Source organism: Centropristis striata, chromosome 20, assembly GCF_030273125.1.
Source record: "Centropristis striata isolate RG_2023a ecotype Rhode Island chromosome 20, C.striata_1.0, whole genome shotgun sequence".
NCBI classification, from domain to species: Eukaryota; Metazoa; Chordata; class Actinopteri; order Perciformes; family Serranidae; genus Centropristis; species Centropristis striata.
Genome location: NC_081536.1, coordinates 32,790,245 through 32,862,333, shown reverse-complemented (window position 1 = coordinate 32,862,333; position 72,089 = coordinate 32,790,245). Strand labels below are relative to the sequence as shown.

Below are 72,089 nucleotides of genomic sequence, written 5' to 3'. Positions count from 1 at the left end.
GTACAGTGTGTATGTGCTAATAGGCTAACAGTTCGCTCTGTAGCAGTTCAGTGTGTATGTGCTAATAGGCTAACAGTTCGCTCTGTATCAGTACAGTGTGTATGTGCTAATAGGCTAACAGTTAGCTCTGTAGCAGTACAGTGTGTATGTGCTAATAGGCTAAGAGTTAGCTCTCTAGCAGTACAGTGTGTATGTGCTGCTGCTGCGGGAGATGTTCACTTAGCTTAACTTCTTATCTTTCGAACCGTATAATGTTTTAACCGTGTACGTTAGCCTCGAGTTTACCAGAGTTGGCTAAAGGACGCTAACGCCGGTGAATTAGCCGCCTAGCGCTAACTGTATCCCAAATCAGACACTTGGATCTCCTCGCTGTAAAAATACAGTATCTTCACAATGAAATACAGTACAATAATAACACAGATGTACTTTTAAGATCGTCGCCTGACGGTCTTAATGCTTTCTCTCATCTTTTGTATTGTAATTAAACATGTACATAAATTAAATTTCACATGTAGATTGTTAAATATGTATAAATCAATTCTACCTACACTAGTGGTGGCGATCTTATTCAAAATGACGTGAAAACACCAGAAAGTGCGACATTACAGATGTGTCCGATTACTCTCTAGTAGGGCTGGGCGATATATATCGATATAAAAGATATATCGATATATTTTTAAATGTGATATGGAATTAGACCACATCTCATATATCGATATAGTGTCAATTTTTTCCTCTATCTTTACATATAAATGCTGCCCTTACTAGGGATTGTAATATTTAGTTATTTTGTAATGTTCGTTATTCTTTACTCATATAAATATGTTTATTTCAGAAAAAGATTGGCCTATTTTATTTCATAAGCTATTTTTATTTAAGTTTTTATTTTTATTTAAATGTGCACTACTCCTGTTATACAGTATTTATGTTCACTTAAATAAACAGTTTCAATAAAACTACTTGTGACATGTTATATTTGACTTTGACTGAACATTTGGTCTCACTTTGTGATAAAAATATTAGGATATATATTGTATATCGATATTCAGCCTAAATGTATCGGAATATTTATACTTTTGGTCCATATCGCCTTTTGTGTTTTGTGAAAAGCAAAAAAAATATTCAGTAGAATAAAATATGTAATAAGATTTGTAGGGGAAAAAGCAAAATATACATTAAAACCCCCAAAAAAAATCTATATATATATATATTTTTTTTTTAAAAGGCAGCAAAAACTGAATATAGAGTGAAACAGAAAAATATGTAATAAAAAAAGCAAAATAGAAAATATATTGAAATGCAGCAAAAATATACATTGAAATATAAAATGTATCATAAAAATGTAGGAAAATCTTATTTGAATGGTGTTCAATTTAGGATACAGTTACATTAAAACATCAATGCTAATGATGAAATGCTGATTTAAAAGTGCTGATGTTAAAATGCCAACTTTAAAAGTTTAAGTTAAACTTTTACCATTAAAAAAGGTTCCTGGTTAAAGAAAATCTCACTTAAAATGTTTAGAAATCCTGTTTTTTAAAAAAAAAAAAAAAAAAAAAAAAAAAAGCTTTTTTCTATTAATTTTCAGGTTTTTTTTCTTCCAAACAGTAAACAGGAGGAAACACCTGCAGGTTCATCAGGAAAGTTTTTTTCTCTCTTCTGGATGTGAAATAATTGGAGTTTTAAGTTTCTGTTGCTGTTTCTATCACAGCTCAGAGTTGCTTAGCAACAAATAAACAAAGTGGATTGTTGAGCAGCGACAGAAACATAAACAAACTTCTGTTCACCTCACTTTTACACATTTATTTTAACTTTAAAAGATGTTTAAATAATATTATTCTTATTGTTAGGAGTCGTTTTTATTACAAGGTGCACTTTATAAAGAACATTTTTATTCATAAATATACAAAAATACAAATGTCCAGAGGTGGAAGAAGTAATTATTAACTACTACTACTTACTAATAAGAAGTACTTCAATAAAAGTACTAATACACACTGTGAAATTACTCCACTACTGTAAAAGTCCTGCATTCAAAATCTACTGAAGTAAAAGTACAAAAGTATCAGCATCAAAATGTACTTAAAGTATCAAAAGTAAAAGTACTCGTTATGCAGAATGAACCCACTCAGATTGTTTTATATATTCTAATATATTATTGGATTATTATTATTATTATTATATATTATTTTCTCAAAGTAGGGCTCAATTAAACTACTTTACATACTGTTCTGAGGTTTTTAATTAAAGAATGTCTATTCACTTTTAATTGATTGTGTTTTTTATTATAACTATATTAAAGATTAAATATAATTAAAAATGAAATATATTTAAAGACTTAATAAAATAAGAATTTAAAAATAATGACTATAAACAGAATAATTTTATTTAGTTTTCTGTCCATCAACTAATTAATAATAATACTAATTATTACAAAATCAGATTTAATAAAACATTATTAAAGCTGCCAGATTAATGCAGAAACAAAGATTTGTAGATTTATTTATTTTTACATATTTTGATCTTTTTTTCCCTGCATTTAATTTTTCCCGCATATAAATTAAATATATTTTTCTATTTTACGGTATATTATTTTGCTTTTTCCTACATTTTTATGACACATTTTATATTCTAGTGTATATTTTTGCTGCATTTCAATACATTTTTCTATTGTAAATATATTTTGCTTTATACTGCATTTTCATTACATATTTTTCTGTTTCACTCTATATTTAGTTTTTGCTGCATTTTTAAAAAGATTTTTCAAAATATTTTGTTTTACTGTACATTTTGCTTTTTCCCCACAAATTCTACTGAATAATTTTTTGCTTCCCACAAAATATTATATATTTTCCCATTTTTTAAGAATTTCTTTTGGTTTTATTGTGTATTTTGCTTTCCCCCCACATTTTATTATGTATATTTGTATGTATATATATATATATATAATTTTATTTTTCAGTATTTATATATATATATATATATATATATATATATAAATATATATATATTTACCCTTTTTTTCTGAATTTTTTAAATATCATTTCACTCTCACTGATTCAGTCCTGCTGATGTTAAATCTCTGCCTGTAAAGTAAGTAAAGCTGTCAGATAAATGTAGTGGAGTAGAAGTATAAAGTTACATAAAATGGAAATACTCCAGTAAAGTACAAGTACCCCCAAATTCTACCTAAGTACAGTATTTGAGTAAATGTACTTAGTTGCATTCAAATGTCTCTTGTAAACTTGTGAAGAGTTATTAAAGGGCGAATATTTCTGTTTCCGGTACATACTTTAATATTTCATCACCTGGGAGTGACGGCTGGAATAACCGGGTCTGAATAAATACAGAGTGACGTCACAGAGTGACTCACCTGTCACACACACACCTGCTGAGATTTCTCACATTCCTGTCCACTGTCTGTCAAACGTTACGTGTTTCCCTCAGTCTGAGAAAAAGACTTTCACCAAACCTCGTTCACACATTAATAGTTTTACGCTCTCCACCTTACCTGTGGAATACGCATGCGTCAAACACAAAAAGTTTATTTATTTTCTGAATAAGTAAAATAAGCCCATCCGTTCGGCATAAACAATATTTTTTTTAAAAAGACATGTTATCCCCCCAAACCCAGAAGACCTTTAGATCCACCGCCTGCTGATCCACCGCACAGCAGCACAGCAGCGTTTCCAGTATCGAGCCAACCGGTTGAGGTGAATGTTTGTTAATGGGTGCAGTTCTGTGAAGAGGGTGTGTGCCGAAACATCACCCCGAAACCTCCGTCATGCATATTTTAAACAGTGCGTACCTTTAACAATAGTACGGTTATTTTAGAAAACCCTGTGGAGTCTCCAAAAGACTTGTTGCCTCCATCCAGACTAGAAAACAAAGCAGCGTGGAGCCCTACTGTACATTTACCTCTAAAGTTCTGGCTGTAAACTCCATGAGGCCAGTTTCAGTTTGATGATGATATACCAAGTAAAACTGGAGACAAGCTCAAATAGATTTAGTATCAAATGATAGAACTGGATGGAACCCTCTTATATGGTAGATTTGACTCCTTTGGTCACATTTGCAACGTTTAACATTCTTTATTGAGCATGATAGTGTTTTGAAAGTTAAAAAAAAGATTCAAAATCACATTTTATGTTGGACTAAAGGACTAAAAAAGACACAAAATGACAAAAAAAAAGACACAAAAAGTTAAAAGACACAAAATTACCAAAAAGACACAAAAAGACAAAAAAAGACACAAAATGGAAAGACACAAATGACCAAAAAAAAAATAAAATACAGAAGACACAAAATTACTAAAAAAGACACAAAAAGATAAAAAAAAAAAAAAAAGATAAAAAAAAAGACACAAAATTAAACCCCCACAAAATAAGAGAATGACCACAAAAAAAAAAAAACACACACACAGAAGAAGACACAAAATGACTAAAAAAGACAAAGACAAAATGAAAAGACAAAATGACAACAACAAAAAAAGCACAGAAGACACAAATGACCAATGAAAGACACAACAGGACTTACAAAGACACGAAAAGACATGAAAAGGATTCAGAAATGGACTAAACACTAAAGAGTCCTTTAAGAGTTAAACGGGATTCGGAGCGAAACGTCTCAAGTTGCTGAGAGCGAAATTTATCAGGACGTTTCTTTTCTTGCGGAGTGTTTAAAGCGGTTCAACCCGTCAGTAGCAGCAGCGCAGTGACATTAAATCATAATAATAATACTAATAATAATAATACTAATAATAATACTAATGGTTCTCTCACCAGTTGGCCTGCATCCACCGCATCGCGCCTCGCTGGTCGAAGCGCCGCTCGAAGCTGAACTCCTCCAGCTGCCAGCCCGTCCCGTTCCCCTGCTCCATCTCCTCTTTATATTATTATTATTATTATTATTATTATTATGATGATCACTTTATGTTTAATTAAATCTAATCAGCAGATTCCAGTGTGTCTCCTCGGTGTCCTCCTGCCGTCTGTCCTCTCACCTGTCTCTCCCTGCTAATTAAAGCCTGTCGGCAGGGGGCGGGGCTTCAGGGACACACCTGCTTTTATTATTCAGTGTTTTATTTAAAGGATTTTATTTCACTGTGTTCTTCTACACCAGGGGTCTCTAACTCGCGGCCCGCGGGCCAATTGCGGCCCTCGTGATGATATTTTGTGGCCCCCACCTTGATATGAAAGTTTAATGTGAGTTTTATATGAATGGCACTTTACCATGTTGTGTGTGGAAGGTCCCTTTAATTACTGTTTTTGGTAATTTTGTGTATTTTTTAAATAATTTTGTCCTTTTTTGTAATTCTGTCTTTTTTTTTTGCTAATTTTCTTTTTTTTTTTGTCTTTTTGAAATAATTTTGTGTCTTTTTTTTTGTAATTTTGTGTGTTTTTTGGTCATTTTATTTCTTTTTAAACTAATTTAGTTTTTTCTGTCATCTTTGGTCATTTTGTGTCTTTTTTTAATAATTTTGTGTCTTTTTTAATTCATTTAGTGTTTTTTCAATCATTTTGTGTCTTTTTTTTTTTTTTTTATTGTAATTTTGTGTCTTTTTTCTCCAGGTGCCCCCAGGTAATTTGAGTTTGAGACCCCTTTTCTATAGTCTGTTTATTATTTTTATTATCACTCACTGCTTACTGTCTTTATAGAACAACACATATTTAGATATTTTAGTGTATATTTAGCTCTTTATCTCATATTTCTGCTGTTTTTGTTTTTGTGCCCCCCCCCCATGTATTTTCTCCAGATACTGTCATGTATTTATATTTTTTGTATTTATTTCTTATTTCCCACATTTCTATTATATATTTTTATATTTAACTGTATATTTTGAGATATTTTTCTGTTTCACTGAATACTTTGCATTTTCTATTATCCAGTACATTTTTTTTTGCCTCTTTTGCACATTTTTTATTATGTATTTTTCTATTTCACTGTTTTTTTTTGTGCTTTTTTTGTGTATTTATTTATTAGATCTTGTATTATCACAAGATTCTCTTATTACAAGATTATATATTATATATTCTATTTTGCTTTTTTTATTATATGTATTTCAAATTTTCAGATTTTCAGAATTCTGAATTTTTCTGATTTCTGATTTTTTAATTTTACAATTTACTGAATATTTATTTTTTTGTCTGTTCATTGTTTGTTATATATATATTTTTTTCAGAATTTATTTATTTATTCATTTATTTATTATTGCTGTGAGAGAATAAAGGACGGTTCTGTTTAATCAGAAGAAAAATCTTTCCTTGAGTTTTTCTGTGTTCTGATACTTTATATAATAATATTTATACCTTTGTAGCTCCACATTTCAGTTCGTTAATATTTGCCTTTTCTCTCTTGCTGTCGGGAAGAAAAGGCACGATGTGTTTCAGATAAATTCTCACAGTGATGTCACAGTGATGTCACAGTGATGTCACGGCGTGTTTGTTTAATCCGAGAACAGAAACAAAGTGACAACCACAGAAACATTTTGTTCTCTTTGTCCTTCAGACAAGCTGATAACTGGAGGAGTCACAGCTGCATCAGATATTATTAAATATTATCATATCTTATCAAGTATTAATGTGTAAAAATGTCCATAAAGTTTATTACTAATTAAACACTAAAAGCTGTTAACAGAAGATTAAAAGTACAAACATTTAGTTCAAATTTAAAATATACATATACAAAAAAATATTTAAAGACTAAATTTAATTATTAAAAATACATTAAAAAATAAATATATTTAATACTTAATAAAATAATAAAAAATATGACTATAAACATCAGAATCATTTAGTTTTATGTCTGTCAACTAATTAATTATTATTATTATTATTATTATTATTTATTATTTTGGTTAAATTTGAAACAAAATATCAGATGTCATAAAACATTAAAGCTGTCAAATGCAGAAACACAAAGATTTGTAGATTTATTATTTTTTAATGTGTATATATTTTTTTCCTGCATTTTTAAAATATATTTTTCTATTTTACTGTATATTATTTTTGCTTTTTCCTACATTTTTATGATATATTTTTGTATTTCACTGTATATTTTTGCTGCATTTCAGTATATTTTTCTATTGGAAATATATTTTGCTTTATACTGCATTTTTATTACATATTTTTCTGTTTCACTCTATATTTAGCTTTTGCTGCATTTTTTCCAAGATTCTTGCAAGATTTTTTTGTTTGACTGTATATTTTGTTTTCCCCCCACAAATCATACATTTTATTCTATTCTATTTTACTGATTTTTTTTTTTACTGTTTATTTATTATTATTTATAAGTATATTGAATATTTTTTTTCACAATGTTTTATTATGTATTTTTCCATTTAACGCTATTTTTTTTGCTGCATTTTTTTAAGAATATTTTTTGGTTTTACTGTTTATTTTGCTTTTTCCAACATTATTATTATATAGTTCTGCTTTTCACTCTTTATTTTTTCAGCATTTTAAGTTTATTTTTCTCTTCCACATATATTTGTATTTTTTATTTCACTCTATATTTTTTTCTGATTTTTTAAAATATATTTTTCTGTGACTGAAGAGAAACTGAAGCTGGTTTCACTCTCACTGATTCACTCCTGCTGATTTTTCATTTCACTTTATTTTTTAAAGGCACGAAACTTTAATATTTCACAAGAAAATAAATCAAAGATTGGAGACAAAATTATTGTCTTTAAATATATGTATTTATTCTCCTGATATTCATGTTGTGAGTTATTGTCACAGAGTTTCAGAGTTTTTCTTCCTCTGCTGAGATTTCAGAACCAAAGTGAGTGTCGCTGCCGCCTGCTGGACACAAACTCAAACTGCTCATAAAGTCTGAAAATATTAAATATATTCAAAATTAAACTTTAAGATCTGAACTGAGTTTAACTTTGTGTCAATCTTCAGCCACAAATTCTCATAACTTTGACGCGTCAGTAAGACACTAAAACTGTTTATTTACAGTTATTTTCTATACAAGGAAATAAATGTTTATATATTATATCCCATATATTTAGCTATTTTACTGTATATTTTGCTTCTTCTTTTATTGACTATATGTTTGCTTTTTCAAATATATTTTGATTTCTTCATTTTATTTTTTTGCTAATTTACTACATATATATATATATATTTATATATATATATATATATATATATATAAATATATATATAAAAGAAAAAAACTAATTATATAATGAAATATAAGAATTTTTTACACATTCTTTCCCCCAATTATATTTTCCTTCTTAATCTTAATTCTTTACATTTTTGTGTTTTACTGTATATATTTTTTTTCATTTATGTTTTGTTGTTGACATAAATAAACTCCACCACAATAATAAATATGTTTTCCTTTATTTGAACTCAGTTAACAGTTGAATGATTGAAAAATAAATAAAAAGGCAAATAATAACTCAAAATATATTAAAAATAATACAATAATACTATTATTATTATTATTATTATTATTATTATTATTATTATTACTATTATTATAATAGTAATAATAATAATAATAATAATAATAATAATAATAATAATAATAATAGTAATATAATACATGCCAGGGGTAAAGAAGTGCATTAAAAAAGCAACCATATACTAATAAAAACAGAAAACAATAAACATTTCAACACTGTGGAAAATCAGTGGAATATATCTATATATTTATTTATGTAGATATCTCCCAGTCTGCCCCCCCTCCCCTTTTTTCTTATTCGTGTGCTTTTTTTAGAGGGTTTATAATTTTTATTATGTTTAAATTTTTGTTATCTCTTTTCACTAAAACGAGATCTGCTCTTTTTAAAATTTCTCTGTACTTCTGTGCAATGACAATAAAACTATTCTGATTCTAATTTCTGTGAAATATTACATTGGGAGCACAGAGCTTATTGTTTTTTTTAAATAAACACAGTGACGTTTTTCCTCCAAAAATGTGTATTTATAGATTTATAGAAATAGAACTTTACTAAAATTATAATAAGAATTAGCAGGAAAAAAAATGAAAAATAAAAAAACAAACACATTTTCTCGTAAAAGTTAAAAAAGACAGATTTTTTTTTTTATTCAGAGAACGGCCTATTTTTTACTGTATATTTAGCTTTTATGAATGTGTTTTTCTAGTATATTTTGCTATTTTATACCAATTATATATATATTTATATACATTTTTTACTGTATATTTAGCTTTTTTTTCTCTCATATATATTTTTTCTAGTTACACACATTTTTTGTACACATTTTTCTATTTTATTCTATATTTAACGTTTTTTTTTAAATTTATTTATTTTACAAAAGTTAAAAAAAGACAGATTTTTATTTATTTATTTAAATTTTCGGGTGAGTCGGGTCTGACGTCGCCTTACGTCGCCGTTACGTCACACGAGCGATGCGGAAGTCGGAGTCACCGTGGAGAACGTAAACTAATGTCAGACAGCCGCCAGAAAAACAGAAAGAAAAGAGAAAGAAGAACCGGAGAAGAACCGGAGGAGGCAGCACCGGGCCCGGCGGACGGTCCACCCCCCGGCTGCACTTTGACCGCCACCGGCATGAACCGTATGGAGCCCCCGGGAGTGCGCGGGGCCACGGCCGGGCTGCGGTGCTCTCACACGGGTCTCTAGAAGCTGCGAGCCCCGCTGCAGCTCTCCAGTCCTCCGGACGGTAAGAGCCGGACTGCTTTGAGAAAAACCTCATTTTAAACATTTCGTTGCTGTTCGCTAACTTACACAGCTGCTTTAACAAAAGTGGATATTTTTAATGACTCACTTTTACCGCCTGGTGACATCGGCGTACATTTTAAACCAGCAAACAACTATTTCTTTTATTAAAATCTTTACTTTTACAACCCTCCGTCCGTCTGTTCCTAAGGTCGGTCCACCCTGCTGAGCGGCGGCCAGCAGCGCAGAGAGTTTCTCAGAAAAGTCGAAATTTGAGCGAAATCTGTGTTAGTTGTTAGATAATATACACGCCGAACTGTAAAGTGTCGCCTTATGATTTATAAAAAGCATCATTTTACTTATTAAAGCACGTTTACTGTGGAGAAAAACCAAGAGGAGCGTTAAATTGACACGTTTCTGAAAGAAGACTGTCTCCTGGTCAGCCAGCAAACTAATTATTTTAATAAAATCTTTTTCTTTTACAACCCTTCGTCCCAGGGCCAGATTAACACTCTGCTGTTCCCTGGGCAACAATATTCAGGGGCCCCATCATCACGGCCCCAGAATCACCATAATCTGGCAAAATATAGAATAAATTACAGTAATATACAGTTAATATACTCAAGACATCAATAACTAACTGTCATCAAGTGCATTTTCATGTACAGATGTGCAAACGCTCATAAAACTACAAATGCACCACCATGTCCAAACAAAACAGCATCAGTATAATCTGGCGAAACTGACCCACGACATAGATAATAATAATAATAATAATAATAATAATAATAATACATTTTATTTGAAAGGCGCCTTTTTGGCACTCAAGGACACCGAACAAAATGATAGAAAAAGATCGGGAAGGAGGTTTCCTCAATTTTCACAAAAAAAATAATTAAGCAACCACTTTAAAATCATCCGATGTTTATTTACCAACACCTTCTCAGCAGCACAAATGTATTGAATTGATAGATGCATCACAGAGGAAGACAAGACACAAACAAGAGTCTAGAATCAAGTAGCATTTTGGTATTTATTTTTTGTCCTCTACATTTATTTAATTATTCATTTGTTTGGGTCCTTTTCAGTATTATTGAGATTTTAATGATTGTTTTCATTGCTGCCATATGTTTGTAAAGTTGTGGTTGTTGGATGTTGTTATGTTAACACAAAGACCAATAAATATATGTTTAAAAAAATCTCATTTTAATCAGAAATCACCTCAAAATTAATTTGTGAGCGACGGCTCCGATGGACAGTTGAACATATCAGCGAGAGGTCAGCAGATATTCTGCTCCTGCTCATACTGCCCCGGGCCCTTTAGGGGTCGGGGGCCCCTGGGCAGTTGCCCAGTTGCCCAGTTGCCCAGTTGCCCAGTTGCAGTGGCGGTTCTACACAGGGGCCTCCAGGGGCCACTGCCCCTGTGAAAAAGCTCTTGGCCCCTGCTGTGGCCCCTGTGTCAAATTAATAATAAAATGGTCAATTTATAATAAAGAATGATGGAACAATTCTGACCCATTTTTGGTCAAACAATATCTCATTGTACACAAAGGAAACCTAGAATGTGAACATTGTATAACAGTTTATTGTGCAATAAAAGCTTGCATATATATATAATAAAAGATCATTCTCACTGTTCTGCACTTTCAAAATAAAAAAAAAAGTAATTGTGCACAAAAATGAGTAATGTCATTGTCCTACAAAAATAATTGTTATTGTTGGTAAGTCTCATTGTTTCAATCAATGTATTTGTATCTTCCAAATATACTTAAATGAGATTTTTTAAATAAGATAAAATAAAGGTTTTGAATGCTAAGATATCATCTTTGGCGTTTTTTAATGTGCCCCTCTGATTGAACACTGGCCCCTCCTTGGCCCCCACAGTAAAACTGGTCTAGAACCGCCACTGCCCAGTTGCCCAGTTGCCCAGTTGCCCATATGGTTGATCCGGCCTCGGCTCGTCCGTCTGTTCCTAAGGTCGGTCCACCCTGCTGAGCGGCGGCCAGCAGCGCAGAGAGTTTCTCAAAAAAAGTCGAAATTTGAGCGAAATCTGTGTTAGTTGTTAGATAATATACACGCCGAACTGTAAAGTGTCGCCTTATGATTTATAAAAAGCATCATTTTACTCGTTAAAGCACGTTTACTGTGGAGAAAAACCAAGAGGAGCGTTAAATTAACACGTTGGTGAAAGGAGTTCCGGCGGCGGGAGCAGCGGGAGTCGAGGCTCGTAAAAAGCGGCAGAAACGAGTCTTTTTGTCCAACATCCCGCCTCGCTGCGCGACAGAAAAGTCCGTATGAGTGTGTTTTATGTTTGCATTTTTGTTTTATGGATCAAACTGCAGAGATTATTCATGGAGAAGGTTTAGAAGTGGAGCGAGTCTCCCGTGCATCAGTCTGGATCCGGATCAGGGAGGAGGAAGGTCGAGCTGCCTCCAAATGACGCGACTCCGGTTTAAAGCAGCACGTCGCTGTTTATTACATATAAACTAATTATGAAGGGATAAATAACAATAACTGCCTGTTTATGAGGGAGAGTCTTAAATAAATCACACCTTTCAAAATAAAGAGTAATAAATATATATTTCATGTATTTTCCCAACATATTTCTTGCTGTTTTACTGTAAATTTCGCTCATTCTTGTTTTGTTTTTTTTAAGCATGTTTTGCTATTTCCCATTTTTGTCCCATTTTTATTTCAATATATTATTATCGCATTTTTTTGTATCAATATTTTTGCTATTTTACTTTTTATTTATGTTTTCCAAGCATATTTAAATTTGTATTTCATATCTTTCTATTTTGTTTTGCATTGATTTTTACTGTGTATTTAGATTTTTATGAATTTGTTTTTTTAAATATATTTTGCTATTTCATCCCTATATATATATATATATATATATATATATATATATATATATATATATATATATATATATATATATATATATATATATTACTCTATATATTTATTTTATCCCAATTTATATATATATATATATATATATATATTGTTATTATTATTTTGCTGCATGCAGCAGATGTATGTAGATCTGCGACAAAATATAAAATATGCAGTCAGAAGAGAATAAGATTCAAATCACTTTTACCTACAAATGTAATATTTTACAGTATTATTTTATAGGAAAATAATTCATATTTACATGTTAAATACTTTCCCTACAGTTCATCTTACATGTGCGTCCAGTGTTACCGTTTGTAATTATTTTATCCACAATTATTTAATAATTTACGAGGTTTAATGTATTAAAATAATTTGAATTTAATCACATGTTGTTTTACGTTAAATGTTGATCTTTTCTTCTTCTTCTTCTGTTCCTCTCAGACTTCCTGTCGGCGCCCTGCGAGACTCCGCCCCCCGCTACTGAGGTACACACACACACACACACACACACACACACACACACACACACACACTCAGACTTACATTAATGTTAATATGACACTTTATTTTATTATTTTATTCATCATTAAACATAAATAACATACTTGCTTACAGTTTATTTAGTCTTTCCTTATTGTTTCTATTGAAGAGAAAAATATTAAATGTATTTAATTCAACTTATATAGTTTTTTTTACTGTATATTCTACTTTTTTAATGTATATGTGTTTTATTTTCCTATGTTTTTTTAAGTATATATTTCTTTTTCATCCACTCATATATATATTTATATTTATATATTTTTATATCTTCCTTATTTGTTTTTTTTATTTATTTGTTTTTTGCTACACACAGCGGACCTGCTGGGATAAATAAGCACAAATAGAAAACAAATAATAATTATTATAATAATAATATAAAACAAATAATATATATAGAAATAATATTAATATGAACTAATATTAATATGAAAATTAATAAATATGTGGTGCGTTCAAGTGACAAACTCTGGGTCTGAACAGTGAATGGGGCGACTTTACTGGCTGCAGAAAGAAGCCTGGTTGTATAGAAGTCTATGAGAAAATTATTAATTATCATAATGCGTTTATGGTCTGGTTTAGAGTTCCGTATTTTATCTTATGAAAAAATAAGTTTTTACCAGAGGAACAGAAGCTGGTTTACAATATAATAAACATTAAAGTTCCATCAGAAGGTAGAAAACAACAAACAGGACGATGAAACGGATTCTCGAGACCTGAAGTGAATTTTAAAATCCTGGAACTGGATCCAAAACTGAGCCGGAGACGAACCGACCCCTCGGACACCAGGACGCTCGTCTGTCGGATTTTATTCTTTAATCAACTGAAGAAACAAATGCAGCACGGAACTCATCAAGAGACAAATTCACCTGGAAGATCAAACAGACACCTGAACTCACCACGGACACCTGAACTCACCACGGACACCTGAACTCACCACGGACTCCTGAACTCACCTCGGACTCCTGAACTCACCACGGACACCTGAACTCACCACAGACACTCGACAGTCACACTGTTGTTAGAGACATCTGAACTCACCACGGACACCTGAACTCACCACAGACACTCGACAGTCGCACTGTTGTTAGAGACACCTGAACTCACCACTGACAGTCAACTGTCCCACTGTTACCACAGACACTTGAACTCACCACAGACACTCAACAGTCGCACTGTTGTTAGAGACACCTGAACCCACCACTGACAGTCAACTGTCCCACTGTTACCACAGACACTTGAACTCACCACAGACACTCAACAGTCGCACTGTTGTTAGAGACACCTGAACTCACCACTGACAGTCAACTGTCCCACTGTTACCACAGACACCTGAACTCACCACAGACTCCTGAACTCAAAACAGACACCTGAACTCACTACTAACAGTCAACTGTCCCACTGTTATTACTCACACCTGAACTCACCACAGAAACTCTACTGTCATGTAGTTATGACAGACACCTGAACTAACCACGGACACCTGAATTCACCACAGAAACTCTACTGTCCCACTGTAATTATTCACACCTGAACTCACCACAGCCACTCGACTGTCCCACTGTAATTATACACACCTGAACTCACCACAGACACTCGACTGTCCCACTGTAATTATACACACCTGAACTCACCACAGACACTCGACTGTCCCACTGTAATTATACACACCTGAACTCATCACAGACACTCGACTGTCCCGTTGTAAATACAGACAACTGAACTCACCACAGACACTCGACTGTCCCGTTGTTATTACGGACACCTGAACTCATCACAGACACTCGACTGTCCCGTTGTAAATACAGACAACTGAACTCACCACAGACACTCGACTGTCCCGTTGTTATTACGGACACCTGAACTCATCACAGACACTCGACTGTCCCGTTGTTATTACAGACACCTGAACTCACTACAGACACTCAACTGTCTTGTTGTAAATACAGACACCTGAACTCACCACAGACACTCAACTGTCCCTCTGTTATTACAGACACCTGAAGTCACCACAGACACCTGACTGTCCCGTTGTTATTACAGACACCTGAACTCACCACAGACACCTGACTGTCCCGTTGTTATTACAGACACCTGAACTCACCACAGACACTCGACTGTCCTGCTATAATAACAGACACCTGAACTCACCGGGGGCGGGGGGTGTGCCCCCCCCCCCTTGTTAATCAGCTGACCATCTGTCAGAGCAGAGAAATGTCTGCAGGCAGCGGAGCATCTGATTGGCTGGCAGGCTGCCTGGAAGAAGAGGCGGGGCCGTCAGCTGATTGATGGAGATCTGAGGAGGAGCAGGAGGAGGAGGGGTGAGGAGCAGGAGGAGGAGGGGTGAGGAGCAGGAAGGGGAGGAGTCTGAGGAGACGAGGAGCCGGCTCTGCTGCAGACAACAAGTGTTCAGAGAGAGAGGATAGAACGAGGTTACCCTGCAACAGAGAGAGAGAGAGAGAGGAGACGGAGGTTACCACGGCAACTCAGGGGACGTCGCTGCAGCAGCGGCGGCGAGGAGGACGAGGAGGACGAGGAGGACGAGGAGGACAGGACACACAGGTAAGGTTACAGCTGCTGTGTGTGTATCTGCACGTGTGTCTGCATACGGCTGGGTTCATCTGTGTGTGTGTGTGTGTGTGTGTGTGTGTGTGTGTGTGTGTGTGTGTGTGTGTGTGGACGGAGCAGTGCATGCTGGGAGGAGGAGGAGGAGGAGGAGGAGGAGGGAGGGGGGAATCCTATTAGCAGAGTCCAGGAAAAGTAGGTGCTTATCACACACACACACACACACACACACACACACACACACACACACACACACACACAGTGTCTCTCAGCTGTGTGAATAAAGTTTGTGTGACAGGTGAGTCAGCTGACCTGCAGGTGTGTGTGTGTGTGTGTGTGTGTGTGTGTGTGTGTGTGTGTGTGTGTGTGAGATAAGGTGTTGGTTCATAGTTCAGATCAGATAAAAGACGCCGACGTGTTTCAGAAACTGTTCGATCATCAACGACTCGTTAAAGTCACAATACGAAACTTTTACACATTCAAATCTGAAAAACAACAACTGACGAGCCTCATGTGTCTCCTCGTCTCTAACTCTGTCTCCTAGTCCCTGACTCTGTCTCCTAGTCTCTGTCTCCTCGTCTCTAACTCTGTCTCCTAGTCTCTGTCTCCTCGTCTCTAACTCTGTCTCCTAGTCTCTGTCTCCTCGTCTCTAACTCTGTCTCCTAGTCTCTGTCTCCTCGTCTCTAACTCTGTCTCCTAGTCCCTGACTCTGTCTCCTAGTCTCTGTCTCCTAGTCCCTGCCTCTGTCTCCTAGTCTCTGTCTCCTAGTCTCTGACTCTGTCTCCTAGTCCCTGACTCTGTCTCCTAGTCTCTGTCTCCTCGTCTCTAACTCTGTCTCCTAGTCCGTGACTCTGTCTCCTAGTCTCTGTCTCCTCATCTCTAACTCTGTCTCCTAGTCCCTGTCTCCTAGTCTCTAACTCTGTCTCCTAGTCCCTGCCTCTGTCTCCTAGTCTCTGTCTCCTAGTCCCTGCCTCTGTCTCCTAGTCTCTGTCTCCTAGTCCCTGCCTCTGTCTCCTAGTCTCTGTCTCCTAGTCTCTGACTCTGTCTCCTAGTCTCTGTCTCCTAGTCTCTAACTCTGTCTCCTAGTTCCCGACTCTGTCTCCTAGTCCCCGACTCTGTCCCATAGTCCCTGCCTCTGTCCCCTAGTCTCTGCCTCTGTCCCCTAGTCTCTGACTGTGTCCCCTAGTCCCTGACTGTGTCTCCTAGTCCCTGACTGTGTCTCCTAGTCCCTGACTCTGTCCCCTAGTCCCTGCCTCTGTCCCCTAGTCCCTGCCTTTGTCCCCTAGTCTCTGACTGTGTCCCCTAGTCCCTGACTGTGTCTCCTTGTCCCTAACTCTGTCCCCTAGTCCCTGACTCTGTCCCCTAGTCCCTGACTCTGTCTCCTAGTCCCTGACTCTGTCTCCTAGTCTCTGACTCTGTCTCCTAGTCTCTGACTCTGTCCCCTAGTCCCTGCCTCTGTCCCCTAGTCCCTGACTGTGTCTCCTAGTCTCTGACTGTGTCCCCTAGTATCTGACTGTGTCCCCTAGTCCCTGACTGTGTCTCCTAGTCCCTGACTCTGTCTCCTAGTCCTTGGCTCTGTCCCCTAGTCCCTGACTCTGTCTCCTAGTCCCTGACTCTGTCCCCTAGTCCTTGACTCTGTCTCCTAGTCCCTGACTCTGTCTCCTAGTCCCTGACTCTGTCTCCTAGTCCTTGACTCTGTCTCCTAGTCCTGACTCTGTCTCCTAGTCCCTGACTCTGTCTCCTAGTCCCTGAGTCTGTCTCTTAGCCCCAGACTTTCTCTCCTAGTCCCTGACTCTGTCTCCTAGTTCCTGACTCTGGCTCCTAGTCCCTAACTGTGTCTCCTAGTCTCTAACTCAGTCTCCTAGTCCCTGATTCAGTCCCCTAGTCTCTAACTCTGTCTTCTAGTCCCTGACTAGGTCTCCTAGTCCCTGACTCTGTCTCCTAGTCCCTGAGTTGTCCTGGCTGCGATGGTTCTGTGGTTCTGTGCTCGGTGGGGATCGAACCTGTGATCTGTAGCTTTTGTTCCTGCAGAGTTTCATGAAATCATCGATGAATCATCGTCAGTGATTCACTGACTGTGATGTAACTTTTCTTTATGTAACACCTTTAGAGTCCATGTGACAGACCGAGGGCTTCACTGTCCCACTGTTACTGTCCGACCAGAGGACTTCACACGTTTACACTGGAACAAACGGCAGCTTCAAACGTTAAAAAAAACCATCGTTCTTTACCCGTCAGAAGTTCTTGACCCCAAAACGTTTGTTTTCTTTATAAAATCACCAAAAATCCAGTTCATCATAGATGGAAACTGTAAAAACAGACATTATCATCAGAGTTTGAACTTTCCGACGGCCCTTGAACGGATCATCAGTTATAAAAAGTGACCAAAACTTGTGATAAAATGTTGATATTTGTGTCAGAATCTCTTTATTCTAAGCGTTCTCTCAGGACAGGAGAGGCTGTTTACACAGAGCAGAGAGGAGAGGACAGGAGAGGCTGTTTACACAGAGCAGAGAGGAGAGGACAGGAGAGGCTGGGAACATGACAATACTTCAATATGTGGAGAAATCTGGTTTTACAACATTCAGGAGACTTTTGGGCAACTTGGAAAGTCTTTATGTATAAATTCTGTTTTATTGACATTTAAACATTTTTTTTTTATGATTTCTCTCATTTTAACTATGTTATTCTGCACAAACATTCCACAAGCAACTGAAGATAAACTGAATGTATAAACATTTTAATGAGTGAATAAATTATACGTACAGAGAGAAACTTTTTTTTATTAAAGAGTGAAATCAGTTTTTTTTAACTGCTAACAGCAGCTGTATCTCGCTCGCCAAACACACCAGAGTCCATTGACGAAAATGGTAATTTTGACGGTTTTATTCAAACAAAATGTGTGGTTTTACCCATTTAAGGCGGGAAAGCATTACTGCATTTCTACCAGTAAAACCTGGGGGTGCTGTGCCGTTATTCTACCATTAAAGCTGGGAAGCGGATACGTTGTTTTGTAGTATTTGTAGTTTTTTCCACCTATTTTCGGTCTCTTGGCCAATGAAATGCATCAGAATACATGTGGGAGTGTCGCAATGCATCATGTTGATTTAAAAAAAAAACAACAACTTTATTGAAGGTTTGGACAAAAAAATTCATGAATTTCATTTCTATCTGCTACAGAGGCTGAAAAATCTATTATTTAGTAGGAAGCGTTGATACTTCTGTTGAATTTCCAGAAAAACTTCAGGTTTTAGGGGTTTTTTTTATAATCGCCCAGAGGTTTTTTTACAGGCATTTTAGGCCTAAATAGGTTAATTCATGAGATAATTATGTGAAAAAAAATATATATATATGTTACAGCAGCACACCGTCTCGTTCTGTCTGTATATGAAGGTAAAAAACATCCAATCTGATTTATAAAATTATTTTTTTTACTCTCAGTGAAGAACTTTAAATGTCGGTTCCAACTCTAACATATATTTGAGCTTATCTCCGGTTTTGTTGACGGCAGGAAACATGGTGCTGAAGATTTCAAAGCGTCATGTGATCAGAGACTCCAGGGGGTTAAAATCTTTTTTTTTTTAGCCTGTATAAAGATTGGAGAACAGCCATACTGTGCTCAGTTGTTCTGGTTCTTGGTCGCAGCGTTCTGAAAGCAGTTGAAGCGCTGAGGACAGATGAAGTGAGTAAACGTGACGGAAACCTCAGGAGGCGTGAGCTCCTTCTCTGTCTGTTTGACCTTATTATTATAATTGTTTCTAAAGGGGGGGGCTTCAACTCATGACCTCAGCGTTTCTAAAATCTGTCAGAGATAAGGACTACTTCCTGTGTGTGTGTGTGTGTGTGTGTGTGTGTGTGTGTTCTTGTACTTCCTACATAGTGAGGACCGGGACAAGTTTTTAACCAACAGAGTGAGGACATTTTTGCAAAGTGAGGACATTTTGGCCGGTCCTCACTTCTTTAAAGGCTTTTTTGAGATTTCAGACTTTGTTTTAAGGGTTAACGGTTACATGGTAATGATAATTAACTGAAACTGTATTGTGTGGTTACAAAACTAACTAAAATTTTAGTGAAAATGTCCTTCGTTTTCGTCTTTGTCAACTTTTTTCATACATAATGAAGATGGATCAGACAAAGGAAATAAAGGCAAAATTTACTGTGACCTCTTTTAATCTCCCACCCAACAAATACCCCATTACAAAAAACTACAACTAATAAAAACTAAACTAAAACTAGCAAACTCACTCTAAAAACTCATTAAAACTAACTGAATTTGAAAACAAAAATTCACAACTAAATTAAAACTAAAACTAATGAAAAATCCAAAACTATTATAACCTTGCTATGGAATTCACTGTTCCAATGAGGGCCCTCACAAAGATAGAAGTACAAGAATGTGTGTGTGTGTGTGTGTGTGTGTGTGTGTGTGTGTGTGTGTGTGTGTGTGTGTGTTCATGTGACTTCAGACTCTCCTCATGATCAGACCGCTGACCTCCATCAACAAACTGCACAGAAACTCAGTTTTGTTCCTGATGCACTGAGGCAGGCTGCAGCACATTTACCGTATAATCTAGAATAGAAGAACCATATTTAAACAAAGTGTTTATTGATCACCAGAGGGCTCATTCAGGAGTGTGTGGCTGGATGTTATGAAACTGTTTGTTTGTCAGATAATCAGAGCAACAGAACCACAGATAATATATAAAATCAAGAAGATGAGTTCAGTGAGCTGCCGATCGCTCACCTGAAAACCCTCCAAGCTCCTTTAACTCGTCTTACGTGTCACTTGGCGCCCGCTGGCCCACATGTTCCTGCCTCCATGTTGGAGAACGGCCAAAGGCCTGAATGGACATGTAATTACCTCCTGGTGTGACCTCATCACAGGCCTGAAAGCACCAGAGCAGCAGAATCTTTATTTACAGCATTTACAGATGGGTAGAAAATAAAAGTTACACCCAACTTAAAGTTTGAGATTAGACCATTAGAACCTCTTTAAGGACTCCTAAAACCTCCACAAGGGCCGCTAGAACCTCTTGTAGTTCCTTAGATTATCCTCAGTGTCAACTAAAACGTCTCGAGGGACCTAAAGAACCTCAGAAAGGTCGTCTGGAAAATACTCAATGACCACTAGAACGACTGAGAGGACTCTAAAATGTTCTAAAAATAACTCCTAGATCCTTCTAGGTGACCACTGCAACCCTCAAAAGTTTTTCTAGAACATTCTCAAGAATTCCTATCTTGTCTTCAGTGGCACTCAAACCTCTTCAAGGATCCGTAGAACCTCCTAAAGAACTTATACTTTGGCTTAAATGGCACTAGAACTTCTTAGGATTTCTAGAACATTTTAAAAATAACTCCTACAACCCCTTTAGTGATAAATGACCTCTTAATGGACGCCCAGAACATCCAAAAGAACTCCTACAACCTCTAACAGAACCCATAAAACACCCTCAGTCTCCACTTTATATTATTGATGGATCCATAAAAGCCTTTCATTGACCCCTCGAACATCTTAAAGTACTCCTAAATCTCCTACATGAAAATTAAAAGACTGCTAGAACCTCCTAAAGAACTACTGCTTTGGCTTAAAGAACCTCTTAAAGGATAGAACACATCTAGAACATTTTACATAACTCCTACAACCCCTTTAGTGGAGGGTAACCTCTTAAAGGACCCCAGAACATGCTAAGAAAATTCTGCAATGTTTTTAGTCGCCACCAGAACCTGTTAAATCCTACAAAACCTCTATGACCTCCAAAGTGACCTCTTTAAGGCCCTTAGGGATCCCTTAAATCACTAACAGAATCCATGAAACATCCTCAGTGTCCAATTCAACTTCTTCATGAATCCGTAGAAGGTTTTCATGGACTACTAGAACATCTTAAAGGACTCTTAAATCTCCTACATGAAAACTAAAACCCATTTAAATACTGCTTGAACCTTCCCAGTTGTTATTAAGTATCCTAAAACCTCTTAGAGACATTTAAAGCCTCTGAAAAGACCCCAAGATTGTCCTAAATGTCTATTAGAACTTCCTTAATGACCACTGGAACATCTTAAAGAACTCCTAAATCTCCTATGGGGGAAAATGACCTAATAAAGAACATCCTTAAAAACTCCTACAATGTCTTCAGTGGCAGTAGAACCTCTTAAAGGATCCATAGAACACCCTAAAGAACGTCTACAGCCTCTCTAGTGGAAAATAACCCATTAAAGGACCCCCAAAACATCCTCAAATCAACTCCCACAATGTGTTTTAGGTGCCACTAGAACCTGTTAAATCCTACAAAACCCCCTATAACATCCAAAGTGACTTCCTTAATGACCCCAAGAACCCCTTTGAGGCCCTTAGGGATCCCTAAAACCGCTAACAGAACCCATGAAACATCCTCAGTGTCCACTTAAACTTCTTCATTGACTACTAAAACCCCTTTAAGGACTGGTAGAACCTCCCAGTGGCCTTTAAAAAGTCTTTAAGTGACCACTGAACCCTCTTTAAACACCCCAAGATTGTCTTTAATGTCTGTGAGGTCTTCCTTACTGACCAATGGAACTTCCCTTTCTTTAGTTGCATATTGTACTGTGTGCATGTTGAAACAATCTAATAAACACACTGCTACAGTCATCAAGAACTTCCTGACTGAGCATTTGGTTGAACTGGTTTCCACGGACAGATGATACTCTGACAGTTTGTTAGTGATTGAACTGAAAGCTTCAGAACGAGAGAGAAAGTCATTGCCTAGTCGACCAGATTTCCCTTTGTTTACCTCTCTTTAAAACCACACAGTGTTTGACTTGCTCTGTGCGGTGATGAATAAAACACAAGGTCTTTGGTTTCTGATGTGAACCGGTTCGTCTGAGGACATTGGAGGACTGTCAAAGGTTTATGGCTTGTAGACTGGAAAACCTCCTTCTGTCACACGTTTAGAACACAAGAATGACATTTATTGCTGTCAAATGTTTAAGAGAAAAGTCTATTTGACTCTCAATAACTACTGGTGATATCTGGAACAAGACGGAGTATGTTCATGGCTGATGTGCGGTTTAATTGTTTCAGAGTTGTTAACTTACAACCAGTAACTTATTATCCACAACAGTTTGTTTGTTTTGTCCTGGATCAGAAAACACGACTTTAACCTGTACATGTTTGAATGTGTGAGAAAGAAATGAGAAGACTGATTCTGCTGTTTCATGAATTTCTCGCTAATAAACTGTGTTATTAACATTGTCTCCATCTCTGCTTCCTGTTGCAGGCTGAAGAGAAGATGAGCAGATGGAGGACACACCTGGTGGTCCAGTTCCACCTCTGACCTTCATCAAACTGTTTGGCACTTTGCTGTGCATCAGGGGGCAGAGGGACTGTTAAAGGTCCAAAGAACAAGGAAGATCAGGGCATTTTAAGGTGCCAACATGTCTCAGGCAGGTAAAGTCCTCCACCTGTATGTGGAGGTGAGGTCTGTTGCTGAGGAGGAAGGGAAGGTGCCAGGAATAAGAGAGGATGGGACTGCTCATCTGATGCTCCAGTGCCCAGATGTTCTCCCTCACTCCCAGAGGAGCTCGAGCCCCAACCGCAGTCAGGACTTCTCCCCGGGCTTTCAGCACCACTGTGGGTTTGGGAGCCACAGCTTGCCCCCCCCAAAGTCTTCCTCCAGGCACTCGGTCAGCTTTCAGCTCCAAAACCCTGATGCCACAGGGTCTCCCACCCACTTCCAGCGGCAGGATGTGTTGCATGACAATTTTGGTCAATTACTCCAGGTCCTTGCGCCTGGAACGACCAGTACAGGCCGGCACGGCTCCCCGGGACGCCCCAATACCTCTGACATGGATCCCTGCCGAGGAAGGGTTCTTATCTCGCCATCTTCTACGTCCTCTGGGACACTGAATGTACCCTGCACACCCACCAACAGCCGCATGTCCTACGGGCCCCCAGAGGCGGAGGGAGCCGATGGGAAGACATCTGTAGTGACTTTCGGCTACATAGAAAAAGCCAACGTTCACAGCATGGGGGGTCGCCGTACCTCTGTGTGCCAAAGTGAGTTGGATAATCCTCTTCATAGAATGGAGGGGCAGCTGCTGCCAGGCCACCTCCGGAAGAGGCTGAGTGACCCAATCTGGTACAATGGGCAGCCAGGACAGGGCGACCGGTACCCCGGTCACCCTAACCTGTCCCGGGTCCAGTCCCCACAGGGCTCGCCTTACCTGCAGAGGGCGATCCCAGACGCTGTCGCCAGGGATGCTACCTACAGAGCCTTGGAGGAATTCGGATCCCCAGAACTCAGGCGCAGATTTGCCGGTCACAGCCCAGAGAACGGCAGCCCGACCCTGCCTCGGCACTACCATTACCCTCGCTGCAGGTCCTGGGGGGGGTCACCCGTCCTACCCCGCAGCACCCGCACCCTGCCAGCCAAGGCCCAGCTCCAGGAGCTGGACAGGGGAGTCTGCCGCAGTTCTATGAATGGATTGCCCAGAAGTCCTGCATCTGACCACCTGTGTGCCCACACCGGGTACTCCCCCCACTCAGTTGCTCCAACCTCAGTGCTTCACTCTCATGACCCACCCCAAGGCCTGCAGAGGCCGTGGGGCGGGGACGAGAGCCCCAGGTTGTCCAGTAAATTTCAACCACCATTACCTGCAGGGAGACCCACAGACATCCAGCATGAGATCCCAACCAGCAACCATTCCAGAACTGGCTACCAACACAGTGTTAATAATAACTATAGTACTAATATCGCCAGCGCCAGTCACAATGCTACAGACAGTACACGCTTCAGTTCTAATGATAACTCACCCAGCAGAACTCCCTACAGGTCATCACGCTGCAGCAGCAGAGCCAGTGATGCAGTCAGCCCCACCAGCAGCAGGAGAAGCGTCTCCTCGTCTCCGAACGCTGAGGTGGCTTGCCTGTTGGCTGTGGAGGCTACCAAACTTTCCACCATTTTCGCTGAAAGGCGGAGTCCCTCTCCAACACCTTCTCAAGCGGAGTCCCTAAGATCAGAGAGTCCCAGGATGGGAGGGTCCTTCCTGAGAGAATCGCAGCCTTACGCCACTCTTCATGGGCGGAGCTCCCCTGAGCCTCTGCACACTGACAACCACAGACGGAAAACAGACAAAGCAATACCTCAAACCAGACCAGGACGTGTCTCACCTCTCTTACCCCAGAAAGGCCTCTCTTCACCAGCATCTCCAGCCGCGCCGGCCCGGTTGCAGCGTGCAGCCACCTCTCAGTCACCGGTCTTAGACCCACGGCATCAGCGGGGTTCGTCACCCACTACGGACCTGACCGCCCTGCACCGCTACCAGCCACCACAGTACACTGGAGACCAGAAAGCGCCCGATGCGGAGTGGAAGCAGTTTGAGTGCTTCAAGGACAGCCCGGAACTCTCCAGGAGACTTCTCTCCAGCCAGAACACGGAGTCCTCGCCTGTGAGCTGGACCTCCAGGCACCAGCAGTGGAGGGAGGCCGGACCGGTCCGGGATGGGGACGAACTCTGCGAAGACAACTACGGACAGTCAACCTCTAGAGTTTACACTCCGAGCACACAGAAGAACCACAGAAAGGCCGGAGGAGACGAGGGATCAAAGTACCGGACGCCCGTTATTAATGTGTCCAAGGACGAGAGGGAGGAGGTCCAGGATCACAGTGGGGCTGCAGGGACCTCCTCACAGAGCTCCAGCGGAGTCACAGGCAGCCTCGGAGACTCGCAGCTGGACAGAAACGACAGTCTGTCCCCGGAAACCTCGAGCCAGTCCAGCCACGATACGGCAGATGCCGGCTCAGGGATTCAGGTCGGCGGGGGGGCAGGGGGGTAGTGATGTAGACCAGGTGAATGTTTTGGATCTGTGTGGAGGGCGAGGTTCTCTATCGATGAATCTTTACGTCACGTCATGACTTATTGTCACATTCTTCTCAATAACAATAAATATATAACAACAGTTCCAACTTCTTTCCCAACGTAGACTTACTGTCTTTTCCTCTGCCTCGTCATTGAAACAAACATTAAAGGTACTTGGACATGGTCAGGGTTTTGGACATGGAGTTGTCTCAAACACTTGTCAGCATAGTAGTTGTTGCAGATCTGTAAGTTTACTCTCTGAGCTCCGGAGTCGTAGTTCTGGTCGGTTCTGAACGTAGAATAGGAAGTTCTGCAGGCTGACAGAGTCACAGACTAAAAGTCAAACATCTACCACAAAACACGAAGAGACAACTTCACTTAGCACTGTTGTGTTTCTTGAAAAAATCTAAATATTCTTCAATCAGAACTAATCGGAACCAACCAGAACTTGGTCCCCGGAGCTCAGAGAGTAAATTGACAGCCCTGCCGAAAAGTTTGTCATACAACCTGCATGGAAAAATAATTCTTCAGTGCTTCAGTAAAGGTACTAATAACACACTGTGAAATTACTCCTCTAAAGTAAAAGTCCTGCATTCAAAACTTACTGAAGTAAAAGTACAAAAGTATCTGCATCAAAATGTACTTAAAGTATCAAAAGAAAATGTACTCGTTCTGCAGAATTTTTATATTCTAAATATATTTTTAATTAATTATTATTGATGCACGTTTATGTAAGCAGCGTTTTAATTTTGGAAAGATAGGGCTCATTTTAACTACTTAATATACTTTTATTTGGTTTATTACAAAAAAAGTCTAATCACTTTAAATGTATCATGTTTTCATGTTAAATCTTGAGCTGAAAAGTAACTAAAGCTGTCAGCTAAATTTAGTGGAGTAGAAGTATAAAGTTACATAAAATGGAAATACTCAAGTAAAGTACAAGTACCTTCAAATTGTACTGAAGTAAATGTACCACTGTATACAACTTCATGTTCAAAATCCAGAACGAGTCAGCAATCAGGAACCACGTCTCCCATGAGGCTTTTGGCAGCACTTCTGGGTCTAACGTTAACAGTTTCTCTTCAGCTTCCAGATTGTTTTATTCACCACTACTGATGACTCATTAAGCTATGAAGTCTCCTCTGTTGTTCTTTGAACTAAAGTGAGTGTTTGATGCTCTCTCTGCATCTCTGTCCTGTTGAGCTGTGACACTTTAAAAGTTAAATAACATGAAAGTTTAATTCTAAATACAAGTGAAGCTTCAGGAAGTTTCTGTTTAGTTTGTGACACACAGAACAAACACACAAACACACGTGCACTAACAGCTGTAATTTGTAATAACTGATTATTTCTGTGTGAAGCTGATGCTTTAATTTCTCTCTCTCCTCCTGCAGTCGGACGGCGGTTCGGCGGCGGCTCCGTCTTCGCGATCGCAGAAGATCGCCCGAGCCAAGTGGGAGTTCCTGTTCGGAGGGCCGGCGGAGAGCGGCTGCAGCAAAGGTTCCCTTTGAATCTGCACTCACACGTCTTTCTGTTGGGTTAATAAAGATGATAAAACAAAACTGGAAAGAATAACTCGGAGCAAAGAGAGTAGAAACTAAGCAAAAACAAAGTCCCCTGCAGTGAATCACCCTGCAGGATAAATAAAGTCTCATTTTCAGTGTTACAGCAGCAGAATTATAGTAAACAAGCAATAATTATCAACAGAAATATAAAAGTTTTAACAATTTAAACAAGAAGAAATATGAAAATTAGGAACAATATAGACAGGCTCAACAGATGAAATTGCACCATTACACTGAGAAATATATAAAATAAAATTTCTAAAAATACAATCTATAAAACTGTATAAAGTGTGGCTTGTGTTGGTGTTGAGCCGTCATAGAGCCGTTCTGTCTGTCTGCAGTAAACAAGCAGCTTCGGGAGCTTCTTCTAAACCAATTATCTGCAGATTAACATCAGCTGTTCTCACTACACTACTACCACTGTCCACCTGCTGTTAGCTGCTGCTCCACCCTCTGAACCAACAACACTCTTCATTCTCCTCTCTGCAACATATAAATCTCTATAAATCTATAAGTCCTGCAGCTCTGTGGAATCAGCACTCTCAGAACACCTCAAACATGTCTTTGTGCAGATTAACACAGTTAGAATGACAGAAATCATAACAAAGTTGAACTTCTCTGATAAATAACTTTCTAAAAATGTGAATAAAACAGAATTTACTTATGAACACTTTTCCAAGTGCCCACAAGTGTCCTGGATGTTAATGTAAAATCAGTTTTCTCCACATATTGTACATATTGAAGTATTCTCCTGTCCTTTCCTCTCCGCTCTGTGTAAACAGATTTTCAGTGAATATTTGTCACGTGATCGCAGAAACCAGGAGCAAGAAATTAAATTTAAATATCAGTACTTTAAGACGAATCTAGGACAAATTAAAAAAAACCCAGAATAAACATCTTCTCTGGCTTATTTTACTCTTTTTAAAAAGCAAACAAAAATAAAACCCATAACATTTTCATGAAATTACTTGTTCTAAAAATGTTAAACCTTGTGTTATTATTAAATGAGTAATGTTACTGACCTTTTGTAGAGACTACAGTGTCTACGGCTGATTTTTTTTCTTTTAAATGCCCGTACAAAGATTGTTGTCTAATGATTTCAAAATCATATAAAAGTAATGAAGAATCCGCCGCCTGGAGTCCGATATGTCAGCGAGTATAAAACTGTAACTGAATACATCACGAAGTTAAAATTCTAAGAAGCAGGATACTTTATCTTCAACTTCCCATCAGTTGATTTAAAAAAAAAAAATTTGTATAAGACATTTTTGTTGTTTTTTTTACTTCACCTCCAATAAATAGTTGCAGTTTTCTGTATCGTCTGCATAGAGATGTATCTCCGCTCGATCCCTGTTGGGATCTCTTGAGCTTCAGACACTTAATGAATGATTTCCTCCTGCAGACGCTCCGTCCACGACGCCTCCGACCAGCGGCTCACCCAGCCCCACCCCTCCCTCCTCCCTCCACCTCAAACCAGCCAATCAGAGGAGGGGGCGGGACAGCGAGGGTCCAAAGTTGTCGCATCACGTGGTCCGGCAGGTCGAGGTGGAGCTGGTGACCCCTGACCCACGAGGCTCCACCCCCAAAACGGGCATCATCCGCCAAACCCTCAAATACTCGGAGACGGATCTGGACGCCGTGCCGCTGCGGTGCTACAGGGAGACCGACCTGGACGAGGTGGCGTGGCGTCCTCCGATCTCATTTAACGTCTTCATCTCGTCTGAATGTCGAAGATAAACATGTTGTTGTTGTTGTTGTTGTTGTGCAGGTGATGCGGGCGGAGGCCGAGGCAGCCGAGGAGGCGGACTCGGCCTTTGGGAGTCACCGCAGCGTTCTGGGAAACTGCAGCTTCAGCCCCGCCGACGCCTCACCGAAACCTCGAACAGGCGGAGGGAAGCTGGAGGAAGAGGAGGAGGACGAAGAGGAAGAGGAAGAGGAGGAGGAGGAGGAAGGAGTGGTGAGTTGGGCCAGTGTCCGCATGCTGGGAGACAGACAGAGACAACGAGCCACGAAGGAGGAGGACGAGGTCTTCAGTCTGGTGCTGAAGGGGTAAGAGGTCCCTGATAATAATCATATTCTCAAGTTTCTTTAGGAGGTGGAGACAGGAAGTTCAACATTTTTTTAAGCAGAAATACCTTTCGGCAGCTCCAGCTTGCAGTGAACTCTTGAATGTACAGACTCCGATCACTGGATCTCTTTCATACTGAAGAAAACTTAAAAATATGACAGTTCTCAGGCATGTTCTGCAGCTTTTAGGAGCGTCTTTTATCTAAGAGAGAGTGTATCGCTCAGAGTCTCAGTGTTTACACGATAGTACACGATTTACTCATTTTTAAAGTTCAGTGACAACGACAATAAGGGATTCAACCCTCGGAACGTAGTTGTTTTAAATAACCAAAAATCGACCGTTTATCGTAGAAAAAAACTGTAAAAATGGACATTATTGTCAGAGTTTGAACTTTCCGACGGTCGTTGAAAGTATCATTGGACGAAAAAAAGGTTTTCTCCACATTTTCTACTAAACTATTTCCATGTTTCAAACAGAAGTTTGCCGTATAAAATGGAAGATGACATCTGTAGATCAATATAATGGGACATTATATTTTGTTTTACAGTATTCATCAATTGCTTAATTCTCTGTAAAAACATAAAAAATATGCATCATATTACTGAATGTAAAATTAAAGCAACTTTCTTTCGTAAAAAATTACCGTCATATTAAAGTAAAAAACCTTTAGTTATTCTACAGATATTCATTGTATATTAATTGTATTTTTAAAGTTATTATCTGTGAAATAACTTCCAGTTGTCAACTGTAAGTGTTGCTGACAGACGTTTTACTGTTTTTCTTACAGACTGAAAATCACCTGATCTGCACGTTTTCAGACAATAAATCTTGTTTATTGATGCAAATCAGGGCCTACGCTGTAAAATAACAAAGAAAGTTATTTTACAGGTATTTACTGTATTTACACAGTACCATAGAAAAAAGAAAAAAAATAATTACTTTTATTAAAAATATTAACCATAAAATGGAAGTTGAAATCTGGAAATTAATATAATGGGACATTATAGATTTTGTTTTTAAGGTATTATTCAAATAAAAAAACCTTGTAAAAAACACTTCCATATTTTTGAATACATATTAACTGTATATTATCTGTATTTTTAAATAAATTATCTGTTAAATAACTTATTTGATGATAAGTTTTTGGAAACTTTTGCTCATAATCTTTTTTAATTTTTAATTTTTACAGTGTGGTAATTTTTGTGTGCACCTTTTATGTTGCTGGTGTGTTTTCCAGTTCCTCTGACTTGCTGCGGAGCCGGTTTAGTCCAGAGCTTCCGGCCCTGACCGCCTGATGGTGTTTGTTTACTTTCAGGCCGTTGGCGGCATCGGACTCGCACGGCGGCCTCAAGTCTCCGATCTCCATCGGCAGCCCCCGCCGGCCCTCCGAGAGCAACCTGGACTCGTTCAGCCGGCACTTCGAAAGCATCATGGAGTCTCACCGCGCCAAAGGCACCTCGTACAGCAGCCTGGACAGCGTCGACCTCTTGACCTCCGGCTCCACGTCCGTGTTCACCTTCGACCTGCCCACGCTGACGCCCGAGATCCAGGTAGGAGAACAGCTCCTGTGATCAAATATGTTACAAGTAAAATAAATTCTGGTCTGGAGATAAAACATTTTCTCTTTTGAGGATTTATGAAAAACATTTATACAGTGTATTTTCTTGAACGTTTCCTGAACATTTATATTTAATATTATTCAACAGAAAAACAATAAAAAAATAAATACATGTCTAAATTTATATCAATAATATAAAAAAATACAATTAAAATAAATTAGAGCAACATAAATAACATCATCTATGTTGAAACGTCTTAACATATATTCAATATATAAGAATAATAAATAAAAATAAATTAGATCAAATATGTTGTAGTGCACTGACACAGCCTACTGAAAAAAAAAAATATTGTATTAGCTACTGTATGTTGTTGTGCACTGACAGCCTACTGAAAACCCCTAAAATATCTTATAATTAATACATATACTTAATAATTAGATGAAATATATTACAGTGCACTAACACAACTTATAAAAACAATATAGTAACAATATATTCAACATGTTCAGTCAGAAAAAGATTTATATGAATAAAAACTAAGTGAGAAATAAAAAAGAAGGAAATTACATTTAAAATAGCATGAAAACAAAATGATTAATTTATTGTTATTAGTTATTGTTCTTTTCTAAACTGTTGAACTTGTTTGTGTGTTTTTTTTCAGAGTCAGATCTGTGAGAGCGCAAAGCAGATCATCGAGCTGAGCTTCGCCCCGCTGGCCCGCCCGGACCCGGCCGCCCCGCCGGAGACGTCCCGCTCCGAGATCACCCTCAGCGCGCCGGGGGCGGGGCTCCGCGGCGGCGCCAAGGACGACCCCGGCCTTCCCGTCAGATCCAAATCGGAGAAAGAGACGTGGCGGCGATCCATCCTCAAAGACGGCTTCCGCAAGGCGAGCTCGGCACCGTCGCTCCACAGCAGCGCCAGGTGAGTCCCACGCCGTTTCCTGTTTCCTGCTTCCTGCTTCCTGTTTCCTGTTTCCTGTTTCCTGCTTCCTGTTTCCACACGTCTGGGAAGAGTGAAAGTCGTATCGGAATCAAAGCCGGACTCTCCGGTCGGTGATTTAACTGAGAACTCGTCAGGCGATCCGTGTCACTGAATTCATCTATTTTTTATCGAAATTGAAATATGAACGACAGCATTGCAGTGTGCATTCATTTATTTACTTATTTATTTATTTACATATTTAATTAAACATGTATTTATTTATTTAATTCAGCTTTAATTTAGTATAATCTTTTTTTTATGCATTTATTTACTAATTTTGACATTTATTTAAGCATCTATTTATTAATTTACCTATTTAACTATTACCTATTTTCTTTGATCTATTCATTCTTGTGTTTATTTATACATTTATATATTTATTGATACTTGTAGGGCTATCGTTGAAGAAAGAAATTGAGTACGACTAAGCGACGAGTTAATTTAAAGACGGTAAAAACTGAGATGTGATTATAAGTTTCTTGGAAATAAGTCATTTATCATAAAACAATGACTATTTAACTTTAAAATCTTCATCAACAATCGTTAAGTCGACTGCTCCGCAATACAGTAGATATTTGTTAAAACAGCAGGTTTTATCATTTATTATTCTTGATGTGATTTCAGTTTGATGAAAGATAAATATTCCTTCATTAGTGTGAAATTCCAGCAGCAAAAGGGACGTGAAGCAACAAGAGACATCAGTAACAATGCAACATATAAGTATTAAATTAATAAATAAACTAAAAATGCAGTAAAAAGCAGGTAAACAGTAAAAAGAAGCCGTAACAGACTTTATTTACAATGTATTTTAGATGCAAACAATGAAATCTGTGACTAAACAAACAGAGCTGCAGTGACACAGATCGGCCACACGATGGTGCCAGAGAGTCGCGGTGTGTCCATGTTCACTTGGATTGTGTGTTTGTGTGTGTGTGTGTGTGTGTGAGGACATTTTAGGGACGAGGGGCGTTTTGTTTCTTTGTTTGTCTGTGTGACGGTTCAAACTGAGGAAGGACCTGACAAATGCATTCTGGGAGTGAGGGTCCTCACAAGTACTGAACTACAAACGTGAGTGTGTGTGTGTGTGTGTGTGTGTGTGTGTGTGTTTACATGCACGTGTGTGAGGATTTGAGTGGACCGAACTGCCAGGCGGCGAGACAACACATGAGTTTAATTATAGAGTGTGTGACGTGTAGCTGAGCTGCGCACACACACACACACACACACACACACTGAGTCCTGTGTAGGTGGTAAAGAGGGCGACCTTGTTCTGTGTGTCTGAGGAGAACATGCAGAAGCTCATTCACTTTTTCCACGTTTTTAGCAGAAAGCAGTTCTATGAGTTTAACAGTTAAAGCAAACTTTAATTCTGTAAAATTTATTTTAGAGAGAAGTTTTGTTCAAGAACGTTCTTCAGATGCTTTGAACTGTAATTTGCTGGTTTCTGCGGTTGTGTGCGGAGAGAACGGCACATTGTGTTTCGTGACTTCCTGCGGTGAAAAGGCGTGGAGTTAATGATGTGACACTGAAACATGAACAAAATATAAAAAAGCATAAATTAAGAGCTTTCCATTTTGGTCTAGAGATAAGAACAATTTTTCCTTTTAACGGTGGATTTTCTTGAACGTTGCCTGAATATATCTGTTTAATATTATTCTTTGTTGTGTTTAGTGTGAATAACCTGAAGCGGTCAGATAAATGTAGTAATGCAGTAAAAGTACTCGAGTACTTTGAGTAAATGTACTAAGTTACTGAACAGAATCTTGTCGAGATATTTGAGGAATGAAACGAGTGAAACTACAGCTGGAAGCTTTCAGAGTTTCCTCTGACCTCACACACACACACACACACACACACATACACACACACACACACACACACACACACACACACACACACACACACACACACACTTTTATCAGCCTTTTGAGGGAAATTCCAGATGGATTCATTCAGCCAAAGTTTGAAACGAAGAAAAGAGTTTTCACTCACAGAAACTCTCCTCTCCCTCTCTCTCTCTCTCTCTCTCTTTCTCTCTCTCTCTCTCTCCTCTCTCTCTCTCTCTCTCCTCTCTCTCTCTCCTCCTCCTCCTCTCTCCTCCTCTCGCTTTCTCTCTCCCTCTCTCTCCTCTCTCTCTTTGTCTCTCTCTCCTCTCTCTCTCTCTCTCCTCCTCTCTCTCTCTTCCTTCTCTCTCTCCTCTCTCTCTCTCTCTCTCCTCTCTCTCTTTGTCTCTCTCTCCTCCTTCTCTCTCTCTCTCCCCCTCTCTCTCCTCCTCCTCCTCCTCCTCTCTCTCTCTCCTCCTCCTCCTCCTCCTCCTCCTCCTCCTCTTTCTCTCTCTCTCCTTCATATCCGAAGATGCAAAAATAGTGCACTATAAAAAAACTGAAACATTAACCCTATGATAAAAAGTGCAGGTATGTTTGAAAGATCAATAAAAGAGATATATTTTGCACGTAAACAAACAAACTTTGACTTTGAACCACCTTTCTGTTTTATCCTTTCATTCATTCATTAATTCATTCATTCACTCATTCACTCATTCACTCATTCATTCATTCATTATCCTCCTCGGGTTGTGGGGGGCTGGAGACTATCACAGGGTTGACACATAGAGAGAGGCAATCACACTCTCATACACTCCTACGGGCAATTTAGAGTCACCCATTAAACCTAAGTGCATGTTTTTGGACTGTTGGAGGAAGCAGGAGAACTCGGTGAGAACCCACACTGACACGGGGAGAACATGCAAACTCCACATAGAAGAGCTGCAGGCCGGAGTGGAACCACTACACCACCGTTTTATTTTTATAAGAATAATGAAAAAAAAAAATATGAATAAAAAAAGAATTTATAGCACATTTTAGTCCAAAAGATGCACAAAAAACCCAGATAACTACAAAAAACTATAACAATAACAATAACACAGCAAGTGTTGAGCTTTAAAATTAGGTTTCTGTTCTGATAAAAAGTTTAATAGTTTAAAACCCTTTTTGAAGAAGTTTTTGTGCCGTTGTTGTTGTTGTTGTTGTTTTTCTGGCATTGAATTAAAAGTTAAAGCTTGGAGTTGGTAACACGAGAAGACGAGTTTTATTTAGAGTCGAGAGAGAAACTTCCAGGAAGCTCGACGCAGAGAGAGGAGACAAAGAGAGGAAGAGGGGAAGGAGAGGACAGAGGGAGGAGGAGGAGGAGGAGGAGGGGCGTCCCGGGTCAAACGGGGGAGGAAACACATACCTCCTCCTCCTCCTCCTCCCTCACAGGAGGAAAATAAGCAGCTGATGGACGAGAGTGAGAGATCAGACCTAGCAGAGAGAGAAAGTTGTTCTGAGGAGTTGAGAGAAAACGCCGGCACTGAGATTCATAAAGAGAAGAAGAAACAGAGAGCAGGAGGAGGAGAAGCAGCAGGAGGAGCAGCAGCAAGAGGAGCAGCAGGAGAATCAGCAGGAGGAGCAGCAGCAGGAGGAGGAGGAGAAGCAGCAGGAGGAAAACTGGAGCCGAACACAAAGAGACGGATCAGAGGAGTCGAGCTGTTATGACATCATTGGATTAGCGTCTCCTCCGGTGGGACTCCTCGTCTCCGATGCTGTGGACGCCGGCCGCTCCTCTCTCTGTGACATCACGGGGGGACAGCCCGAGAGTGGGCGGGGCCACGGAGACATGGCCAGCTACCTGCTGTGCTGGGGGGGCGGGGCTCTGGAGGACAGGTACCTGTACGCCCCGCCCTACCCCGCCGTGTACAGGTGAGTTTATTATCAGATCCTGGTGTGTTTTATTATCAATTACCTGATTATTAGATCAGGTCACTTAAAATAGCATTTTAAAATGGAGGAGAGCAGAAACTCCTCAGAGATGCTTCAAGTTTGTTAGTTTTGTTTGAAGAAAAACTTAAACTGAGGACCCTCAGGTCTGGAGACTCTGGTCTGGAGACTCAGGTCTGGACCCTCAGGTCGGGACCCACAACCCTCAGGTCTGGCCCCTCAGGTCTGGCCCCTCAGGTCTGGCCCCTCAGGTCTGGTCCCTCAGGTCTGGCCCCTCAGGTCGGGTCCCTCAGGTCTGGACCCTCAGGTCGGGTCCCTCAGGTCTGGCCCCTCAGGTCTGGCCCCTCAGGTCTGGCCCCTCAGGTCTGGTCCCTCAGGTCTGGAGACTCAGGTCTGGACCCTCAGATCTGGCCCCTCAAGTCTAGAGACTCATGTCTGGACCCTCAGGTCAAGAAATGGATCCTGATCAGCTGATGGAAGGATAATATGTTAGTGGATTACAAAACTTAACAGGAGAAATAAATTGATTGGACGGATGTCTCAACGTCTCACAGGAGTCCTGATAAATGGACGGATGGACGGACTTTTCTGTCCCCTTCAGCTGCAGATGAAGTCCAGGGATAATGAGTGTCTGTCCTACGGGAGGAACTTTAAAACTTCAGAAGTGTTAAGTCAGACTCTGTCTCCTCCTCCTGTCTGTCTGTCTGTCTGTCTGTCTGTCTGTCTGACAGAAGCAGCTGAGTTATGGAAGGACACTTTGTCTTTAAAGATTTACATCCTCAGCGGGGACCAATGAGACGCAGACAGGAAGTGAGACATATTGTTGGTGTTGTGGTTTCAGACTGTATGAATGAAGCTGAGGGACACACCCTGGAAAATAACAGTGTGTCTCCCACTCTTTCTGCTTGTTCCTGCTCCCTGGGTGTCTGTCCTGTTCAGGTCCTCTCTCTGAGCCTCTGGGCTGGACTGAAGCAGATCTCTGCACTTTGACAATCTGGCTGTTATGGTTGTATTTGTCTCAGTTGTTCTGGGCTTTTTTGTGGACAGGGATTTGTCATTTTATTTCATTATTTAGAACGACAGACATTCAGCACTGATTCATTTGTAGCAGATGAAATAAAACCAGAGTTCATCCTCAGATGGTTCTTCACAGCAATAAGTTGTGAGCTACATCCAGCTGAACAGAGACTTTCTGTTTCATTCACCTTTTGAAAAGCTTCCAGAAAACCGACGTTTTTTAAATATGTGATTATATTTCAGTTTTATTTCTTTCACTGCAAGAAAGAAGTCAGAGTGGTTGAAGAGTCCGGACTGAGTGTAGAACTGAGTTCTGGTCTGTCCTGAGTCCTGGTCTGTGTTGAGTCCTGGTCTGTCCCGAGTTCTGGTCTGTCCCGAGTTCTGGTCTGTCCTGAGTCCAGGTCTGTCCTGGGTCCTGGTCTGTCCTGGGTCCTGGTCCGTTGGGTCCTGGTCTGTCCTGGGTTCTGGTCTGTCCGGGGTCCTGGTCTGTGCTGAGTCCCGGTCCGTTGGGTCCTGGTCTGTCCTGGGTCCTGGTCCGTTGGGTCCTGGTCTGTCCTCGGTTCTGGTCTGTCCTGGGTCTTAGTCTGTGTTGAGTCCTGGTCTGTTGAGTCCTGGTCTCTGTTGAGTCCTGGTCTGTTGTGTTCTGGTCTTTCCTGAGTCCTGGTCTGTCCTGGGTCCTGGTCTGTCCTGGGTCCTAGTCCGTTGGGTCCTGGTCTGTCCTGGGTCCTGGTCTGTTGGGTCCTGGTCTGTTGAGTCCTGGTCTGTCCTGGGTCCTGGTCTGTTGAGTCCTGGTCTCTAGTCCGTTGGGTCCTGGTCTGTTGAGTCCTGGTCTCTGTTGAGTCCTGGTCTGTTGTGTTCTGGTCTTTCCTGAGTCCTGGTCTGTCCTGACTTCTAGTCCATTGAGTCCTGGTCTGTTGAGTCCTGGTCTGTCCTGGGTCCTGGTCCGTTGGGTCCTAGTCCTTTGGGTCCTGGTCTGTCCTGGGTCCTGGTCCGTTTGGTCCTGGTCTGTTGGGTCCTGGTCTGTCCTGGGTCCTGGTCTGTCCTGGTCCCGGCCCCGTTGGCTGATGGGAGAGCAGCCCTTCCTGCGTCCTGGTGAGTGACGAGTTATTTCTGTCGGGTGAATGAGGTCGACAGAAACATCCGGACTCACAGTCGAGCAGGAAACTCTGCGGACGCCGCGGCGTGTTTGAGTCTGAAGAGCCTGAACGCAACACGACTCTTCTCTACTCAAGTTCAGTTAGAGATACTTTTATACAGAACCAACATTAACAAGAACACACTTTTATAAATTCCTGTGCAAAAGTTTTGGATAATTCTTTCGTTACTGATGTGTCAGCAGTGATGGACTCTGCTACTGCTGCTCCTTCAACTCAAAAGAGATAAAGATTAAACCACCCAGCAGGATATAAAGTGATATATACACATTAACACTCCGAAAAAAGTTTGATTTCTGTAAAAGACCCTCAACATTCCTCCATTCATCATAGAAAGAAACTGCTAAAACAGGCATTATTGTCAGAGTTTGAACTTTCCAACGGTCCTTGAACTGTCCCACTGTTAATGTCAGACTAGAGAAGTTTACACGTTTACACTGAAACAAACGGCAGTTTAAAACGTTAAAACCATAATTCTTTACCCAGTTGTTTTCTTTATAAAATCACCAAAAATCCACTTTAGCAAAGAAATAAACTGTAAAAACAGACATTATCGTCAGAGTTTGAACTTTCCTTGAACAGATCATCTGTTATAAAAAGTGACCAAAAATTGTCTTAAAAAGTTGATAATTATATCAGAATCTCTTTATTCTCCATGTGTCATTTAAAATAAACCAGATCCTGTTAAAAACAATAAATTCTCCTCAGAGACTCTGAAGACATGATTGATTCTGCTGAGACCAACGGTCACGTGACAAATATTCACTGAGAATCTGTTTACACAGAGCAGAGAGGAGAGGACAGGAGAGGCTGTTTACACAGAGCAGAGAGGAGAGGACAGGAGAGGCTGGAAACATGACAATACTTCAATATGTGGAGAAAATATTTTTTTTTACAACATTCAGGACACTTTGAAAAGTGTTTATATATAAATTCAGTTTTATTACATTTTTAAAAAAAAGATTTATAAGATAAATATAACTTTTTTTTCCTGATTTCTGTAATTCTAACTGTGTTATTCTGCACAAAGACTGTTTGAGTTGTTCTGATTGAGCTGATTCCACAGAGCTGCAGGACTTATAGATTATATAGATTTGATATGTTGCAGTGAAACACGAAGACACAGAGAGGAGAATGTAGAAAGAGTTTTAAAAAAACTCCCTTAAACTTCTTGTTTGGGTCCGAGGGTTAAAGCATCAATAATTACAAGAGAATAATATATTTGTTATTGTGCATAATAAATACATTAGTTAGTATTAGTACTGCAGTGAAGTGGTGAGTCAGTGCGGTGTGTGTACCTGAGCAGCTGATCCTCCGAGGGGAAGTTGGACTTCATTAAAGGAAGTGGACGTAGCCTCCACGCTGCGGTCCCACCACTTCCCACTTTCATTCATAGCTGTGACTTCACTTCCTGCCGACGGGCGGCTGGCTGTCTCCGTGCGAGCGAGTCGGTCGGATCAGGGAGCGATGAGGAGCTGATGGAGAGCGGACCGGTGTCAGCGGCAGCAGATGATCGGTGCGTTTAATGGAAATAACTGCAGTTAGTGAGTGTGATGCCTGAGGGGACGCCGCGCCATGCAGCAGTTATTAATAGACTCTTAAAGAAGCTGCAACATGTTTAATGAATGAAAAGTTTGGATGTCGAGGCTGAGCAGCTGAGCAGGTTGCATCATTTGCATGGAGGACAGGTCGAGCTGGTTGTTTATTTGTTTATCAAATATGTCTGAGAGTAACTGACGCTTGTACTTTACATGAGTATTTCCATATTTTGCTACTTTATACTTCTACTGAAGTACATCTCAGAGGGGAATGTTGTTACTCTGCTATGTTTATTTGATACCTTAAGTTACCTTACAAATTAAGATTCCTAATACACTCACTAATACACTAATGCTGCCCGATTTATGCAGCTCACAGACTGTTTAGAGACCCCAGGATGCACAAATATTCACATACAAGAGGACACAGTAACACATTTTTACTGCAGGAGAAACACTGCATGATATCGGCATGAAGTGGGCATGTCAGTAAAGAGGAGACTCGTGGGTTATCAGCATGAAGTGGGCATGTCAGTAAAGAGGAGACTTGTGGGTTATCAGCATAAAGTGGGCATTTCAGTAAAGAGGAGACTCGTGGGTTATCAGCATGAAGTGGGCATGTCTGTGAAGAGGAGACTCATGGGTTATCAGCATAAAGTGGGCATGTCTGTGAAGAGGAGACTCGTGGGTTATCAGCATAAAGTGGGCATGTCAGTAAAGAGGAGACTCGTGGGTTATCAGCATAAAGTGGGCACGTCAGTAAAGAGGAGACTCGTGGGTTATCAGCATAAAGTGGGCATGTCAGTAAAGAGGAGACTAATTTTCATATTCAATGTTATTTTCTTCACTATTTTTGTCCACCAAATGATTAACTATCCGACTGATTGATTGACAGGTGTATGCTGTGATATTATTGGTTGGTTCTAGCTTATGTAGGCGTTCGTCATAATTAGTTTTCCGACTCTAGAGAAGCAGTTGTTCTGGAGCTTTCTTTACTGGGTCAACTGCTCTGAAACTGTCCCTGCTGTTTTACTGTTTATAGAGTGAAAATTAGAGCTTGTGACTGTGAATATATTCTGAGGTCAGCTGTGACAGCAGGTGGACAGGAAACCGTTAAAGTGGACTGAACCGGAACCAGAAGCCCTCTGACTCTGACTGATAACCCATAAACAGCTGGTTGTGACAGGCTGCTTTCTGAAGGAGGAACTCTGAGAACAGGAACCGTCGTCAGCAAAACAGGACCTGAAAGTCCTCAAATAAAGTGTGTTTGTGTATGTTTGTGTTGCCAGGGAGCGCCCGGTGAACCGGCCCCCCGAGCTGCTGTACCCGCAGGCCGACGTGGCGGAGCGGCTGGCGCTCGGCGGCAGCGACGAGGCGCTGGGGAACGGCACCAAGGCCGACCTGCAGGCCGCCAAACGCCTCGCCAAACGCCTCTACAACCTGGACGGCTTCAGGAAGTCTGACGTGGCGAGACACCTCGGCAAGAAGTCAGTGTGTGTGTGTGTGTGTGTGTGTCCTCATTACATATTCAGCATGTGTTCTGTGCTCTGATTGGTTGCTCTTCTTCCTGTCTGCAGTAATGAGTTCAGTCAGATGGTCGCAGAGGAATACCTGAGTAACTTTCACTTCAGTGGACTGACCATCGACCAGGCCCTGAGGTACACAACACAACTACACACAACACAACTACACAACTCAACTACACACAACACAACTCAACTACACACAACACAACTCAACTACACACAACACAACTACACACAACACAACTACACAACACAACTACACACAACACAACTACACAACACAACTCAACTACACACAACACAACTACACAACACAACTCAACTTCACACAACACAACTCAACTACACACAACTCAACTACACAACTACACTACACAACACAACTACACAACACAACTACACACTACACAACACAAATACACAACACACTGCACAACTCAACTGCACAACTACACACTACACAACACAACTAAAGACAACTACACAACACAACTACGCAACTCAACTACACACAACAAAACACAACTACACAACAGAACTACACGAATCACTACACAACACAACACACGACACTACAAAACTGCACACTACACAGCACAACTACACACAACACAACTACATACAACACAAATAAACAACATAACTATACAACACAACTACACAACACAACTGCACAAAACACAACTACACAACACAACACACCTACTCAACATAACTACACAACACAATTTCACACTACACTGCATTTCTTTGTCAAACATCTCATTACAGAACTCCCTGACAGTTTGTTGTGTTCAGGCTGTTAATAAAGTTTTTCTGTTAATAAAGGTTTGTTAATAAAGTTTTGTTGTGTTCAGGCTGTTAATAAAGTTTTTCTGTTAATTAAGGTTTGTTAATAAAGTTTTGTTGTGTTCAGGCTGTTTCTGAGTCGTTTCGCTCTGATGGGAGAAACTCAGGAGAGAGAGAGAGTCCTCGCTCAGTTCTCCAGGAGATACAGACAGAGCAACCCAGAGAGTCTGTCCACTGAAGGTACCTGTCTGTCTGTCTGTCTGTCTGTCTGTCTGTCTGTCTCTCTGTGTCTGACCTGTCTGTCTCTCTGTGTCTGACCTGTCTGTCTGTCTCTCTGTGTCTGACCTGTCTGTCTCACTGTGTCTGACCTGTCTGTCTCACTGTGTCTGACCTGTCTGTCTGTCTCTCTGTGTCTGACCTGTCTGTCTCTCTGTGTCTGACCTGTCTGTCTCTCTGTGTCTGACCTGTCTGTCTCACTGTGTCTGACCTGTCTGTCTCTCCGTGTCTCACCTGTCTATGTCTCTGTGTCTCATCTGTCTGTCTGTCTGTCTGTGTCTCACCTGTCTGTCTCTCTGTGTCTCAGACAGCGTCCACACTCTGACGTGTGCCGTCATGTTGCTGAACACAGACCTTCATGGAAACGTGAGTCTGATTTTAATATTTATTATTGTTTATTATTGTTTATTGAACCTGTTTATCTTCAGCTGATGTCTGTGCAGGAACAGGAACTCCTTATATGGTCGAACACAAAGCCCCCACATCCTGTCTGTCTGAACAATCGGTTTATTACAACTGCTCTTATTTTGAAAGTTCTGTCCATCATTTCTGTTTATAATAATAATGATAATGATAATAACTTCTTGTTATTGTCGAGTAATCAGTAGTGGCTGATCAGCAAAATCAATAATACTTTTATTGATGAGAAATAACATAAAAGAAAGAAAATAAAAGTACATTATTTTTATCATTTTTATATCATTTTAGAGCCGTGTAAAAATATCTGTACTGATATTAATAATTATTGAAATTATAATATTGGTTATATTATTGATTATACCCAGCAGACACACAGGGAACATGAAAAAAAAATTGACTGAATAAGACAATATTAATATAGATGTTGACAAAATAAAACTCTGTTGTCGGTCATGGCGTGCTCCCTCAGCAGATGGCGTGCTGCTGGGTCGTCATGGAGACGGGCGCTAATGAATCCGTGTTGCATCACAGTGTGAACTCGCCGCACGCCGAGTCACCGAGGCGACGCCGTGTGTGTGTGTGTGTGTAAGGCACATTTACATTCATCCATTTTAATCCTTCGTTCCAAACTTTTCTCAGGTAGAAACCGGGCTCTCTGATTGGCTGACAGACATGAAGTGCATTGTGGGAAATGTAGTTTTTCAGAGTTTCGGCTTGAAAATCAGGATTCTGACTCTGTTCTGGCGCTCGTTTGTTACATTAATATTAATTTATAGAAATATAATGTGTGTGTGTGTGTGTGTGTGTGTGTGTGTGTGTGTAGAACGTGGGGAAGAGGATGTCCTGCAGTCAATTCATCACCAACCTGGAGGGACTCAACGATGGAAAAGACTTCCCCAAAGACCTGCTGAAGGTACCACACACACACACACACACACACACACACACACATACACACACTCAGGGATCCTTGGCTTGTGATTGTCGTTGTGTATGTATGTGTGTTATAGTGTGTGTGTGTGTGTGTGTGTGTGTATATGTGTGTGTGTTATAGTGTGTGTGTGTATGTCTCCCACTCTTTTGTTTCCATCTCAGCCTCCGAGCGCTCAACATGAATCTGCGTCACCTCTTCACCTCCATCATCATCATCGTCTCTCTGACTCTGTTACTGTGTGTGTGTGTGTGTGTGTGTGTGTGTGTGTGTGTGTGTGGGCAGCAGCTCTGACTGAGAGGAAGAAAAACAGTGAATGCAGAATGTTTATTACTGAAAAATGTGAATTATACTGAGAGCAGCTGCAGGTTTAGTCCTGATGAACAGCGTTGTTATTGTTGTGATCATTATTTATTATTATTGTTATTATTATTACATAATGATGCGTTTGTTTTCATTTCTTTAGAAACAGATAGTTAACACTTTAAACCTGCCAGTGGGTTTGAAAAGTAAAAATTAAAACAAAAAATTGCCAAAAATCCTCCACTTATCACAGAAAGAAACCGTAAAAACAGACATTATCGTCAGAGTTTGAACTTTCCCACGGTCTTTGAACGGATCATCAGTTACGAAATCCACCTTTTTTTCAGATTTTTGTCATTTTTTACCGTGTTATTCTGCACAACAGACATGTTTGAGTTGCTCCTCAACATGGCTGCATGAAGAGAAGTGATACAGTGTTGGAGGCGGGGCTTTGTTCATTCCTATGAAAGCTGCTCAGTGGTGCATTAAAGCTCCTCGTGCAGCTGCGTGTAACGTTCAGCGCTGAAACTCAATGTCACGTTTTAAACCGGTGTTTAAAAGTGTGGAAGCAGTTCAAACAGTAGAAAGAGAAAATTTTAATAAGATAATTTTGTGTGAGAGACGAGGACACGTTCCAGTCAAAGGTCCCGACCGGTGACGAGATGATGAAAGGTCCTGAAAGATGCACAAAGTGTTTATAAAGAGGATCAGTTTGTTTTCAACCTGCAGCTCAGAGAGAAAGGAGAGCCGATGAGTTCTGCATCACTGCTCCTCACTGAACCATCACACACACACACACACACACACACACACACACACACTGTCTGAGTGTGTGTCTGTGTCTGTGTCTGTGTGTGTGTGTGTGTGTGTGTGTGTGTGTGTTCTCATTTGCTAATTCATTTTTAAAACTCATCTTTTCTCTGAAGTTTTTTTCCCTCCTGATTCTGATCAAAAAATTAAAAATGAATATATAAAAATACACGTAATTTATATATAATATATAATAATAAAATATATAATAATATTATATTATATTATATTATATAATATGGAGAACTAATCATCAAATTACTTAATTTAAAAAATGAAATTAATTTAATTTAATTAAAAATGAAATATAAATACATTTGAAAAAATGTAAAATCAATATTTAATATTGGAAAGAATAAATGTAACATATAAAATATAAAATAAATGAATTCTGTAAAATACTTAATATATTAAAAAAAACATTTCAAAATGTTTCCAACCTGTAACTGAATGTTTACAGGTGGAAATAAACAGTTTTGTTACATTCAGTTATTAATAAATCATGAAATGTGTTTAACAGACGATCAATGAGAAGTCGCTGAGTCATGATTTGAATATTTCAGCTGATTTCTGTGTTTTTTTTTTCCTCTCGGCTGCATTTACATTCAGTCTGTGATCCTCTGTGAGTGACAGCTCCGAGGAGAGCAGAGAGGGCGGGCCTTAGCCGCCCTCCCTGCGCTCTGATTGGCCGCTGCTGCAGAGAGAAAATGCGCATTGAGAGAGCGAGGGAAAAAAGAGAGCGAGAGAGAGAGAGAGGGAAAAAAGAGAGCGAGAGAGAGAGACGGGAGGAGGGAGGGAGGGGGCGAGTGAGCAACACTCAGCAGAGAGAGAGAGAGAGAGAGAGAGAGGAGGAGAAAAGGAGGAGGAGGAGGAGGAGGAGTGAGCTCACCTGACGGACGGAGGGATTCTCCTGCAGGACGAAGACGACAACAAGCGAAGGAGGAGCAGAGGAGGAGAAGAAGAAGAAGAAGAGTGGGAGTGAAGTTGAAGAGGAGGAACAAGGGATTCTCTCTCTCCTTTTTCCTCCCAGAGTGCAACAGGAGAAACTCTCCTCTGTTTTCTCTTCATCATCCCTCCATCTCCAGCCGTTCGGAGGAAGCTGACGTCAGTTTTGGGGTCTCTCTCTCTCTCTCTCTCTCTCTCTCTCTCTCTCTCTCTCTCTCTCTCTCTCTCTCTCTCTCTCTGTCTGCATGTGTGGGTGTGCTCGCTCGCCCCTGCCTCCTCGTCTTTCTGGTGTTTTTGGTGAATGTTTTGGACGTGAGAGTGCCGAGCTGCTGCTGCTCCGTCACACAGTGCAGGGATTCTCCTCCTCCTGATATTCTTCTTCTTCTTCTCCACCGCCACCGCCACCACCACGGCCGCCGCCGCCGCAGCATCACCACCACCACCATCACCACCATCATCATCAGCACCAGGACGCTGCGTTCAAGAACCAGTCAGAATCTGCTGAAAAACTGCAGAATCAGCATCCGAGAAGAAGAGGAGAGCTGTTTGTGTTTTGGATGTTTGGATGAATTCTGCATCACTGCTTCTACAGAGTTGAGGATTAAACACACACTCACACGGAGGCAGAGTGTGTGTGTGTGCGTGTGTGTGTGTGTGTGTGCGCGCGCGTGTGTGTGTCGCGCTCACGTTCCTTTAATTAACAGGAAGTCAATTTAAACATTAATTAATAATTATTTACAACAATTAATTGCCATAAAAAGTCTGATAACAGAATTTTAGATATTTATTATTATTTTCATTATTTTTATTTTCATTCGAGCATCAAACATTCGTCAGTTAATCGATCTTCTGACTGACAGGAAATTAATCGGAAACTGTTTTTTAATTGTTTATCTTCAGGATTTTTTTTTTTTTTCAGGATGATTTGCTGTTTAATTTGCTCTAAAAATTCTAATAAATGTAATAATATTTTTGCGTTTGGAAATACTTATCTGTAATTGTCGCCTGTTTTTTAAGATATATTTAATATTTGGAGATCGATCAAGTGATTAATCTGCAGATGAATCGTCGCTAGCTGCAGCTTTTAATGTTTTTCAACTTATTTCTTCACTAAAAATGAGATTTTCTGTTTAAAAACAGCAAAACTTTTCATTTTATTGATTGATAACTAAAAACTATAATTTACTCCGTCTCAATTTATTCAGCAGAATTGTGCAGAAAGTCGCAGAAATAAAAGTTTTCCGACGAAAACTCTTTAATTTAAAGAATTGTAAAGCAAACAATATCCAAACAGATGTATAGATTTAATTTGTTTCATGTTAAACGATCTAAGAGTTTAAATCCTGCAGCAGGTTTCCAGAAATAAACTGTATTAATGTAAATATCAATGCCTGAATCAGATTCTTTTCAATGTAAACAGTAATTTAAAGGAGAAATCCTGCAGCAACAGAATATATGTGTATTAATATGTGTATTTATGCCTAAATATTCTTATATTTTCTACATTCATTCATTTATCAGCAGATTGATTCAAAGCTCTGAACTTTACAGTCTGCATGTGTTAGACTCTTCTGAAGCGGCTCAGACTGTAAATGTTGAATTCAAACGTAGGATTTTTACAGAAATATTGATGCAGAACTGTGAAGCAGCCTGAGAGATAAATCAGCAGCAGGTTGAGATCCAGAGGAAACGCTGCAGGACGAACACGTCTGATCCAAAACTGAGCTCCGAGTCTAAACATCCTCACTGCGTGTGTGTGTGTGTGTGTGTGTGTGTCCTCAATCAAAACATCAGACTTCCTGTTTGGAAACTGAAACCTGGATCCAGATCTGAAGCTGTGGAAGTGGAGTCACACCTGTTTCTGATAAACGGAGAGGAACAGTTTGAATGATCCGGAGGTCGTTATTTCTTCAGACCACGCCCCTCTGGCCACGCCCCTCTAGGCCACGCCCCTTCAACTAAAGAAACTTTCTGTCTCTTCCTCTGGATCGTAAAGACTCTAAAGTTCGGCCTCGGGACTCGGCCTCGATGCTCCTGTGAACCCTGAACGCAGCACGATGATCGGCGTGAACAGCATCCACTCGTCGGGCCGCATGCGCTCGCGCTCGCTGTGCTCGGTGCGGAGCGGGCGCGACTCGCGGGACACCGACCCGTTCAGGTACCCCCGGACGCCGCGCTCCCGCTCCCTCAAACCGCTCGCCTTCCCCGACCTGCTGGGCAAAACGCAGGACGGGCAGCAGCACCGGCAGAGCCGCAAGAAGAAGGTAGAGCCGGAAACAACTCTCTTTATATTTCATTAACGAGAGGAGCAGCATGAGATATGAATACAAAAACAGGAAAACTTAAAGTTTATTAACGTCTGAACCTGCAGCCAGTTTTCTTTTTAAAAAAATCACCAAATTAAAACCTTTTATCATTGACAAATTCATTAATTTCCAATTTTCCCAAAAGTCCTTGAATGTCTCACGTGTAACAAGCCCTTAAAGTTTGTTTTGTTTTTAAAAAATCAACAAACTGACAAATTTATCAGCCAAAAACTGTAAAAACAGATTTTTTTTTATTTAAAATGTTTCCAAAAATAAAAATGTTATTTATAATGTAAATTTAAGTAAACATTTAATCTAAACAAAACTATAATGAAATATAAATTTAAATTAAATATATGAAAATGCATAAAAATTTAAATTTAAATTAGAAATCTAAATAAAAAATATTTTATTAATTGATTTTAATTTATACATAAAATTTAATGTAAAATATTAAAAATAAAATACATTAATTCTGTAAAATACTTAAACAATAAATAATATCTTAAAAGCGTTTAAGTTATTGTTTATAAATGACGCCACTGTCAGATTTTTACATTTCCAACATTTCCATGTTTTCACTTAAAATATATCTAACAATAAGATCAGATCAGACATTCCTTTCCTTCAGCTGAGATATACGATACACAGAGATATACAGTTGTGCATCATCTGCATATTGATGTATTTCACAGTATAATAACTGATAATGGTGCACAGAGGAACAAATATTTGGACATTTTACATTTGATCATTTTTTGCTGACTAAAGTGTTTTAAATGTGAAAATCCAGGAAGTTTTTCTTGTTATTTTGGGTGATTTTGTATCAGAGAAGCCTGAAATGATTGTTGGTGTTCCACCAGGAGGCGTTCTGGGCCCCTTTTTATATTCTGTACCCTTTATATGTGCAATATGCAGATGATCACCAGCTGTTCATCTATCTACAACCTCAGCTTAAACTTTATTAATTGGACACGTTTTAAATCAAATATCAGCATTTTAAGCTCAAGTTTAATGATTTTTTCTGATGGAAGCATTCCGCACATATTATTATTTTTATTCTGTTTTTACAGTTTCTGTGTATATTTTGGGGGATTTTCTGTATCTTTTTTTTTTTTTTTTCAACCCCTCCCTATTTGGGGGTTTTATTTGATAAAAATAAACTTTTAAAAGGAATAATCCTACAAGTCAGTGCAATCGTTTTAAAGTGCATTTATTCATGTATGTTTTTAATTATAATTTTTTTACATTATTATAACTTTAATATCGTCTCTGAAACCACGACACAACAGTTTGTTTTTGTTTCTTTATTTCTGCAGATAAAAGTTTAAACTTGATGGTTGCTGTTGTGTGTTTAAAGGAAAAGCCAAGGGTCCCACACACACACACACACACACACACACACACACTCTCTGACTGTGCGTTTTCTCTGCAGACTCTCTACAGCTCCATCAAGAACGAGAAGCTCCAGTGGACGATGTGAGTTTAAAACACCAGCGTGTGTGTGTGTGTGTGTGTGTGTGTGTGTGTGTGTGTGTGTGTGTGTGTGCTGCCCCGACTCTCTTATTTAAGCCTCTGTTGCCACAGCAACCGTTTCCTGCTTTCCGTTCCTCGCTGTAATTACAGGTCAGCATCCCAACGCCCATGCTCCGCTGTGGACACACACACACACACACACACACACACGTCCTGTATGTGTTTAGCATCTGTCCTCCCTCATGTTCAGCCTCTTATTTATTTAACTCTTCAGTTATTTATCTGCAGCAGCTGTTCACAGAAAATGTTCTCATGATTTCTCTCACTTTGTCTTTTAGCTTCTTTTTTTAACCCTTAATCACCTCAAAGTGATGAAATCTACCAAACATTAGTGAAAACCTCATACAGCAGGAAACTTCTCCTCCATCACTCATACAGCCACATAAATACATATATTATTCTCTTATAATGTTAATTCACAGAGCACTTTTCCGTCACATTGATTTATGGATTTAATACTTTATCACCAGATACCACCAACATCATTGATTTGGATGGTGAGGAGACAAACATGAGAAAAACATCATTTTATGAATTTGATTTTATGTTATTTTTAGTTCTAAATGTTGATCCAGTGAGTCGGAGTGAAAATAATGATCAGGTCATACAGGTGAACACGTTTTAGGATGAGAAGAAGACTTTTTTTTCTTCACAAATCAAGACAAGCATAACTTTAAAGCATAAAAAAAGTGAGTCAAATTGTGACATTAAAGTCAAAAGCTGAACTGTCGTGAAACTCTTTATAATATAAACTTGACTTGTTTTTATCTCTGATGGAGGAATAGCTGTCCCGTCCTGAAGAACACATGAAGACTTAATGTCCCACTAGATATTAATATTAGCTGGTTTATTAGGTCTGTTGGACTTTTCCTGATGTTTCAGTAAAGTTATCGACTAGTTTTTGGTTCTAACTGTTGATCCAGTGAGTCAGAGTGAGAATAATGATCAGGTAACAGAGGTGAGGCTGATACCAACATGGCAACATGAACATTTCTTTTTTTAAACTTTATATCCAGACAGGACACGGAGGAGACAGAAACTGACTAAACAGACCAAAACTACAAAGGGTTAAATAATAATTTAATCAAGTATTACACAACAGAGATATTCCAACAAGAGAACAACTTTCACAGCTTAAAAAAAACATAAAAAGTTGAATCAAATCGTGACATTAATGTTCCCCTAGTCATTAATATTAGCTGGTCTATTAGGTCTGCTGTTGGACTTTTCTTTTTCTTTTTTTTTAAACTTTCTTTTTATTGATTTTTCAGTGAAAAAACAAAACACAAACATATAATTATACACGCAGAACAGGTACATCAGACAGGGTCATCTACATGTATATATATGTATATATATATATATGTAGATATATGTATATATATATATGTAGATATATGTATATATATATGTATATATATATATATATATATATATATATATGTGTGTGTAGATATATATATATATATATATATATATGTGTATATATATATATACATGTACTCACTGGACTCACTGACTCACTGGATCAACATCAAAAATTAATCTAATTAATTAGAGGCTTTGTAATTAATTAATCGAAATTAATCGCATTTTAATCGCATATAAATATTTGACCTGAGAACAGTGAGAAGTATTTTTTTCACAAGGATTTTTAGTATACCATTGAATAATGACTGAATACATAAGCTTAAGCAACAAAAATATTGTTTATTTTTGTTCAAGTCCAACAGACCAGTGACATTTTTGTCATTATGTGTAGCAATAGCATTTTTAGAAATTAAAAAAAAAATCTGCAAGAAACAGTTGTACATTCTTCAGTGACTTGTACGAGGAGAACTTGACTCTGACGGCATATTAGGGCCAAGTATGAATAAAAATACAAACCCGGGAAATATTACGAGAAAAAAGTTGTAAATGTACGAGATTAAAGTGGCAAATCTACAAGAAAAAAGTCGCAGATTTACGAGAAAAAAGTGGGGAAAAACATTTTTTTTCTCCCAGATTCACCACTTTAAATCTCACCAATCTGCACATTTTCTTCTCGTAGATTTGCCACTTTAATCTCGTAAACTTTATTCTCAAAATATTCCCCCCCTCCCCCGGGTCCGTATGTTTGTTTTTACTCATCCTGGCAGTATGTAATATCCTCCAATATTCTCTAGGGTTGAAATTTGGAATTTGCAAGTATTTCAATGAGTGTCCTATTAAGGGTTAACAGGACGAGGAGGAGGCAGAAACTGGGACTCGTTTTCAGAATAATTAGTGATAAAATCAGTGTCAGACAGTCTGATTGTCTCTTCTGTCTCCTGCAGCGATGAGGAGGAGTTGAGGAAGTCGATGTCGGAGCTGGCCGACGTGCGAACAGACTCCGCCTCCCACACCATGAAGCGCCTGGGCAGCGGCGGGAACCCGCTGGTGGGCGTGGCCCAGCAGGCCGACGGCGAGCTCTACAAGAGCGGCTTCCTCGTCCGCAAAGTCCACGCCGACCCCGACGGGAAGAGAAGTACGACTCCGTGTTCACGGCTGGTTCAGTAAACGCAACAGCAACAGTTTTAGTTTCTTCTGTAAAAACATTATTTCACTTTTCCACCAACTTCAGAGGTTTATTTTCATCTCACAGCTCCTTTATTTCATGTTTCTGTTATAATTTTTCAGCTTTTTAAGGCCAGAAATCTTTCTAATTCTTTGGGGAGTTTTAATATATAGAAACATAAAATATGAAATACGAGGAAACTTCTGACAGAGAAAAACAGAATCGAGCAGAACGTTTTTTGTGTTTCATTTTCTGCATTAATTTATATTTTATTATATTTATTTTGTTTGACAAAAGTCACAGAAATAAAATTCACAACATATTTCCCTGCAGGGTTAACAACAATTATTGTCAAAATTGTTTTTATTATTGTTCCTTTTTTCACATTGTACTTTACATTATCATTTTGAATCTATCCAGTTGAATTTAAGGTTATTTTTACAGAACTGTGTTTTTTTATTTAACACTTTATTTTGCTGATTTATCCTCCAGATAACTTTTCTCCTCACAAATGTTTTTTTTAATGTATTTTTTAAATTATTTTTATAATGATCTGTGTTGGTAAATAACTTCTGCAGTTTTCTTTTCCTATTTGACTCAATGTTATTTATTATTATTGACAGAGCACTTTTCAGGCTGCTGACGCTGAAATCTGCATGTAATAATATTTCTATACGGCTGCATGAGTTTCAAACTGTCTTGATTTATTCTGGATTTTAGATTTTAGTGTAATCCTCCCAAACTAACACCAGTTGCACTTTTGGTTTTCCAGCTCAACGTCATATCTTATTTTTCTCTCTATATATAAAACGTACATTTATAATATTGTGTTATTATGTATCTGAGCAGACAGACGTGATGTGTGGAGTTCCTCAGGGCTCCGTCCTTGATCCTCTTCTCATTTACATTTAAAAAAAAAAAATAGCATACATTCATCTCCGTCTGTCACCAAACGACCTCAGACGTATATTATTAATATTTTAGCTGATAAAACGATGTAAAGTTTGATTTTAATGGTTTCCCATGATGCCTTGTTGTTGCAGCTCCGCGGGGGAAGAGGGGCTGGAAGTCTTTCTACGCCATGCTGAAGGGTCTGGTGCTCTACCTGCAGAAGGTAAACTACATTTCCCAGCAGCCCCTGCTGTTGGTCACACAGTGTCTCCACATTAAGAGTCTGTTTTTACCTCTGCGTGTCCCAGAATAGATTTCTCTGATTTATATCTGACTCTTTCTAAATGTGAATCAGCTTTAATGTGCTAAAGTTTCAATGATTTAATAACTTTAATAAGGTTTTTACTTTTACAAAAAAAATGTTTTAATAGTTGTGTTGTTTTAATGTTTTAAGTTCTTTATTTCCTTTTTTTTTATTTTTACATTTTGAAGAAAATACATTACAATACATTTTTTCTCTATTAATACACATAAAATATTTTTTTTCCTCAAAATATATCACCTATATTTTATTATTAAGAAGCTTTCTTATAAAACAAAATTCATCTGAAACATAAAATTAATATGAATTCTGCTTTATGAATACATTTCCTTTAAATAATTTAATAAAGCAACATGATTAATAAATAAATAAATAAAACAATCGAGAAAGGCTGCTTTATTTTTGTGATAATGAAAGGTTTGTGATTTATCAAGATATAATAAGTTTATTGATAAAACAGAATAAACTGTTTTGTAGTAATAACAAAAAATATATTTTTTAAAACATCTTAATATGATGTAATTTTGATATCATTTTTTTACATCATTACAAAATATTTTAATGTTATAAATGAATCTTTCTATCTTCATTATATTGCACAAAATCATTCTGTTTGAAGAGGAAACTTTTTATTTTTCAGTAATAAATTGATAAGCAACAATAACACAATGTTGTTATAATAAGTATTAAAATGATGATATACACCAGGGGTCTCAAACTCAAATTGCCTGGGGGCCGCCGGAGGCACGATCAAAATGACCAAAAAAAAGACATAAAATTACTAAAAAAAGACACAAAATTACAGAAAAAAACAAAATTACTTTAAAAAGACACAAAATGACAAAAAAAAAGACACAAAATTACTAGAGAAATAACACAAAATGACCAAAAAAAGATACAAAATGACAAAAAAAACTAAATTACTTTAAAAAGAAACAAAATAACCCAAAAAATACACACAATTACCAAAAAAAGACACAAAATTACCAAAAAAAGTAATTAAAGGGACCTTCCACACACAACACGGTAAAGTGCCATTCATATAAAGCTCACATTAAACTTTCATATCAAGGTGGGGGCCACAAAATATCGGCACGAGGGCTGCAAGTCTGAGACCCCTGATATTCAGGGTTTATGTTTGTGATAACAAGAAAAGTTTCTTGTTAAAACAGAATAATTAGATTTTTAGAAATAAAAATAAAAAGAACAGCATCATGAATAATATCCTCATGAGAATAATGCATCCTGGGAGTTGTAGTTGACCTTGTGAGTGTTCGAGGCTTTAAACACGATTGGTTGCCTGATCTGACGCTGCTCTGTGATTGGCCGACAGGACGAGTACCGTGCGGAGCGCGAGCTGACGGAGGACGACGTGAAGAACGCCGTGTCCATCCATCACTCTCTGGCCATGAGAGCCGCCGACTACAGCAAGAGGCCCAACGTCTTCTACCTGAGGACGGCCGACTGGAGGGTGTTCCTGCTGCAGGCGCCGTAAGGACCAATCACAGCGCCGTTAACCCTCTGAACCCCAGCAACACGCTTCATTCTCCTCACTGCAACATATACAATCTCTATAATCTATAAGTCCTGCAGCTCTGTGGAATCAGCACAATCAGAACAACTCAAACAGTCGTTGTGCAGAATAACAGTTAGAATGAACACAAACACTTCTCCAAGTGCACAAAAAAAAGTTTTTTTTTTTAATTCACAAATAAATAAAAAAGGAGAGACAATATTCTGAGACAAATAACTCCCAAATTTACAAGGAAAAAATGTTTCCAGACTCTCCTGTCCTCTCCTCTCTGCTCTGTGTAAACAGCCTCTCCTGTCCTCTCCTCTCTGCTCTGTGTAAACAGATTCTCAGTGAATATTTGTCTTGTGACCGTTGGTCTCAGCAGAATCAATCATGTCTTCAGTGTCTCTGAGGAGCAGAACTAATTATTTTAACAGGATCTGGTTAGTGCAAACGCTTTATTTTAAATGACACATGGAGAATAAAAAAATTCTGACACAGATATCAACATTTTAACACAAGTTTTGGTCACTTTTTATAACAGAAACTTTTGTGACCGATGATGCGTTCAAGGACCGTCTGCATCTGAAATTCAAACTCTGATGATAATGCATCTTCCCAGCTCATAAACAACAATCTGCTGGTTATATTGAACAGAGAAAAGCAGGAAACCTCCAGATTCTGAACACTGAAAACAACATTTTCTGGCTTTTTTTTTTAGTTGCCGAGTATTTTTTGTCAATTAGTCGACTGCAACATTAGTCCAGTATGTTCAGTCAGCTTAAGGGTTTTTGTCTCTGATTTTCTTCTTTTATCTATAAAGATGTCTCATTTCTGCTCACTTGTTGGCTTTGTTGCACTTATTTAAAACCAGAATTTGGACACCCATCCTGGGGTCGAGTAGAGCTGCAACAATAAGGCTATTTGTTTATTTATTTTTCACAATTTATTATGCACAAAATTCAGTTTTCGGCATTTCTCCGTTTTATATCATGATAAACTGAATATGTTTGTGCACTCAGGTTGATTGTTGTTGTCTCTGACTTTTCTCTAAAGGAACGCAGAACAGATGCAGTCGTGGATCACGCGCATCAACGTTGTGGCGGCCATGTTTTCGGCGCCACCGTTCCCGGCGGCGATCGGATCCCAGAAGAGATTCAGCCGCCCGCTTCTGCCGGGGTCCAACACCAAACTGACCCAGGTACAGATCAGAGTTCCTGTCATCCTAGAGTCCAGTGTGTTTAGTTTACCTTCTGTCATCCTACAGTCCAGTGTTGACTCTGGTTTCTGTCATGCTACAGTCCAGTGTTGAGTTTATCTTCTGTCATCCTACAGTCCAGATTTGAGTTTATCTTGTCGTCCTACAGTCCATTGTTGAGTTTATTTTCTGTCATCCTACAGTCCAGTGTTCAGTTTATCTTCTGTCATCCTACAGTCCATTGTTGAGTTTATCTTCTTTCATCCTACAGTCCAGTGTTGAGTTTTATTCATGTCATCCTACAGTCCAGTGTTGAGTTTATCTTCTGTCATCCTACAGTCCAGTGTTGAGTTTTATTCATGTCATCCTACAGTCCAGTGTTTAGTTTATCTTCTGTCATCCTACAGTCCAGTGTTGAGTTTATCTTCTGTCATCCTACAGTCCAGTGTTGAGTTTATCTTTGGTCATCCTAGAGTCCAGTGTTGAGTTTTATTCATGTCATCCTACAGTCCAGTGTTTAGTTTATCTTTGGTCATCCTAGAGTCCAGTGTTGAGTTTTATTCATGTCATCCTACAGTCCAGTGTTGAGTTTTATTCATGTCATCCTACAGTCCAGTGTTTAGTTTATCTTCTGTCATCCTACAGTCCAGTGTTGAGTTTATCTTCTGTCATCCTACAGTCCAGTGTTGAGTTTATCTTTGGTCATCCTAGAGTCCAGTGTTGAGTTTTATTCATGTCATCCTACAGTCCAGTGTTTAGTTTATCTTTGGTCATCCTAGAGTCCAGTGTTGAGTTTTATTCATGTCATCCTACAGTCCAGAGTTGAGTTTTATTCATGTCATCCTACAGTCCAGTGTTTAGTTTATCTTCTGTCATCCTACAGTCCAGTGTTGAGTTTATCTTCTGTCATCCTACAGTCCAGTGTTGAGTTTATCTTCTGTCATCCTACAGTCCAGTGTTGAGTTTATCTTTGGTCATCCTAGAGTCCAGTGTTGAGTTTTATTCATGTCATCCTACAGTCCAGAGTTGAGTTTTATTCATGTCATCCTAGAGTCCAGTGTTTAGTTTATCTTCTGTCATCCTACAGTCCAGTGTTGAGTTTATCTTTGGTCATCCTAGAGTCCAGTGTTGAGTTTTATTCATGTCATCCTACAGTCCAGTGTTGAGTGTTCATCTTCTGTCCAACAGGAAGAGCAGGTCAAGTCTCACGAGAACCGGTTCAGGGCGGTTTCCTCCGAGCTGGCCGACCTCACGGCCTCCACGCCGGACCGGAAGGTGAAAGGTCGCGAGCTGGAGGAGCAGAAACTCCGACAGGAATACCTGGAGTTCGAGGTGAGACGGACAGGAAGAGGAGAAACTGAGCTCGTCTTTCACTGAAACATTAGTGACCGATGATCCGTTCAAGGACCGTCGGAAAGTTCAAACTTTGACGATAATGCTTGTTTTTAGTCTCTTTCTACCACAAACATGGATTTTTTTTGCCATCTCTTACAGAAAACACAAGTTAGTCATTTCACCGTAGAGCATCTTTACTAGAAATCAAAAATCTTTTCATCTTTACATTTGATTCCTCTCTAACAGCGTCACGTGTTATCTCTGCAGTAAACTCCCTCAGAGCTCTGAATATAACTGACAGTTTCTCTGCAGCTCCTTCTGTCTCGTCTTCATCACAAACTGTCGCTGAATCAGTCGGTCTGGTGTCAAACAGGCTGCAGAGACACAAACAGTGTCGGGAACACGGCGCTCAGCTAAAGGACCAGTCTGCTGTTTACTCTCTGTTCCTGCTCAGCAGCCAACACTCCTTCTCTTCTGGCTCGCCGCTGGCTTTTACTGATTTTTATGCAATTTTCAGAACAAAACATGGAAAATATTTCACATTAGAATAAGAGATGATGACAGAAAGAAAAAATAATAAAACTTAAGAGCAAAAGAGAAAATTTAGATTTTAGAAATATCTCTTGAAAAAAACACCAACCTGACAGAGTATAAGAACAGACATTGTGGTCAGAGTTTTAAAATTTCCGATGGTCCTTGAACGGATCGTCGCTTACGAAAGTTTCTGTTCTAAAACGTGACCAAAACTTGTGTTAAAATGTTGGTATTTCTGTTTCTGTATCACTTTATTCTAGATACAGGCAACAAAGCGTTCGCACTAACCAGATCCTGCTAAAAACATTACATTCTGCTGTGAAATACAAGGCAAAAAGAGCAAATAACAGCATGTTGGAGTTCAGAGGGTTAATGTGGAGAAATGAGTCACCAGTGTTTGTTTATAGTTTGATATTAGAGTTTAGAGGTAATATTTAGAAATCTATCTTCAGGACGGTTGTTTCTTTCGACAGCATAGAGAAACAAAATAAGAAGCAGAGTCGGCAAATAAAGTGCACAAAATTCTTCTTATTTTATATTCAGCAAAAAAAGCTGAAAGAAAAAAAAAATTCAGCAACAAGACGGTTCAAACTGCTTTAAACAATCAAGCCGGCAGTGGTCGGCGGCTCGTTAAGAAGAGTAACAACGAGTCAAATCGGCACAGTCCTCCTGCAGCAGTCTCTCCCAGCTGCAGAGCCAGAGGGGATGTTAACCCCTTAGCATCCAGTCTGCTAATAGGCTAACAGTTAGCTCTGTAGCAGTACAGTGTGTATGTGCTAACAGTTAGCTCTGTAGCAGTACAGTGTGTATGTGCTAACAGGCTAACCGTTAGCTCTGTAGCAGTACAGTGTGTATGTGCTAACAGGCTAACCGTTAGCTCTGTAGCAGTACAGTGTGTATGTGCTAACAGGCTAACCGTTAGCTCTGTAGCAGTACAGTGTGTATGTGCTAACAGGCTAACAGTTAGCTCTGTAGCAGTACAGTGTGTATGTGCTAACAGGCTAACAGTTAGCTCTGTAGCAGTACACTGTGTATATGCTAACAGGCTAACAGTTAGCTCTGTAGCAGTACAGTGTGTATATGCTAACAGGCTAACAGTTAGCTCTGTAGCAGTACAGTGTGTATGTGCTAACAGGCTAACAGTTAGCTCTGTAGCAGTACAGTGTGTATGTGCTAACAGGCTAACAGTTAGCTCTGTAGCAGTACAGTGTGTATGTGCTAACAGGCTAACCGTTAGCTCTGTAGCAGTACAGTGTGTATGTGCTGCTGCTGCAGGAGGTTTTCTCTTAGTGATCTCTGTTTGTTTACAACAAGCACCGGACACCGGTTAATTCACCATCACTATGTTTATGATCAGCGGAGACGCTGTGCATAATTAGTCATACTGCTTTGTTTATGATCAGCGGAGACGGCGGCCACAGTTGCTTCTCCCGTGTTTAATCCGTCGCTTATGTGATGACGGTCGAAACTGTCGCTAAGCGATTACACGACGATCGAAAACCATACGTCGCCTCCGGAGTCTCCTAAATCCTAAATAAAGTAAGTGTTAACATTAGAGAGGGCGTGGCCTGAGACTTTCCCCCTAAAGGAAACACGGCTAATCACACCAAACTGTGACTGTTTTGAATAGCCTCCTGTCGCTAAACACATGCAGCTTTCAAAATAAGAGCATAGTGTCGACCACAGAATTTACAAGAAGGCTGTCAAACTAAGATGCCTTAAATAAAATATACAATAACCCTTACTCTCCTTTAAAATAATTCTTTAAGCATGCAATCATGTGTGATATATGCAATCTCAGCCAAATTTAGGCTTTTATGGAAAAAAAATCACCAGGGGGGAAATGCCCCCAGACCCCTCTAGCCAGATATTTCTCCCCCCTGGCTGGCTGCTCCGTGTTCTAGTGGAAACATGTTGACAGAAATTAAAAATGACCCAGCAGGATAACAAAGATTCTATAATACGGTATCTCCGACTGTGAAAAATGTTCTGTGAGGTGTTTGTTCTCATTTAGCTCTCAAAGTGCACCAGATTGATTTATTTTACTTATAAATGTACTAATTTTTCTCCTGGTGGGAGATAAAATCCTGTGGGAAACACTGAAAGAGAGAAACTGTGATGACATCATGACCTCTGTCTCTTGTCTCCGCCTCCTCTGCAGAAAACCCGTTACGGTACGTACGCCATGCTGCTCCGGGCCAAACTGGCGAGCGGAGACGAGGACCTGTCGGCCTTCGAGTCGCGGCTGTTTGACGACGGCGGCCTGCAGAGGGCGCACTCCAGCCCCACGCTGCCGCAGGACGCCGCCGCCGCCGGCAAGGAGAAGACCCGCGGGACCAAGACGTCCAAGAGCCTGAAGGTCACGTCCACCTCGTCTTCCTCCGCCGCCTCCAAGACCGGCGGCGGCGCCAAAGAGGCGGGGAAGAAGAAGAACGGCGGCAGCGGGCAGCAGGCGGAGCTGCAGAAGCAGAGCAGCAAACAGGACGAGGCGCCGTAAGAGACATGAAGCATCATGGGGAGCAGGCGGACTCCTCCTTTAAACCGTTTGTGTTGGGAGGCGGAGAGGAGACGACCGACCGCACGACAAAACACGGAGGAGAAGGCTCATCCGTCAGAGTTTCACAATAAAAGCTTTATTTTGCTGTCAGATGCTTTTATTCTGGAGGTTCAAACGTCACAAATCATTTCAGAAACATTTTGTAGGTACTTTTTTTTTTTCTCTCTCTCTCTCTCTCTCTCCTCCTGACCTCCTGCACGGCCGCGCTGCTTCTCCTAGCAACAGACGGGGGAGCAGGTTGCCATGGCGACCTGACGTGACGGACGGAGAGCGTGGGACTGTTGCCGTGGCGACCGAGCAAAGAGGGAGAGAGGGAGGGGGGGAGGAGTCAGGACTCACAAAACCTCCTCCTTACTCTGTGTGTGTGTGTGTGTGTGTGTGTGTGTGTGTGTGTGTGAGGATCTTTGGTGACAAACTGAGCAGAAAAATAATAAAAATAAATAATTCATCTAAAATCAATCTGCAAACATCCCAGAATTATTAATAATACTTTCTTTTTTTTCCTTTCTTTACTTTATATTCTGCAGCATTTTAATGCAACAATTACTCAACAAATCATTCATTCGATTTAATCACCAACTATTTATATTATCAGTTAATTATTAAAGTCGTTTTTCTTCAGTTTGCAGCTTCTTTCGTCTTTTCTCTGTTTGAATATTTTCCTGTTTTCAGTTCGTACAAAGTCTGAAGAGTTTCCTTTTCGTAGTGACGTTTTCAAGCTTTGGAATATACTTGAATTTTTTATTTTGTTGATATTTTTCTAATTATTTTCCTGACTTTTTTTATATAAATGTGTTTAAGATAAATATATAAAGACATTCCTTTTTTTTTCTCTTTAATTTCAGAAATTGTTGTTTTTCGGGGTTCGTACAAAGTCTGAAAAGTTTTGAAAATATTCCATTTGAGTTTAAAACCAAAACATAAAATGATTGTAATAAATCAGATAAAGTAACTTATTAGCTTTTTGTCATAATAATTTAATTTAATTTGAACTGAAAAAAAATGTCATCACGTTGGATAATTCATCAGGAATGAAAATAATCTGTTAAATTATTTTCTCTGTGAATCAGAAAATAGTGAAACATGTTGGAAGCTCAACAGAAACAGAAAATATTCACATTTAAGCAGCTGGAATCAAATAATTTTTGTCTTAAAAGTGACTCAGATTATTTATTATTGTGAGAATAATTAATGTGAAAAAAATCTGCATAAATAAAACAAACAATCAGGAACTTTTATGATTCTTCATGTGGATTTACAAGATAAAAAATACATTTAATTTGTGAAAGAAATTCAAAGAATTTATTAGAAAATAATCTAAAGAAGTAAGATATAATTTTTCGATCTGCAGAATATTTTCACTTTATTTTATTTATTATTTATTTTTCTGCTCAGTTTCTCTCTTCATGCTGGAAACTGAATCTTTTTGAATCCGTCCACTTCACATTCCTCCTCTTCTCTTTTCCTTCACTCAAAGTTTACGAGTTGTGCTGAAATATTGTTTTTTTATTGTTTGTTTGTTGACGTCATGAAACAACCTGTAAGAGGCTCCTGCTGATGGGAATAAGGGTTTCTGGGTAATGAAGTCCAGCAGCTCGGTTCTCTCTGCTGCCACCTGGTGGTGATGCTCACTCAGCAGAATAAAATATAAATTATATTATTTTGTTATAATTATTGATGCATTCATGTTTTCATCACTTTAATAAATAATATAATTTATTTAATATTTTATATTAATAATATGTAACTAAAGTTACTAAATAAATGAGAAAAACATTCCGAAAGGATATTAAATAAAATTATTAAGCAAAAAATATACTTTACATCTTTTTCCTTTTTTTTTGTTTGGATATTTGTTATTTTTTATATATATTTTCCCTTTAATTTCCGACATGTTTTTTATGTTTTATTCAGGTACTTTTCCTGTTTTTATTATTATTTAATTCTTTTCTTTTTTTTCCTGATATTCTTCATGTTTACTTGAGTACATTTACTTTGTTACTTTCCACTTCTGTGAAAGATAACTAGAAGATTTGGAGAATTTAAAAAAGTAAAAGTCTTCAAGGTTTTATGATTTAAAAAAACTTTCAAAATTAAAGAAAAACTGAATCCTGCTGGAGATGAAGTTATTGTTTGTTGGTCAGCAGAGAAACTGCTGCTGCTGTTCTTCACCTGTTACATTATTCATCATGTTTAAAACTACAGAAACATCTGAAGCTTTTTGTTTGAAATATTAATGTTTGTCCAGAAGGAAAACTGATTCACTTTGTGATCGGAGGAACTGAAGAACACTGAGTTCGTCTGGTCGGCTGGAAACACGATGAAGCTGTTTCTGTGGAACTAAAGACTCTAAAGAACCCACAGACACTTTATGAACACTTCAAAGGTTCTCAGAGGATTTCAACATATTTCATGTTTTTTACGTCTCGAACGCTTTCTGGATTCTCAAGAATCACCAGATCACGAGAACCGCTTTGTGGCGTCGATATCTTTGCTTTTGCCGTGAACTTCCCGAGAAGTAAAAAGGGTTCGTTTCATGTTCGGACTTCATATCCCATCAGGCCTTGCAAAGAAAGAGCTGAAGGATTCTGTTTCTCCTGTCAAAGAGGTTTTCTTCTTCACGTCCTGCAGTTTGTTCAAACTGTTTCTTGGTTTGGTTTCTTCCTGCTGCTGGACGGGTTCAGCCTCTTTTTACTCCTTTTCCACCAACATGGAACCGGTTCAGTTCGTGCATCAAGTTTAAACACTTTCGGAGCATTTTTGACCGAAAAATAGGTTTTTAGAAGACAAAACTTTTGGTTCCTGGAACCAAAAGACCAGCAGCAGATAGGATCCGGATCCTCAGAACGCCTCGGGGTTCTCCAGTCAGAGGAAACGTGCATGTAAAAGTCTTCTTGTCATTAATATTTGGACTGCTTGTTTTCAGTCGATAACACAGAGAATCCTGAACTGAAACGGTTCAAAAAACCCAGATAATTTGGTGGAAAAGGAGTCCGGAAGGAGCTGAATGTCACAGTGAGACTGAGACCAGATCAGTAATTCTGTTTTGTACGACATGTCAGATCTGATACAACCTCCGTTAATGTCACGAGTTGATTTTGGGGCTCAGAACGAACCGATAACTCCAGAATCCTGAACTGATCCGGATCAAAGAAAAAAAAAGATCCGGATTTAAAAAAACAGATGATTTGGTGGAAAAGGAGTCCGGAGTTCTGGTTCTCATGTCAAAGAGGTTTTCTTCTTCACGTCCTGCAGTTTGTTCAAACTGTTTCTTGGTTTAGTTTCTTCCTGCTGCTGGACGGGTTCAGCCTCTTTATACTCCTTTTCCCGTTCAGTTTTTGCATCAAGTTTAAACCCGTTTGGAGCATTTTTGACCAAAAAATAGGTTTTTAGAAGACAAAACTTTTGGTTCCTGGAACCAAAAGACCAGCAGCAGAGAGGATCCGGATCCTCAGAACGTTCGTTCAGAACGAACCGGTAACTCCAGAATCCTGAACTGATCCGGATCAACAACAAAAAAAGATCCGGATTTAAAAAACAGATGATTTGGTGGAAAAGGAGTCCGGAAGCAGCTGAATGTATAAGTGAGACTGACTAAGACCAGATCAAAAAATCTGTGTTGGCTCAGAACGAATCGGTCAATAACTCCAGAATCCTGAACTGATCCGGTTCAAGATGATTTGGACAGGAAGTTACTGGACGAGTTGAATAAAATCTTTGTGAATCATCGAACGACGTTTGAAACCAGACATCATGTTTTTAAGGACGAGATCTTTGAGTCCAAACCTTCAGAGACTCCTCGAGTTCCTGTGGAATAAAGACGTCTGTGGTCCGTCTGAGCGGATCCGTCCTCGTCCTCGTCCTCCGGTGGCGGTGGCGGTTCGGCCTCTTCGCCCTGCCGGCTCGTATTTACTCAAATATCCAGTAACACTCGTGTACTCGGGCTGTATTTGTCGCACCGTGAAGCAGCGTCGGAGGAATCTGTCTAAAAGTCATGGCCGCTTTCAGCTCGCTGTCTGTCTGTAAATAATCACGTTGAGAAGCCATACTGTCGCCGCCGGACGCCGCCCGCGCTCGCTCGCTGCGTTTTAGGCACTTTGTGTTTTTTAGAGACTTGGAGCGGAGAGGGTCGGTTTATTTATTCTGTCGCTCGACGACAAACTTTAGTTTCTGTGAAAGTTTCTGTTGGTTTTGCGGCTTGGCTGCGGCCTGAATGTTCCGATCGATAGCTGTACATACCGTCCACTTCCTGTGAGGTTTTAGTGAAACACAAACATTTTGAAGGCTTAGAGGCAGAAATAAAAACATTTTGAAAACAAATAAAGTCTCTGGGTCGTTTTTATCCTTCAGAAACTATTCATATTTAATAAACACACAGTACCAGTAAAAACTACACGCAAGGGAAAAGAACAGTTTCTAATAATTCCGTTTTTATTTTATTTAAAATGTTTTTGAATTCAAAATAAAATTCAGTAGAATTGGTCAGTAGAAATGATTCAATTTTTATTTAATATCACGTCTATTGAAAATGAATACAATCTCTTAAACTTTTACATTTATTTCATAATTTTAAAATACTCATAAAATCTCATTTTTTTAAAAAACAAAATAATATAATTTCACTGGTTTATTGTTGCAGATTGTTGAAAAAGTCCAAATTATGACTTTTTTCGTATTTTTCACGGTAAAAGGCAAAAATGTTGAATTCCTGTTTTTAATATTTAAACTTGAAAACTTTGTATTTTGTCTAATTTCCGATTTTATTTAACTAACTTTTTGAAAAAGTAAAATAATTTTCGGAACACTTGGACTATTTTAAATTTTAGTTTAACTTGATGTCAGAACTCTAAAAACGTTTTTAACCAATAAATAAATATTTGTAATTTAACTGGTTTATTAAACGTCAAACTTTCACCTTTTTTTTTTTTTACTTTTTAACTTAAAATTGTTTAAAAGTCCAAACCTTAATGCGATTTATTTCCTTCTTTGGAAATCTGAAATAATGTTTTTTAATTAAAATAAATGTGATGGCCTCGGCAGAATTTAATTTTTTTCTTTCATGACATTTAAAATCTTCCGACATCGAGAAAAAAGTTCAGAAACAGAAACAGGGGACGTGCTGCGTTCAAGACCGCACACAAAAATAGGAAATTCGACTTCAACAGAAACACAAACAGACTGTGGACACCTCCAGCTGATCTTTAATCCAGAATTAAATGTTCAACAATCATTCATTAACAATCAGAGAAAAGTCCTGGAGCAGAACTTTAAGGAGTTTCAAGGCGAAATTCACGGACTCAGATCGTCCGTCAGACATTGAACACCTCACAGCCAAAAACTACATTTAATGAACAACAATACACGAAAACTAAATATAAATTAATAACAAAATGTAACCAGGTTGAAAACTGAACTTTGTTTTTAGTTTAAAACTTAAATTCATTTATTGAAATTTTTAGGGGGTAAAATTATCAAATTTTTTGGTTTGATGAAGAACCATCAGAGTCTCTGCGCACTAAAGAGTCCAGGTGGTTCCTGCAGAGTCCAGATGGTTCTGGCAGAGTCCAGATGGTTCCTGCAGAGTCCATGTGGTTCCTGCAGAGTTCAGATGGTTCCTCTAGAGTTCAGATGGTTCATGCAGAGTCCAAGTGGTTCCTGCAGAGTTCAGATGGTTCTGGCAGAGTCCAGATGGTTCCTGCAGAGTTCAGATATTTCCTGTATAGTCCAGATGGTTCCTCTAGAGTTCAGATGGTTCCTGCAGAGTCCATGTGGTTCCTGCAGTGTTCAGATGGTTCCTGCAGAGTTCAGGTGGTTCTGGCAGAGTTCAGATGGTTCCTATAGAGTCCAGGTTCCTGGAGAGTCCAAGTTACTGCAGGAACTGATTGGCCACAGGCGGTTCCTCCTCCTCTTCTTCCATTGGCTGGCTGCCGAAGCCGCTGTCGACCGCGTCTGATTGGACAGAAAACAACGAGGTGAGCGCGGCTGCAGCTGTCAATAAAAACTTTATTTCACTAAAGATCTGAATGTTTTTATTGGTGTTTCTTTCGTATTTTTAGCTTCACAGTTTGTGGGATGAGCAGAATAAGAAGTCCCACTTTGTTGTGAAACTTAAAAAGTTTGAACAGTTTAAATAGTCGAGTCGTCGAGTCACCTGTGCTGTGTTTGTCGTCTTGCAGCTCCGTGTTCCTCAGCAGGCGGACTCCTTCTGTCAGACCGAGAGACTGAAGAGCTTCAACCAGACCTTCAACTGGACCTCCACCCAGCTGCACACACACACACACACACACACACACACACTTTTATGTTAACAACACTTCGACCCATTTTCATCAAGTAAAATCTTTTAACTCATGTTTGAATCGTCAAAATGTTGATCAGTGTCAAAAAAACATTTAAAACTTTTTAGAATCTTAAACAATGTTTTAATCAACAAAGAGTTTCATGGGTGTTTTTTTTGTTGCTCTTTCTACATTCTCCTCTCTGTGTCCTCGTGTTTCACTGCAACATATCAAATCTATATAATCTATAAGTCCTGCAGCTCTGTGGAATCAGCACAATCAGAACAACTCAAACAGTCTTTGTGCAGAATAACAGTTAGAATGACAGAAATCAGAAAAAAGTTGAATTTCTCTGATAAATAAAAACATAATTTATATAGAAACACTTTTCCAAGTTGCCCACAAGTATCACAAATGTTGTAAAAAAACAGTTTTCTCCACATATTGAAGTGTTGTCATGTTCCCAGCCTCTCCTGTCCTCTCCTCTCTGCTCTGTGTAAACAGCCTCTCCTGTCCTCTCCTCTCTGCTCTGTGTAAACAGCCTCTCCTGTCCTCTCCTCTCTGCTCTGTGTAAACAGCCTCTCCTGTCCTCTCCTCTCTGCTCTGTGTAAACAGCCTCTCCTGTCCTCTCCTCTGAGCTCTGTGTAAACGGCCTCTGGTTGGTCACCTGGTAGTGCTGCAGCAGGTGGTGGCAGGGCGTGGGGCTGTCCAGGTAAAGGTGAGTCAGCGTCATCATGCCCAGCTTCTCCGCCAGCTTCTTCCAGGGGACGTCTCCCACACTGAGGACGTCCACCAGCCGGGACAACGTGTCCTCGTCCAGACCCGAACCCTCCGCCACTGCGGCACAAACACACGGCGCCGTTTCACCATTAAACACGTTTCAGACGAACGAAGGAAAAAATCTTTCCAGTAAAATAAATAAACAACAACAAACCTTCGCTGCTGCTGCTCGGCTTCAGCTTCTTACTGCTGCGACGACTCGACTTCGGACTCGAGTTCAACAGGTTCCTCACCTGAGGAGACAAGGAGACCAGGTGAGGACACAAGGAGAGGAGGTGAGGAGAGGAAGAGACGAGGTGAGGAGAGGAGGAGAGGAGACAAGGACAGGAGGGGAGGAGAGGAGACGAGAAGAGGAGGTGAGGAGAGGAGAGGGGGTGATGAGAGGAGACAAGAGGTGATGAGAGGAGACAAGGAGACAAGGCGAGGAGAGGAGAAGAGGTGAGGAGAGGAGACAAAGAAAGGAGGTGAGGAGACAAGGAGAGGAGAGGAGACAAGGAAAAGAGGTGAAGTGAGGAGAGGAGACAAGATGTGGAGGTGAGGAGACGAGATAAGAAGAGTAGGTGATGAAAGAAGGAGACAAGGAGAGGAGGTGAGAAGGAGTGGAAAGAAGGAAACGAGTTTGTCTGAAGTTCGAGTCTCTGGTCTTATTGTGCCCAGTGCTTTTATTGTGAAAGGACAGCTACCTTCTGGCACTTGGCGAGGTCGAGGGGGGTGTGGCCTCCTGCACGCCTCTTGCGAGGGTTGATTGGCTGCGAGGCGGTGTCCTGCTCTCTGATTGGTTCGTCTTCCTCGTCATCGGAGGAGGAGGAGGAGCTGAAGAAGAGCGGCTCGTCGTTCTCCACGTTTTTATCAGCACCTGAACAGGAAACAGCTTCTGATGTTTAGATTTTATATTCATATTTGTGTCTTTGCTGCAGTACTGTTGTTTACTTCTAAATAAATCTTTTTTTTTTTTACAGTTTATTGTGAAATAAACGGCGTGCTGACCTGCAGCGACGAGCATGGAGCAGAGGGTCGGCGAGCCGAGGCTGGACGCCAGGTGCAGCGGCGTGTTCCCTCCAAACGTGCACGCGTTCACGTCCGCCTTCAGCTGCAGAGAGAGTGAGTCACTGTGATGTCACTGTGATGTCACAGTGATGTCACAGGTGTACAGGTGTGTGTGTGTGTGTGTGTGTGTGTGTGTGTGTGTACCTCTGTGATGAGTGTGCAGGCGACCTTGAACAGGTTTTCCCTCACGGCCAGGTGCAGCGCCGTGTTTCCACTCTTCTGCTCAGGTGCGTTGATTTTGGCTCCGCCCTCCACCAGGAGGCGGAGACAACGCTCGCCGTCCCTCCTCACCGCCAGGTGGAGCGGGTGGAGACCTGAGACACACAGCTGCTACTTCAGTCTTTTGAGCTTCAGCGATTCATCACGTTTTCTATACTAGAAGGCATTTATCACCTTTTCTCCATTTAATGTTACACTAAAGGAAAAACTTTTCTGGTTTTCCCCATTCATGGGAACCTGAGAGGACATTTAATCACGTTTTCTCCATTTGGTTGAATCCTAAAGGGCTTTTTATCATGTTTTCTCCACCTGAAGGGCACAAGATTCTAGTGACTAGAATGTATTTTATTGTGTTTTCTCCATTTAATGGCACCCTAGAAGGCACTTTTTCTGGTTTTCTCCATTCATGGGAACACTAAAGGGCACTTCATCACACTTTCTCCATTTAGGGAAATCCTAGAAGCCACTTCATCATGTTTTCCATTTTATTCCCTTGAGTGCACTTCACTATGTTTTCTCCAGTTACAGGAACCCTAGAGGGAACTTTTTCTAGTTTTCTCAGTTTCGGGGAACCCTAGAAGACACTCTATTATGTTTATCCATTTAAATGAGTACACTTTACTGTTTTCTCCAGTTACGGGAACACGGCATTTCATCACGTTTTCTCCATTTAGTTAAATCCTAAATGGCTTTTTATCATGTTTTCTTCACCTGAAGGGCATTAGAAGGTATTTTATCATATTTTCTCCATTTAATGCGCCCTAGAAGGAACCTTTTCTAGTTAACTCCATTCATGGGAACACTAAAGGGAACTTCATCATGTTTTCTCCATTTGGGGGAATCCTAGAGTGCACTTTACTATGTGTTCTCTACTAAAACGACCCACTCGAGGGCATTTATTGAATTTACAGTAATTTTATATTGTAAGGAAAAATATTACAGTAATTGTAGAATATTTCCCACGGTTATTAGTAACAAGCATTAAGGTTATTAATAATAAGCAGGTTGGGGTTTTTTGCTCACCGTGGTAGTCCGGCGTGTTGACCAGGTGGGCGTGGCGTTCTCCCAGGTGAGCCAGCATGGGCCGCAGCGTGGCGTTGTCTCCGGCGAGCGCCGCCAGGTGGAGCGGACTGCGGCCGTCTCTGTCCAGCAGGCCGGGGTCGGCCCCCGCCCTCAGCAGCACCTCCACCACCTTCACCTGCCGCGTGATCACCGCCAGGTGGAGAGGAGTCTGCAGACAGACAATCAGTTTCATGTGTGAAGTGAAGCAGCAGTTAAAGCCGGTTCATGTGTTCAGATCATTCATTCATTCATTCTGGTAGATGATGACAAGCTGCTGATCTGTGTTCAGGCATATCCCAATATATTTAGACTCAATATCGATATACGATATATATCCAGATATTTTTATCGCAATGCGAGAGCAAATGTTCAGTCAAAGTCAAATATGACATGTCACAAGCAGTTTTATTGACACCGTTCATTTAAGTGAACATAAATACTGTATAACAGTGATTACAGTTCTGAAATAGATATATTTATATGAGAAAAGAATAACGAACATTACAAAATAACTAAATATGACAAACCCTAGTAAGGGCAGCATTTATATATAAAGAAAGAAAAATGTTTTAAACGATATCGATATATATGCGATATGGTCTTATTCCATATCACATTTAAAAACATATATCGATATATTGATATATGGCCCAGCCCTAGCTATAGGTTAGATTCCTGTCAGCTGCAGTCGTTTTACAGATTGATTAAAGTCGATCATGATGTGGAGAAAGCAAAGTTATCTGGAGTTCTCTGCTTCCTGTCTGACGTGCTGCTGAAACAGGAAACTTTACTGTCGTTTCACAGATTTATTAGTGTTGGGAGATCTGCCTGGATCTGGAGTTGACTTGTTAAAGGAAGTTAGCTGCTGCTACATTATTATGTTGAGAGATGAGTGAACTACCTGCTGAAGGTAAGCTCACTGCTGGAGGTGTTACTTGGATGAGTCGATATGATTGTTATCTACCTGTCGCAGGTGGTTGGCTGTGCTGAGGATGTGTTGCTGCTGGCTGCTGAGCAGAGTGTGGATCAGCTGCTGGATCACTCCGGTCTGCTGATGGATGATGGCCAGGTGCAAAGGACTGTGGGAAATAAAAACATCAATCATCTTTCAGACTTGTTTGTCTTGTTAATGTTGATCCTCCTGTCGTGGTGTTGTCTCCACCTGCTCGAAGTTATAAAAACGAGGTAAAAGCTCACGTGTCTCCGTTGCCGTCCTGGACGCCACAGAGGTGTCTCTGAAGTGCCAGGAGGACTCGGGCGTCCCCGGTGCTGCAGTACTGCAGCAGGGCGGCGGCAGTCTGTCTGGCGCTCTGAGAGGCTCGGCTCTGGAGAGCAGCAGCTGCAAACAACAGCAGATCAAATATTCACATGACAGAAACAGCGTCACATCGTCAGCGAAGAGTAAGACCAGGATCTGGTTTCTTACCAATCTGAAACAGCTGCTGCTGTAGTGGTGAGCCAGTCTGTCCTCCTGTCTGTCCTCCTGTCTGTCCTCCAGTCTGTCCTCCAGTCTGTCCTCCAGTCTGTCCTCCTGTAACCTCTGTCTGAGGGGCGGAGCCTGACATCTGAGCCCCTCCCCCTCCGCTGAAGCCTGTGAAGCCTCCTGTGAAGAACACTCCTCCTGTTCCTCCTCCTCCTCCTCCTCCTCCGCCTCCATTCATCTGCTGGTTGAACTGGAATCCTGCAGAATAAAAAAGGATGAAAACCAGTTTGTCACGCAGGACTTCAGATATATATACAATATATACTATGACTTGTTTTAGGACACACTATGACTTGTTTTAGGACATGCTATGACTTGTTTTAGGACACACTATGACTTGTTTTAGGACACACTATGACTTGTTTTAAGACACACTATGACTTGTTTTAGGACACACTATGACTTGTTTTAGGACACACTATGACTGACTTGTTTTACGACACACTATGACTTGTTTTAGGACATGCTATGACTTGTTTTAGGACAGGCTGTACTTTGACTTGTGTTAGGACACATTATGACTTGTTTTAGTACACACTATGACTTGTTTTCGGACATGTTATACTATGACTTTTTATGAAATCTAAACCCAGGCAATAATCCTAAAATTCTAATCCTAAATTTCTTTGTAAAATGATATTTCACCTGAGAAGTTTGTGTTCACTGTAAATGTACAATATTTAGAATAATATCTGTACCTGCTCCTCCTCCTCCGAATCCCCCAGCTCCTCCTCCTCTCCCTCCTCCTCCTGCTCCTCTCCAGGGTTCATAGTGCGGCAGCGGCTTCTGTTTCTTCCTCAGCACCTCCTCTTTGTCTGTCAGTGGTGAGAGGGAAGATCGTGACATTTAAAAGTGGGAAGACAAGTTGTTTTCTTTCCTTCGTGTTCTGGTTCTGTTGAAACGAGTCGGCGAGGACTGAAACTCGGTGCACGCCAAACGTTTCCACGGAGGGAAATCCCAAAACTGAGACCTTAGAGCCCAGAAACCTCCGGCTGCTCCTGTCGGTGTGTGTGGGGGTTTCTCACCTTGGACCTGTGGGATGTAGGTGAACTGTTTGGGGTCACTGCTGTCGCCGGCCTTCTTCCTCTTCAGCTGCAGGAAGACGGTGACGGGCCGCTCGATCTCTGCGCTGTGATAGGGCGGCGTTTTGAACACGATGGCGTACTGAGAGAGAGAGAGAGAGAGAGAGAGACTCAGAGCAGGGCTCACTTTACCTGCAGGGAATCTACATTAGGACGCAGAAAGACTCGTTAAGACTTGTTTTAGGACACACTATGACTTGTTTTAGGAAACATTAAGACTTGTTTTAGGACACACTATGACTTGTTTTAGGTCACACTATGACTTGTTTTAGGAAACAT

General features: G+C 39.8%; 3 protein-coding genes across 4 annotated transcripts in view; 1 reads left to right on the top strand and 2 right to left on the bottom strand.

Moving 5' to 3' along the window:
- LOC131958753 (elongation of very long chain fatty acids protein 6-like) overlaps nt 1–5,003 on the bottom strand; it is a 9,899-nt gene extending 4,896 nt beyond the window's left edge. The window contains exon 1 of the mRNA XM_059323952.1: nt 4,782–5,003. Within this exon, the coding sequence (XP_059179935.1) occupies nt 4,782–4,879 (98 nt within the window). The 5' untranslated portion in view covers nt 4,880–5,003. The remainder of the gene's footprint in view (nt 1–4,781) is intronic.
- Nucleotides 5,004–30,340: 25,337 nt separating this feature from the next.
- On the top strand, nt 30,341–62,349 carry psda (pleckstrin and Sec7 domain containing a). Its single transcript, XM_059323938.1, has 14 exons — nt 30,341–30,674; nt 31,348–31,607; nt 40,421–40,618; nt 40,709–40,789; nt 41,574–41,686; nt 42,030–42,088; nt 42,966–43,055; nt 48,873–48,916; nt 51,289–51,479; nt 52,553–52,623; nt 54,056–54,213; nt 55,292–55,436; nt 56,622–56,765; nt 59,464–62,349. The coding sequence occupies exons 1-14, from the start codon at nt 30,555–30,557 to the stop codon at nt 59,797–59,799; spliced, it is 2,010 nt and encodes a 669-aa protein (XP_059179921.1). The 5' UTR covers nt 30,341–30,554; the 3' UTR covers nt 59,800–62,349.
- A 2,693-nt stretch (nt 62,350–65,042) lies between these two features.
- nfkb2 (nuclear factor of kappa light polypeptide gene enhancer in B-cells 2 (p49/p100)) overlaps nt 65,043–72,089 on the bottom strand; it is a 22,474-nt gene continuing 15,427 nt past the window's right edge. For both annotated transcript variants that reach the window (XM_059359699.1, XM_059359698.1), the window contains exons 12-24: nt 71,754–71,892; nt 71,427–71,543; nt 70,672–70,926; nt 70,443–70,584; nt 70,210–70,324; nt 69,207–69,414; nt 68,109–68,278; nt 67,905–68,007; nt 67,601–67,773; nt 67,072–67,150; nt 66,805–66,974; nt 66,011–66,122; nt 65,043–65,808 (exon numbers count right to left, since the gene is read on the bottom strand). In XM_059359699.1, coding sequence (XP_059215682.1) covers nt 65,726–65,808; nt 66,011–66,122; nt 66,805–66,974; nt 67,072–67,150; nt 67,601–67,773; nt 67,905–68,007; nt 68,109–68,278; nt 69,207–69,414; nt 70,210–70,324; nt 70,443–70,584; nt 70,672–70,926; nt 71,427–71,543; nt 71,754–71,892 — 1,866 coding nt within the window. In that variant the 3' untranslated portion in view covers nt 65,043–65,725. The remainder of the gene's footprint in view (nt 65,809–66,010; nt 66,123–66,804; nt 66,975–67,071; nt 67,151–67,600; nt 67,774–67,904; nt 68,008–68,108; nt 68,279–69,206; nt 69,415–70,209; nt 70,325–70,442; nt 70,585–70,671; nt 70,927–71,426; nt 71,544–71,753; nt 71,893–72,089) is intronic.

What these genes read in the sequence shown, in the direction of transcription:
- psda (XM_059323938.1), top strand. Translation starts at nt 30,555, where the DNA reads ATGGAGTCTCACCGCGCCAAAGGCACCTCGTACAGCAGCCTGGACAGC. An exon ending in GAGAAGCTCCAGTGGACGAT is followed by an intron (nt 48,917 to 51,288) that starts GTGAGTTTAAAA and finishes TGTCTCCTGCAG; the next exon opens with CGATGAGGAGGAGTTGAGGA. An exon ending in CGACCCCGACGGGAAGAGAA is followed by an intron (nt 51,480 to 52,552) that starts GTACGACTCCGT and finishes TTGTTGTTGCAG; the next exon opens with CTCCGCGGGGGAAGAGGGGC.